This window comes from Phyllobates terribilis, unplaced genomic scaffold (assembly GCF_046119375.1).
Source record: "Phyllobates terribilis strain yellow unplaced genomic scaffold, ASM4611937v1 Scaffold_2__4_contigs__length_985480577, whole genome shotgun sequence".
NCBI lineage: Eukaryota > Metazoa > Chordata > Amphibia > Anura > Dendrobatidae > Phyllobates > Phyllobates terribilis.
Window position 1 is genome coordinate 409,826,149 of NW_027362762.1, and position 71,555 is coordinate 409,897,703.

General features: G+C 47.3%; 2 protein-coding genes across 3 annotated transcripts; both read right to left on the minus strand.

Annotated features, from left to right (window-relative positions):
• Positions 1 to 17,633: 17,633 nt before the first annotated feature.
• Positions 17,634 to 26,528, minus strand: LOC141212651 (uncharacterized). Of its 2 annotated transcripts, none has more exons than XM_073664971.1 (2): positions 26,173 to 26,528; positions 17,634 to 20,876 (listed from the first exon to the last, which is right to left on the minus strand). In XM_073664971.1, the coding sequence occupies exon 2, from the start codon at positions 20,872 to 20,874 to the stop codon at positions 18,226 to 18,228; it is 2,649 nt and encodes an 882-aa protein (XP_073521072.1). In that variant the 5' UTR covers positions 20,875 to 20,876; positions 26,173 to 26,528; the 3' UTR covers positions 17,634 to 18,225. The 2 variants fall into 2 exon arrangements, with proteins under 2 accessions (XP_073521072.1, XP_073521071.1); XM_073664970.1 differs by having other exon boundaries at positions 17,634 to 20,880; positions 26,173 to 26,527.
• LOC141246013 (uncharacterized) lies at positions 24,540 to 25,950 on the minus strand. The gene is made up of 2 exons (XM_073669104.1): positions 25,887 to 25,950; positions 24,540 to 25,850 (listed from the first exon to the last, which is right to left on the minus strand). The coding sequence occupies exon 2, from the start codon at positions 25,512 to 25,514 to the stop codon at positions 24,540 to 24,542; it is 975 nt and encodes a 324-aa protein (XP_073525205.1). The 5' UTR covers positions 25,515 to 25,850; positions 25,887 to 25,950.
• Positions 26,529 to 71,555: the final 45,027 nt, after the last annotated feature.

Genomic DNA, 71,555 nt, shown 5'->3' on the forward strand with positions numbered 1-71,555 from the left:
TAAGGAGGGTAATACAGTAATCCTCTTCAGGTGTCCGCTTCTTCTCCTTTCTCTGGCGGCCGGGGGGACTGCCTTCACCTGCTTCCTGGAGCCCAGTTCCCAGGTGCCTGGGCTGTAAGTTACCCGGCTTCAGGTAGTGGCGGAGCCGCCAACATGTAGAAATGGGAGATAGCTCTCTGTGTCACCTGCACCATCGTCTGCTCCCACATAGGAGGCGGGGAACCCCAAAGACAGTCCGATCTCACGGGGGTGGTAGCCCATCTCAAGCCACTTCGAGTAGCCTCTCCCAAGCCCATTCATCCTGAAGGGTTCATCCTGCTCCCTCCCTTCTCGGATCATACCCACCGCATACCAGCGATGTTGCCCCTCTATTTTGAGGAACATGACCCTGGTTCAAGCCATCAGCTCTTGTAACCTTTAAGGAAAGTGTTCCGTGTCTACTGCCTGCTGGTTGAACAATATGTGATGACGGGTCCCAAACACTTGTATGGGCCTCCATCTCTGCTGCCGGTCGTACATAACGACCTCCCCTCCGGGATGCCGACTGTTGATACCTTGCGGCTAGCAAGCCCGCTAGCATTTCTCCAGCCCTGGTCTGACCAGCCTATGTCCCACAGTCCGCTCATAAATTCCTGGAGACTTGTTCTACCGTCCGCAATCCGCAAGAACTGCGGCCTGGGTTCAGGCCTTGATGGTTCCGGGTAAGTGACCGGTTCTGGACCACAGTCTTCTACCAACTCCGCTGTCGTTCCCGCTTGGTCTGGCTCCAATATTCCTCCAGTCACTCCCTCGGGAGTCTCACAGGATTCTTCCATCTTTATTGTCTCTTGTCACCCACTAAGCAAGTTACACTGTATGGATTACTGATTCAATCCAGAAAAATTTTCAATGCTTTTTTGGAGTGTTATATACCACCGTAATGTACCACAAAGAACATAATACTCTATGGATGACTAATTGAAGCCAGAAAAAATGTTTAACTCTTTTTTGGAGTGTTAAATACCACCAAAATGTACCTCAAAGCACATAATACTCTAAGGAAAAGAGAATATAGTACATTTTTTCACCCCCAAAAAACTAATATGGTCAACTGCCGCAGCTATATTTTTAGCAACTGACTGCAAATATGATGGTTTAGCATCAGCACCAGTATCAACACTAGAGGACTCTGATTTGTTAAACTGTGCACACACAGGCCTGGACAACCACTCTCTCCCTGCAATAAGAACTGTCCCTGAGCTGTGCAATGAAGTCAGGGTGTCAAGCGTAGAGGGGCCTGTTCTTTTATAACCCTTGATGATGTAAAACGGCCAGCCAATCACAGTAATGCCACTACCAAGATGGCTACAGCATTACAGTGACTGGCAGGCAATCCCCGCATGTTTATTGGCTGTGTGACGGGTGCCAAACATGAGGGGCGGGGGATTCGAGCTTTAAATCCGAGCACTAGCTAATTCTTGCCGCGTGACGAGCATATCTGAGCACCCAGATACTAGAGTGATATCCGAGTATCACCGACCAAGTTAGTTCACCCCTAGTTCTGTCTTTTAGGGTATTTTTTAGTCATTGCTATTATGAGTCTTATACTTAGTAGTGCTGGGCATCATCTGGACATGTATCTGAAGCAGAACTGCATTGCCATGGAACTTGAAATTCCTGTTATAAAATTAAATTTTAGCTGGAGAATACAAGTATCAAACTTATCATTTAGAGCGAATTCTACAGGCTCTTGGCTTCATGTCATTTTCCAAGCTTTGACTAGGTTTTTATTGTGACATTGTGGATTGGATGTAGACTGCAGATACACATAGGCTACAGTAAGCTTCCTATTCCAATATTTATCTACTATACAAAGGTAATAATAAAACCATAATAATTGCACTGTTACACTGTTACATTTTCCCGCTCACAATATTTACTGCAGACAAATTATTATAATTCTATTCATGCTACTATTTAGCTGGCAGTTTCAGGCTCTTCATTGGCTTTTATTTACTGCATGTTCTAATTACTGCAAGATAAGGCCTACAGTCATTAAACCAGCATTGGCTTTTCTCCCAGTTAAGTGATTAGCTGAATTTCTACCAGACGGTGATTGGTAACATTTTATAAGTAATATTTACTGAGGATAAACATTAATAAAATAATAGTAATTTACGGAGAGGTCTCCTGAATGCCTAAGTGATATCCCAACAATGTAGTCTTCATGTGTTTTGAAGAACTGAAGATAAGATGCAACTGTATACACATAACTACAGTACCAGGTACATTTACTACTGTTGAATTGTTAGGATTTTCGTTATTTAGGAGTTCATGAGATTCTCTCAACACATAAAAAATAGATTTTTTTATTGCCGATCACCATTATTTTTCTAGAGAACAAAATGCAGTTACTAGGAAGATTGGACATCAATACTTATACACTAAGATTGCTGTGTTATAGGATATAAATAATTAAGCCAGTACAATCATTTTACATGGATCAATACAGTCTTCAAAAATATATTTTTCTGCATTCATTCAGATATGCTTCTAAGGCTTCATTTTTTCACAGGGAAATTTCTGCCCATGATGAGTGATGATCCATGATTTAACAAGTCAGTTAGCGCTCTTTTAAAAACCTTTATTCATTGACCATTGCAAAATATATGGGGATGAATGATTTGTCAGTACATTCATTCAGTCTTCATTCTGTCTCCATGCAGCTTGCATATGATGACATCCTACATCCTACAGGGCAGCACGGTGGCTCAGTGGTCAGCACAACAGCCTTGCAGTGCTGGGGTCCTGGCTTCAAATCTCACCAAGGATAGCATCTACAAGGAGTTTGCGTGGGTTTCCTCTGGGTTCTCCGGTTTCCTCCCACACTTCAAAGACATACTAATAGGGAATGCAGATTGTGAGCCCCAATGGGGACAGTGCCGATAATGTCTGCAAATTGTCTGAATTGTAAAGCGTTGCGGAATATGTTGGCGCTATATAAATAAAAAGATTATTATTTTCCGTCATATTTGCACATTCCTGTGAACACAGAGAGATGTGCTGCTGAAAACAGTTAAAGGAGTATTCTTAAGTTTGTAAGATTCCTCAAATCCATAGGATATGGGATAACTTCCTGATCACGGGAGGTCCAACTGCTGGGATCTCTACTTCTCTGAAAAACTGGGGCTCTTCAGAGTGGTGTTTCATCATGAACATTGTTGCTTCATTCATTCCTAATGGGAACAGCAATAATAGCCAAGCGCAGCACTCAGCTGTGTTCTGGCACTTATGTGGATCTTGCTTTGACACATCCCAATACATTGTTTCAGGTCTAGTACAACTCTTCATGGCAATGTTATTCTCTAACGTCGAAGGCCTCTATTAGTTGTATAACATACATCAACTCTAAAAACCTTGTACACAGATAGTATAAGAAACGTGGCAATGAAATCAAGGTACTGATTTGGCCACCAAATGACCTTTAACTCAATCTTATTATCTAGACATCAATCTGATAAAGCATCTGTGCCAGAAAAACAAATCCGATCCATGAAGTCTCCCCAGCTTTTACAAGCATAAGTATAATAAATATAATGAATCAAAACCAAAAATAATGCATTAGTATTTTGATACGATGTAAAGGAATATTCACATTTTGTAGAATTTTCAAGATCTTTGCCTGCAGAAAGTAATGAAACATTCTTGTAAAGACTGTAGGGGTTCATGCTCTCAGGTAGGCAGTAGGTAGCGTTCACACAGGCACTGGATTCTTGTATCCAAACAATGTGACGTTTGTTTTTCATTGATTGCACAATACCAAACAAAAACCCATAAACATAATTCCCTAGCCTTGTCCAGGCACTAACTAAACAACACAGACCCTGGCTACTCCCAATCTGAGGTAGTCCCTGTCTGGTCAAACAAAACAGCTATCATGCATAGCAACCTCTAAGGCTATGTGCCCACGTAGCAGATTTGATGCAGAGCGTTTTTGCCTCTCTCTGGCAGAAAAAAACGCATGCAGATTTACATGCATTTTTTCTGCCAGAGAGAAGCGTGCTTTCAGCGTTTTTACATGCGTTTTCGCATGCGTTTTTTCATTCACTTTTCCAAGCGATTTTGAGCATCACTTGGAAAAGTGCTTGACAAGTTGATCACACAATATAAATCCATCCAACCGGCATGGATTTATAATGTGTGAACAACTTAGATGCTTTAAATGCAGCAACTATAGTAAAAAAAAAAAGAATTAAAACATTAAAAATGAAAAAAAAACTGTATATTCACCTCTCCGGCGGCCCCCGGTCTGCTCTCCGGTCTCCTCTAGTCTGCTCCCGGCTGCGTCCTCTCTCTCCTTGCCATCCCACAGTGTACTGTCAGGACCTGCGGTGACGTCATTTAGTCAGCTGATGGTCACACGACCATCACCTGGCCGCCGACGTCAGCGGTCGCGTGACGATCAGGTGACTAAATGACGTCACCGCAGGTCCTGACAGTACACTGCAGGACGCTGAAGAGAGAAGATGCGGCCGGGAGCAGACTGGAGGAGACCGGAGAGCAGACCGGGGGCCGCCGGAGAGGTGAATATACAGGTTTTGTTTATTTTTAACTTTTTTATTTCTTTTTTTCAGTTGTAGTCTCCTCTTCATCCCAGGTACCACACGTACCGCGATTACCGCGATTAATCGCGGTAGAAATGGTCATGCTGCGTTTTGCAAAGCAATGCGAATTCGGCGCGCAAATTAGCGCATCATGTGCACAGCACATCCGAATTCACATTGCTTTGCATGGCAGACTGTTTTACAAGCATTTTCGCTGCGTTTTCGCGGCCGTAAAAACGCCGCAAAAACGCTACAAAAACGCTACATGGGCACATAGCCTAATACTTGCAGTTTGGTGCACACAGACTGGGCTGTCTCTTCTCAGAGAGAGATTCTGGCTTGTCTCTCTCTTCAGCACCCATCAAGAACATCTGGGACATCATCGGCAATCATAAAGGGAGCTGGCGGTGTGGCGCCCCTGAGGGTTCAGTCGCCCCAGAGGTACTGCACCTCACCCAGAGGTGTGGTGTCTCCTTCTCTCAGGTAAGGAGGGAGTGCTGCCCGGAACCCCAACACCCGCATCCAACACTACACTACTCCAGGCCTGGCTGGAAGGGCAAGATGCACTGTGTTTCTGCTGAGCCCTGTCCCTGGCTGGAGTGGGGGGAACCAAAGAGAGGGGGAACCAGTAGTGGGTGTGGGTGGGGGATGTAGAGTAGGGGAGCACCATTTTAGGAGGTATAAAAAGGGAAGCCATCTTAGGGTGGCAGGACAGTCGGTCAGTGAGGACGTCACGAGACAAACTGTATACTAAAACCCCTTTTTAAAGAGAGACCCAGAGTACGGGCCCAGGAGCCGACTGCCGTGACATCCTAAACAAGGTAAAAGGCCCGGGTACCGAGTCCCCTATATTCCCCCTGGGTGACACAGCGGCAGCAGATCTTGATGATTTTCCAAAGTGCATTCAGTGTGGCAGAACATTCCATAGACAACCATTAATAAACCTCATTGATAGCAGCCAAGGTGTATACGTGCTTGTGACGCGCACCCTGGGCCGTGGGGTACTAGGCAGCCGGGACTCTGGTTGCCGGTATGGGGGTTATCACGGTGGCTGGCCCGGTCCGTGACCCAAGGCGGTCACTAAAAGGTAGATATGGGGGATTTTGACAGTTTGTGATGCCACCTGTGGAATGCGGCTAAGGGGTGCCGCCGCTGTGGAGTAGTCCTCTGGAGCTGGTGTTACGGCAGCAGGGATGGTGTGGCTCTCCACAGGTAGAGCTAGCTCCAGGGCAGCGTGGAGGGTAATGGATGGTGGTGCAGGGGAGAGACGGCAGGACGGTCCCGGAGGAAAGACAGACACTCACACGGTAAGCTTCAGTACCTTTACTGGTGATGCTGCAGGCACGGTCCAGGGTACTCCAGGTGAAGGGCGCACTTTTGGACTCTCCCCAGTGAGCGGGTATAGGGCCCCCTGATCTGTTGCTTTCTTCTCTAAGCTTCTGACCTGCCTGGAGCTATTCCTAGCTTGGTTACTGTCTCTCTTTGCACCTGCTGACCTGGTGGTAGGGCCTTCTCTTTGGAGATCACTCTCCCTGGACGCTGGGACCTCCTTGACTCCTAGCTCTGGTACTGTAGCCAGCATTTGGTGAACCCGGGACCTGTAGACCTCCAGGGGTTCCGGTGGTTCCTACTGAGTATAAATGTCCCTGTAGGCGCGGACCCGGTGTCCGGTATATATATATCGGGGTGAGCCTGGTATGCTCCTCTGCCCCCTCACTACTTATTCCTTCTCCTCTTGCCTTCGGCCACTCAAGGCCCTCACTAAGCCTTCACACGTGCTGTAGGCCTTGGCTCGCCTAAGCACAGCAGCCAGCTCGCTGCCTCTTCACTGCTCTCTGAGCGTCAGCACGCTCTCTGCTCACGCTGAGCTGTGTTCCTCTCTGTCTCTGAACACTAAACTGAAACTAAGACTGAGCTGCCTGCCTCCACCCTCCCTTTGTATATCCCTAACGGGCTCCCTCTGCTGGTCTGAGGTGGTAGGGTGGAGGTGTGTGAATGTGTGAGGGCCTCTTGTGGAGAAGTCCATCCATGCACCCTTCTGGGTTCTGTGGCACCAATGCACAGCAGGGCGCTACACTTGTTTTTCTGTATGTAATGTTCATACTCAATGATATATAAAGCAAGATGTTTTGATAATTTTATTTTTTTCATCATTTCCATATCATTAACATGTCTAATAGCCCTGTGATTTCCATAATTGCATGATTTTTTCTTCTTGGTGCTGCAATTTCAATGTAAATAAATGTATATATGGTCATTTTACACTGCTAACATCAAGTCAATACATGAAAAGTACATAGCTTTCTGCTTGAGTTCATTCCAAAATTAAAGCCCCTTATATTTCTGAAAAATAACTTCAGAAATAAAATTGGTATTTTTCGTGATACGCCTATAAATATCTAGCCTAGGTCTGTAAAATATTATTCCAGTCATTTTAACTCTAACAAATGTAAAGAAATGTAACCGAGTCAGTATTATGTAACCTTAAACCATCTGTGCTCATCTCTGTTCTGCTCATTAATCTAAGTCAAAATACTAAATATAGCGCGCCACAAAAAGGATGCAAGAAACTGAAATTAACACAAACATTGAACCATACAATAATTTTTTGATAGGGTGATTGATCAGATCTAATGGGGAAAATCTTCAGAATATGTACCATAACCCGGTCCATCTAATGAGACATAACGACATGGTAGAGAACAATTTCATGCTGGAATATTAACAATAATTAACATATCTTTTTTCTGGAAAGAATAATTTTTCAAATATCACAATATGTTTTTGAAGTATTGCCATATTCCCTAGAACTGATGCATGGATGAAATGTCAGTGTAAAGCCAAGCTTTCCTGCAAAAGCTTCAACTAAATGTATTCAATCTTCTTGATAAGCTGCACATTTAGTGCTCATGTTGTTTCAGCCATTAGGTCATAGGGAACAAAAAAAAGAAAGATTTAAAAATAGCAAACACTTATTATTTAAAGGGGCTGTCATTAATCTAAAGTAATTGAGCTAATGGGGCTAGGATGGTACAATAAAATAAGAAAATAAGCTTTACTTACCTGCTTGTAATAGAAGTCAAAAAGCCTTATTGCCATCTGCTGGTTGACTGCAATCAAACGGAACCAAGATGCCTTAGGAATGTTGAAGGGGGAACAGATTTGACCGTGAGACCCGGTCAGGTGACGCCCAGTTAGGAGTTTTTAAATATAACGGTCGAGCGCTCCAAACCTGAGGTGATTTTGGCGCCAAGCTGCAAAGAGGAGACGCGCGCGGGATGCGCTGAGGAAACCAGCCTGACAGGTCGGAGACAGAGACCTACGAGGCAGCACAGGCGGACGCCGGTGAACAAATGCCGGATTCACCGCAGAGGTCCCCCAAGTACCGCGGCCGCTGAGGCGAGCCGGGATCTGCTTGTGGTACTGAGTGACTTCACAGTACCCGACATTGCCTGTCAACCGACAAGGTCCGGACCCCACTATCCAAGGCGCGAGAGGCCACCTCCAATGGCCGAACAAAGAGGAGATAAGAGAGAACTGCGTCAGAGGAGTCACGCCAGCAGAAACAGAGGAGCTGCATCGCTGAACAGGGCCGACACTTCAAATGATCATCCACGATACCGGGGTGCAGTGGGGTTTAGGATGTCAGGTTGGGAGGGGGACGGGCGAAGTGAAAAAAGCCAAACTAGATTTAATTGACTTTGTTAGAAAAAGACTTGCGGCCTAGCGGGAATAACCGGTGACCCCCACTAGGGCCATTCATGGAGTTAAAGAACTGCTGTGGTGACTCCCACGCCAGGCGCATCACATTATTTTGCGAGATTTTTCATTGTTATTGTAAATTACCTGTTCATTCTTGCTACTAACCCCTTATTTAAAGCCTGATTATATATATACTGTATATAAATTGTTTTTACACATCTCTGACTTCCCTCACTTCGTGTCTCTGCGAGTTGCATTTCTGACACCTGCATTACATGCTTACAGCACAAACACTACAGTGCTGCCTTTCCACTATTTATTGAGGTCTTAGGGTGCTGCTTACACATCACGTTTTGCCACCCATTCGTTTGTCCCGTTGGGGCTTATGTCTGAACCACCCCTGCAAAATGGGATTTGGTTGTATGCACCGACGGGGCCATAGACTATAATGATGCCAACAGAGTGAACGTGCGCTCTGACGTGGATCATTTTCAGGCATACACACCTACTGGAAGCGGACACTCAGACTTAGTCTATTACGTCTGGTTGTCCGCCTCCAGTAGGCATATATGTCCGAAAATGATGCACGTCAGAGTGCACATTCACTCTGTTGCCACCATTATGCTCTATAGCCCAGTCGGCGCATACACCCAAATCCAGTTTTGAAGTTGGGGTTTGGACATAAGCCCAGATGGGGCTAATGAACAGGTGGCAAAAGGCAATGTGAAAGCACCCTTACTTATTCACAGTCACTATGTCCCACCGACCCACACATAACTTTTACAGCCAATCATTGAACTCTAAGATGTGACCCTAAAGGTCAGTTTTAATTTGTTTTGAAGGATGTAAGGAAGGAAAGGAAAAAAGCCAAAGGATTAAAGTAATTGTTGACCATGGCCAACCAATATCACTGAATATTGCTATACAATGTACCGTATTTTTTGGACTATAAGCACACCGGACCATAAGTCGCACCTAGGTTTTAGAGGAGGAAAATAAAAAAATAAAAATGTAAGCAAAAAATGTGGTCATGATGCACTTTTAATGGTGAGGGGGTCTTCTGCTGACACTGGTATAGGGGTAATGTCCCCCAATTCTGACAAAATCCCCCATCCTGGTATATATGCCACCCCCCTTCCTTTTATACGTGGTCCCCATCCCCATCCTGGTATGCCTGGCATCCCTCCATCCTGGTATACATGGCACCCCTCATCCTTATCCTGGTATGCATGGCACCCCTCATACCTATCCTGATATGCATGGCACCCCTCATCCCTGTCCTAGTATGCATGGTACCCCTCATCCCTGTCCTGGTATGCATGTCACCCCTAATCCCTATCCTTGTATGCATGGCACCCCACATCCCTGTCCTGAATCCCTATCCTGGTATGCATGGCATCTCTAATCCCTGTCCTGGTATGCATGGCACCCCTCATCCCTGTCCTGTTATGCATGGCACCCTTCATCCCTGTCCTGGTATGCATGGCACCCTTAATCCCTATCCTGGTATGCATGGCACCCATCATCCCTATCCTGGTATGCATGGCACCCCTCATCCCTGTCCTGGTATGCATGGCACCCCTAATCCCTATCCTGGTATGCATGGCACCCCTAATCCCTATCCTGGTATGCATGGCACCCCTAATCCCTGTCCTGGTATGCATGGCACCCCTAATCCCTGTCCTGGTATGCATGGCACCCCTAATCCCTGTCCTGGTATGCATGGCACCCCTAATCCCTGTCCTAGTATGCATGGTCCCCCTAATCCCCATCATGATCCACATAAAAAAAAAAATAAACACTCCTACTCACCTTTCTTCTCTCTCCTCCAGTGGTGCGTCCGGTCTATCTGCACTGATCTCTCCATGTGAGCCGCGCATGATGTCACTGTCATGCACGGCTCACAAGGAGAGATCAGCTGCCTGAAGTCACTGCTCCCCACGCCGGGTCTGTGTGCGCGGGGAGCAGTAACTTCACTCTCCTTCATAGCCGGCACACAGCGGATCCGCGCTGCGGTTGCTGCTGCTGCCGGCTATCTCCTGTGCCCACTCATTAAAGGGCATAAATATTCACCCCCTCCCCACGCCCATCGGCATGGAGAGAGGTTTAATGTTCATGCCCTTTAACAGCGGGCACAGGAGATAGCCGGCAGCAGCAGGAGCCACAGCGTGGCTACACTGTATACCGCTATTAAGGAGCATGAATATTCAGTGCTCCCCACGCCCCATAGGCGTGGGGAGCAGTGAATATTCATTTTCTTTAGCAGCGGGGACAGTGTAGGCTGCAGTAGGCGGCTGCAGCCTCCTGTGCCCCTCTCCTCCACCGATACCGCTGCGTCTTATAGTCTGAAAAATACGGTAATTCTGGATATTTCATAGAATGAAAAATTAAATTTTCCTGCAGCATGGTTCTTAACATACTCAAGTTTTTAATATTATCTACTCCAAAACTATCCAAAAGTATGTAAGGAAGTAACAGTAAAACTACATAAAGCAAAAAGTCACATGTAACACAATAATTTGTGTATAGTCTATAATAAAAATACTTATTTGCAACAACATATAGCATACGAATTCCCTATCAGTGCTTCAATCCGCACAGCCAATATTTATTGTGTGATATCATAGCTTGTTATGATGTACAACAGATGCCATTATAGTCTTTGGGCAACAGATGTCCAGATGTCACCCGTTAAGCATCCGTCACCCACAGGCTATAATGTCATCCGTTTAACATATATTTCATAAAAAGCTATTAAAAAGATCATGATGTATACCGGTATGTTTAACAGACAACTGGAATGAATGCCATAGAGTGGCATCTGTCAACCATTGTTAAACATATTAAAAAAAAACATACACCAAGCAGGATATGTTTTTCAGTATTGCATACCTTTTTACTGCAGTGTACAAATTTATTCTGGCCACTATCTGACTAATGGACCTCTATGGACATGTGGCGCCCCTGCGGGTTCAGTCGCCACAGAGGTACTGCATCTCACCCAGAGGTGTTGTATCTCACTCTTAGGTAAGGATAGAGTGTTGCCCAGGACCCTGACACCTGCATCCAACATTACACTACTCTAGACCAGCTGGAGGGGCAAGATGTGTCGCGCTTCCTGCTGAGCCCTGACCCTGGCTGGAGTGGGAGGAACCAAAGTAGGGGGAACCATGTAGTGGGTGTGGGTGGAGGAAGTAAATCAGGGGAGCACTTGTTAGGGATAGTATATAGAGAGAAGCCATCTTGAAAGGACAGATCAGCCTGAGAGGAGAAGTAGAGGGAGCAGGAGCTCTGCAGGAGCTCTGCTCAGGAGGAGGGCCTAGCCAGAGAGGCCCAGGACAGACTGAGGAGGAGAGGAGCAGGAGGAAGGCTCCAGGAATGAAGAAGGGATCCCAGGGGTACGGGCAGTGCTGGAGGCCACCCGTACGCCCGAATCTGCCAGGAGGTGGAGGGATTAAGCCGCAGAGGGGACCGGCCCCTTATCAGTGAGAATTACAAAGTTCAACTGGAAACCGGAGGCTTCTGTACTTTCAGGGTGCAGTTGCCACATCCGCACTCAAGTCGCCAAAAAGGTAACCACATAGGATCCAGGGAACTCCAGGTTGCCCAGAAAGATCCGAGGATACCGGCTTGGGACATTGTTTGGCGAGGCTCAGGGTAAGAAGGGTGAGGGCCAGCGCAGGAAGACGGCTGAGAAGGGCATATAGAACGGGGTCCTGTCAGACACTCTTGAAACACCTGGGAGTTTGCTGAACCCCTGCCTGGTGAACGCAGCGCGACGTGGGAGGTCGTAATCCAGAAAGTGCAACCTGAGGAACTTAACAACTGTGAGCAAACTTTGAGGACTGCACCCCAATGCCTCTGTGAAATTATTGCTGCGCCATCACCACCTCCACTACACTGCACCACAACTGCAACAACAACATCCATAACGTCTACACTAGAGATGAGCGTTGTTCTACTCGAACTGTTCGCCAATCTCAAATTCGAGCTGTTTTGGGCGGTGTTCGAGCCGGTCGGCGAACACGAACAATTTGAGAAAAATTCGGCTGTTCGAGGTTATGTTCGATAACTGTTCGTGCACCAAAATCATAACTGGATTTTTTCTCAGTAAGGATGAAAATTAATGTTAATACGCAGTTTGAGTGTACAGCGGGGCGGGGGGAGGGGCAGGGGATGGATCTCTGCAGGAACAATGAAGATCTCCATTTTTTTTTCTCTTTCCCGCATTTGCAGTGGGGAGGTGCAATCTGTCAGCCTATCAGCAGCGCACACACGGAGCGAAGTGCTTTTCTTCACACAAGCAAGGGCATGTGTGATTGGCAGTGTATGTCACATGTCCTTGCCCTATAAGACCAAGCCATTTTCCCCGTCGCCACCATTTTCTCACTGCTGCAGCTGCGTGTTAGACGGCACCGCTGTTGCTGTGTGCGCTATACCTTGTTAATTTCAAGCCAATTTTCGCACAAATATACAGATAGCTTGGGAGTAGGGAATAGTTGTGATTGCAGTCCTTTTAAGGACTAGGTTACAGCATTTCCTACGACTTTTATCAGGCAGGTCTGTGCTCTTAAATAGATAGATTGTGGGAGTAAAGACTAATTGTAATTGGAGTCCTTTTCAGGACTAGGTTACATCAGTTCCTATCAGTTTTTGCCAGGCAGGTCTGTGCCAGTGCTGTGCAAGTTTTTTTCACAGCATTTGGCTGAATCTAGCAAAGCTAATCCTTTTTGGCCTATTGCAGAGTGTGTTAGTCAGTGGAGTAGCCTATCTGTGTTGCAAGATATACCACCTGTGTATAGAATACCAATTTTTTTACTGCACCTAGTGAAGTAAAATCTTTTGGGCATAGCATCATTCTATTAGTCCATCTATACTGACCTCCATCAGGTTGCAAACTGAATATAATTTTTTTCTGCATCTAGCTCTGAAAAAATATTTGGGCTTCTAGCGGTGTGTGGGACTTGGTCTATTAGTCCATCTATACTGACCTCCATCAGGTTGCAAATTAAAAATAATTTTTTTCTGCATCTAGCTCTGAAAAAATATTTGGGCTTCTAGCAGTGTGTGGGACTTGGTCTATTAGTCCATCTATACTGACCTCCATCAGGTTGCAAATTAAAAATAATTTTTTTCTGCATCTAGCTCTGAAAAAATATTTGGGCTTCTAGCAGTGTGTGGGACTTGGTCTATTAGTCCATCTATACTGACCTCCATCAGGTTGCAAATTAAAAATAATTTTTTTCTTCATTTATCTCTGAAAAAATATTTGGGCTTCTAGCAGCGTGTGGGACTTGTTCTATTAGTCCATCTATACTGACCTCCATCAGGTTGCAAATTAAAAATATTTTTTTTCTGCATCTAGCCCAGCCAATAGTTTTGGCCTAATACCACAGTTTGGCCACTCAGCTCTGCTCGGTTACCATCCATTGTTTTTTTGTGCAAACAACTCCAGAGTTGTGAATTAGTTAACCACCAAAATGAGTGGAAAAAGGCCTGCTGCTGGTGGAAAGGGGAATAGGCGTGTTGGGAAGGGGAAAAAAGGTTGTGTCCGTGGGGTAGGTGCAGAAGAAAGACCATCTTCCAGCCAAACTAAAATGTCTACTTCTTTTAGCGGACAATGTGATAAGATCCCTTTCTTACGGCCACGCCAATCGCTACAAATTCCAGATGAGGCACAAAAACAGCAGGTGCTTCAACGGATATCAAGTGCTCCTTTAAGTGGGCTCTCCTCCACATCAACTTCAACATCACAAATACTCCAGTCCTCAAAGGTGTCACCCAAATCGCACTTGCTTCCTCACAGCTCCCAAATCTCCAGCTGCCCGTCTGAGTATGAGGTAGAACAGATGGTTGAGTCTGCAGAGCTGTTTACTCATACTATAGCCTGGGAATCAGAGGTCGACTCCAGCGCTTCTGTGAATCCAGACGAGGAAATGATCTGCACTGATGCCCAGAATCTTTATGAGTCGGATCCAGGACCAGACGCAGAAGGTTCTGACCATAATGTAGACCCTCATTCCCAAACTGTAACTCCTGTTGGTGGAGACAATGAGGAAGACGATGATAAGACTCAAATACCTGATTGGAGCGACAACTTTAGTTTTTTGTCAGGGCAGGAACAGGTTGGCTCTGAGGACGACGGGTGTGATAACGCACAGGGTGATGATGATGAGGTCGGAGATCCCACTTACTGTCAACCCACAGTCAGCCAAGAGATGAGGTCAGCAGAGGAGGTGGAGGAAGATGCTAGTGACGACGAGGTCAGGTTGCGCCTTCCTGGACAGAGACGTAGTACTGGAAGCACGTCAACAACTGCATCCTCAAACACAACTCTGCCTCTCACCACAAGTCGTGGTGGCTCTTCAGGTCGCATGGGTGCTAAGCCTTGCATAGCCTGGGCATTTTTTCAGATCGATAAAGATGACCCAACTCGTGTTATCTGTAACATTTGTCAGCAAAAGCTAAGTAGAGGCCAAAAAATACATAGTTTGAGTACTTCATGCATGAACCGGCACATGGACATGAAGCATAAGTTGCAGTGGGAAGCTCAGTGTGCTACAATGCGGCCTAGCCGGCCGGGCCAATCACCGTCTGCCATATCTTGTGCATCCGCGGCCTCTTCATCCTCTGTGACTGGGGGGACAGCAGTCACACCTGTTTTGGGGCGCAGACCTGCCACCTCTTTACCCGCAACAGCCAGCGTGATTGGCAGGTCATCATTTTCTTTGGAGGTGGTAACACCAGCTGGTGTTGAGCGCTGTCCGACATCGATAGCACCACCTTTGGATCAAGGCAACCTAACATGTCCGCCTGCATCTTCCTCACAGACCGGCAGTTTGCCGGGGACACCCTTATCAACCCCGTCTAAGCACAATAGCCAGCCCTCGGTCCCTCAGATGTGGACAAGTAAAAGACCATTTCCTCCTAGCCATGAGAAAGCTAAGAGGTTGAATTTCACCATCTGCAAGCTCTTGGCTACAGAAATGCTGCCTTTCCGCCTGGTGGACACAGAGGATTTTCGAGACCTTATGTCCGTCGCAGTGCCCCAGTACCAGATGCCCAGTCGGCACTACTTCTCAAAGAAAGGTGTGCCTGCGCTCCACCAGCATGTCGCACACAACATCACCGCTTCTTTGAGAAACTCTGTGTGTGACAGGGTGCATTTCACCACAGACACTTGGACGAGTAGGCATGGACAGGGGCGTTACATGTCGCTGACTGGGCACTGGGTAACTATGGTGACAGCAGGACAAGGGGCTCCTGTCCAAGTCTTGCCGTCCCCACGAGTTGTGCGTCAATCCTCTTTATGTCAAAGTTCCTCCACTGCTTCTGCCTCCTCAACCTCCTCTCGGTCTTCCACCTGCACCCAAAGCCTGTCTGGTCATGCCACAAGCTTTCTAACTGCGCAGAAGGGATCCTGCACACCTCCTTACTATGCTGGCAGTAGGGCTCAACATCATCAGGCGGTTTTTACATTGAAATGTCTGGGAAATGTGAGTCACACAGCTGAGGAGTTGTGGTCAGCTCTGGAGAACCAATTTCATGAATGGTTGTCTCCACTGGACCTGAAACCAGGGAAGGCCGTGTGCGACAATGCTGCAAACCTGGGTGCGGCCCTTCGCCGGGGCAATGTCACACACGTGCCTTGTATGGCTCACGTGTTGAACCTGGTTGTCCAGCAATTTTTAGCCCACTATCCCAGACTAGATGGCCTTCTGCAGAGGGCACGGTCGCTGTGTGCTCACTTCCGCCGTTCGCATCCCGCAGCTCAGCGACTTACATCTCTACAGAAGTCGTTGGGCCTGCCACTTCACCGGCTAAAATGCGATGTGCCTACCCGGTGGAATTCAACTCTGCACATGTTGCAGCGACTGTGGCAGCACCGACAAGCCCTGGTGCAATACGTTCTGACGTATAGCCTGGGCCAACGAGATTCAGAGGTGGGGCAAATCACGCTGGAGGAGTGGTCTCAGATCAGGGACCTATGCACCCTTCTGCACAGTTTTGAAATGGCGACGAAGATGTTTAGTGCTGACGATGCCATTATCAGCATGACTATTCCGGTGATTTACATGCTGGAGCACATGTTAAACAGAATTCGGAGTCAGGTGGTGGCACAAGAGGAGGTGGAGGAAGTAGAGGAGGAGGAGTTGTATGCGGAAGGGCTAACATCTGCAAGGTCCAGACGGTCGGCAGCACAAAGGCGGCAGGCATGTGAGGGTGGGGGAGATGGTTTTACCAGGGCGCATGGTAGCAGCCAAACTAGTGAGGAAGGTGCAGGAGCCCAGGAAGAAGTGGAGGACGAACTGATGGAAGACTCATCAGATGAGGGAGACCTTGATCACATTTCTGTTGTGCGAGGTTGGGGGGAGAGGACAGAGGAAGGAAGCATGATTGTTACCTCGCCACCAACACAACAGGGACTTGGTGCTCCTGGATGCGCAACACACATGAGTGCCTTCTTGCTGCACTACCTGCAACATGACCCTCGAATTGTGAGAATTAGAAATAATCCTGACTACTGGGTTGCCACACTGTTAGATCCCCGGTACAAAAGTAAATTTGCAGAAATTATTCCTGCCATAGAAAGGGATGCACGCATGCAGGAGTATCAGCAGAGACTGTTGCAGAATCTTACATGTGCTTTTCCACAAAATACCAGTGGTGCACGTAGTGAATCTCACAGTTCCAACTTGCCAACCGTGGGACCGTCAAGTGTTCAGCACTCAAACCGTAACAGAACCACAGTATCTGCTGGTAACATCAATTTTGCGGAATCATTTCACCACTTTTTTAGCCCATCCTTTGCAAGGCCACAGGAGACAAGAAGTCTGACACATAGTCAACGCCTAGAGACGATGGTACAGGAGTATCTCCAAGTAATCATTGAAGCCACGACTGTGTCACTGGACCCTTGCTCTTTTTGGGCTTCCAATCTGGATAAATGGCCGGAGCTAGCCACTTACGCCTTGGAGATCTTGTCATGCCCCGCAGCCAGCGTTCTGTCTGAACGTGTGTTCAGCGCTGCTGGTGGTGTGCTGACAGATAAGCGCACGCGGCTCTCCACTGATAATGTAGACAGACTCACGTTCATAAAGATGAACAAATCATGGATCCGAAACGACTTTTTGTTAGAAAAATTTAACACTTCCTTATCTTGGATAAGGGCACAGTGAGGATAAAAAGGAAATCAGTCTTTGAATTGTGTGGATAAAACAAAAGCTTATTTAATGTTCATTCAAAAAGGTGATTACAAAAAAATAGAAAGAAAATAATAGTTCATAGCACACAACAAAAGAAGTATCAGGTTAATAGAGACAATTATAAGTTCTTACGTCTCCAGTTTTGGCAGTATGTGATGGTCCGTGGTGGAGACCTCAAGGTATGAGAATCTACCCACCATACTGATGCCTCTCCTTATATACCATCTTGCCTCATAGACATACATTGGAGATTATTTTTACAGTTACATAACCCAATATGGCGGTTTGCTGATATGGCAGTAACTTCCATACCTATAATAGAGTATGTATTTTCGACTGTGTACCATTACTTCATGTTGGCATATTTCAAACATATGGCTAAGGACTTTTCATCATTAGTTATCTCCAAATAACCCATGTTGACAATGAGTCCTATAGATTTGATGTACAGAACAGGTGCGCCTGCCAAGTTTCTCAGAATAACCTCTGTCACACTCTGAAACTACCCAAAGCTTTGGAGAGCTTATATGTAATATTTTTTATCATAAGAGATTAATATTTTACAGTCCCCCCTGATTATGATTTAAGAAATATCATAATCAATCCTAAACTCATTTTCTCACCATTCGTATCACATTCATTCTTTATTCTGAACACCTTGTATTGACACCTGTATTGAACATCATCTGAGTTCCCAAAAACTTCTAAATTAAATTAAAAATTCACTCAAAAAGTTAATTATTTCTTTTTAGCATTTCTCTTAAAATATCATCCTCCTTTTTCATTTCTGTCTTTATCTTTTTATATATCTTCTTAATTTTATAGGTTATTAAAATCTGATAAAATATGCATAAAAATATCAAAATAAATAATATTATTATTGGATTTGTTAATATATTTCCTGCTACCATTTTCGCTGAAGACTGTGACCAACTAGTAACTGATTTTCCTAAATTTTTCCACCAAGATGAGCCTGACATACTTGTCCATTCATGTTCAATATAATTTAAACGACCTTGTTCATGTCTGAATACAATTTCAGCTTCTTTTAGTTGTTTTGTTAATAAATTTAACAAACCTTTGTCTTTCTTTATCTCATTTGTCCACATATCCCATGGGAAATTATTTATTTGAGACAAATTGAACTGTATCGGAAGGATTTTCAGACTTCTTGTCCCTATTGACGTAATGTTAATACTTCCTTCCTTCTTGGAGATAGTTTTTACACCTCCTTCTATACAATATAAGCCTATTGTCAGATTTTCAGCATGTACACAAGAGGAGAAGAATGCAGAAACAACTTCTTTTTCGGACATAACTTGGAAACAAATTTTGTTTGAACTTATTGGAGTCACCAAATCATGTAATGTCCGCACATTCTCAACCCTAGCGTGACATGAGGTATGATTGTGAAAACATGAATGGAAAATGACTTTATCCTGTCCAGGTAGACACATTACCTTAGAAACAAAATGTAAGCATGAAGAAATGTCTAATTGTTCAGTGTTTGTACCATCAAATGCAAAATCTGTGTACTGTAATTGATAATATAATAATTGTGTATTACTAACAGGAATGCCCAGAACAGTTATAGGAACCATGGTTTCTTCTCTTCCCGATATTGGGATTAGTGATGTTCCTATACAAATGTTCTGTTCACATCCTAACCACTTATTTACCCACAAATCTGTATGATTTAATGCAAAATTATATTCTGTAGGCAAATTTCTCATTATTCCTAAAGGTGTAATTCCACTTTGCAATGCTTGTGCAATCATTTTCAGATTGGTGGAATATTCAATCTGAATTTCTAGACATGCTCTGGCCACTTGGGATTCCTGTTCACTTTTTACTAGAGCTAAAGTAGCATCTTGTAGATGTGACACTGAAGATCCCAGCACAGCAGCCGTGTTCAAAACCATCTTTTCAAGGAGTTGATTCAAACTTTTCTGAATTTTTACTCCTTTACCTCCAACATACCCAATATTTTCCAAATCTGATTTAAGTGTATGAATGTCCATAGTATTAATTAAACTTCCCACTGTTCCTAATCCCCCCAAAATACCTTCTAATATCCCCCTCTTACTTCTAACCTGTGTTGAAGTTCTTTTCCCAAACCATTGTTCTATTCCCATCTCCATGTTAATGAGATGTAATTTACACTGGGGATATTTGGAAGAGATTTTCCAGTTAGTCATATTGAAAGTCCATATCATGGTCATAAATACTCCATCTCTTAATAGAGGTTTAGATTGGAATTGATTGATTTGGAAAGGAGTAGATGGTTGAAACCTTGTCTGTGTACATACATTATCTACTGCTGACCAAACATTCACATTTACATCTTTGCACTGTTTGTAATTATTTTTAGTTAAAACACAACACTGGTAAAGTCCAGAATCCTTAGGAGATGGATTCTCTAGAGAAAAAACAAAATTCTTATCCAGCCATCTCACATTCCCGTATTGACTTCTATGTATAACATTTGTTGGACCATTTGAAAAACTTCCCAAAAATAATTTGTTTCTGGTCCATGTTAACAAAGACTCGGGAGGTAACTCTAACCTTGTGTTGCATTTTAATAAAAGAGGAGACATATTTTCTTGACTATGTACTGCTTGTGGTGCAACCCTTACTTCTGGAGTGATAGTATTTGTTACTGTAAAAACTACAGATACTTGTACGCGTACTGGTTCTCTGGTTATCTGGAAATTCCATGTTTTTACCCAATCCTCATCTCCTTCTGTAATAGAAAGTAATGAATGATCCAAAATTTTCCCAAAAAGTTGTGATTTTAACACAATCTCTCTTTCAGATGTTCTAACTGTCCCTTTTACGAGCATATCATTAGTAATATCACCCGACCATACAGCTTTCTCTTCACCTCTTATCTCTATATTCCAGTATAACACATCTGTAGGATTGCATTCCCATGTGCCTGTCTTATTATTATGTATATAATCTCCTTGTAACTGTGTAAATTTAGACTTTGGTCCTGTGGCAGCATGTAATATTATGTTAGTGTCGTGTATGAAGTGTAGTTCAATACAGCATTCTACACCATAACCCATGCAAATGTTTCCAGTAATATCTACTGAATCATCCGGTATGTCTTCATCTATTAGATTTTGTATACTTGATCCTCTTGGTTTCCGTGAATGTAAAGTTCCTTTGATATGTCCATTCACTTCACTAGTATTCGTTCCATGATAAAAAATGTCTTCTGCGTAGATCACAATTGAAATAGTACAAAGTAGCAGAAATGTGGTTCCCATCAGGTAGTAGCTTTTCCTGGGAAACTTTTTCTTTTCTTGAAGGATTGGTGTAGAATCCCTTCCATCAAGGACATGGTATTCCGTATTCCAGCTCTTATTGGAATCCATTTCTTCCTAAAAGAAATGCAGTATCATTATTTTGCAATGTACAATTTGCATTGATCAACATGTACCCACACTTTTTGTTGTCTGCGGGTATTTTTAACCATGTTAGATGCTGGTTGCACTAGGATCATAACTCGTCCCATGGTATCGATTATTTCAAAGGGACCTTCCCAGTTACTTTCCCAAGGTCCACTCTTCCTGAAAGTTTTTATCATGACTAGAGCCCCTTTTTTGAATTTAGATTCATATGGTGGCTCCATCCTCTGCATTCTTGATGCAGCATGTGGAAGAATGGTTTTCAAGTTTTCCTGTAACAATTGCAACCATTTGGACCTTGCAACAGCATCTTTTTGAGGTGTGGACAAAAATGGTTCATGTGGGAAAATCAATGGCATTTTTCTTCCTGTCATTAGTTCAAAGGGTGTAAACTGAGTTGTAGAAGAAATTGTTCCTCTAACACTCAACAGTACAAAAGGTACTGCATCAACCCAAGTATTACCTTTATCCAATAACATTTTTGCAATTCTGGATTTTATTGTTCTATTCATCCTTTCCACAATACCAGCAGACTGTGGATGATAGGGGACATGAAACTGTTGTTGCACCCCTAGAATAGCACAAACTGCTCGCATGATCTTTCCTGTGAAGTGACTTCCTCGATCAGAGGTGATCATTCTTGGGATCCCCCAAGTACAAAAGACATGATTAACTAATGCTCTAGCTGTAGACAAAGCATCATCTTTCCTGACAGGTAAAATTTCAACCCATTTAGAAAAATCATCTACTACAACCAATGCATACCTGAGACCATTTTTACCTGATGGTAATGGACCAATGTAGTCAATTTGTAATGTAGACCATGGACCATCTGCAGGTGCGATTCGCAGTAGTGGCGGTTTCTGTCCTTTTGGTCTTGGATTAATTTGGGCACAAATGAGACATGATTGAACAATACTTTGTACAGTCTCTTCCATCTTTTCCCAGTAAAATTTCTCTCTGAGAATGCCTAACAATTTCTGTTGGCCCAAATGACCCAAGCTTTCATGATTGTATCTTGTAAACTCATCCTGTAGATGTTTTGGTACAACAGGACGCAAGTCCCCGTGTAAGTCATGACACAAAACCCCGTTTTCACAAACAAAGGGAGGTTTTGGATCAACCCGGGAAGCAACAAAAGTTGTATCTTTTTCTTGCTCTTCCGCAAAAGAAGGGATATGCGTGTCTGTTCTTTGAACTGCTGAAACCTTGAGAGGTTCAGGTTCAAACACTTCTTCTCCTGTCAGGGCTGCCTCTTTGGCTAACATATCTGCGGTTGCATTTCCGACAGATAATTCATCATCAGACTTTTTATGGGCAGGAACTTTGACAATAGCAAAACCATTAGGGGTTTTTGAAGCTATTTCAAAAATTGTTTTCAGTGTGTCACTATGTACAAGAGTCTTGTTAGAAGAATCTACATAGCCTCTTTTTTCCCAAACTGGCAGATAATCTGTCAGTGATCTCACAACATAGGAGCTATCACTGTAGATCACAATGGGACACTGATCGTCAGCCTCATTCAGCTGTAGCACCATTTTTACTGCTTCTAGCTCTGCCCTCTGAGCTGAAAAATGACTCGGTAACTTGTGTTTTACCACCTGTCCTCTTGTGGGATAAAAAATGGCATATCCTGTATAATAGTGCCCATCTGAATAGAATCGGGAACCATCTACAAAAACTGCTTCATCTGCTACCTCTGCCTTCCGTCTGAAGAGTGATGGACTCGGATCCTGAAAAGACTGGAGACAATCATGAGTTTGCCCTTCATATTGCATCAACTGAGGAAGAACATATTTGGCCTTATAATCTACCTCAATTTGATTGGAAGACAATGACAGTAACCAATGGGCAAATCTCTGATGTGACACACCTGGGATATTTTTCTCAAAGAGAAGTTTTAGTGTAGAATGAGGAGTTTGCAGAATGATTTTGTTAAAACCAACAATGTGTTCAGTTGCTTTGACTGCAAAGTAGACTCCTACCAAATGTCTCGCACAAATTTCGAAACCTCTTTCAACAGGTGAGAGAAGCTTAGAAAAATAGCCCAAAATTCTCCACTCTTCTGCCTGCAATTGTAACAGAACAGCCGACACCGCTGTCTCTGATGTGTGAACTTGTAGAGCAAATGGAGCTGAAGGATCTACTGTGGACAAAGCAGGTGCATTCTGTAAATTCATTTTCATTTGTTCAAATGAGGTTTGTTGTTCATCACCCCAGGGACCAAAATAATCAGTATTTTCACCTTTCAAAAGATCGTACAAAGGCCTTGCCTTTTCAGCAAAATTCTCAATGAAATCCCTAGAATAGTTTACAAGACCTAAAAAATGTCGCAAAGCCTTGTGTGTGTTTGGGATTGGAAGTGATGCGATTGCCTCTATTCTCTCCTGCAATGGCTGTCTTTTTCCTGGACTCAGTAAAACTCCCAAAAATCTCACCTCGGTCTTCATCAATTTGACTTTTTTAGTGTTCAATTTCAACCCTGCGTCATACAACAGTTCAAACAATTCTGCCAAAAGAGAAACATGTGACTCCTTATCCTCAGTAGACAACAGAATATCATCCACATATTGTAGTATGCAATCAGGCCTAGAAAATCTGGATAATACCTTTGCCAACGCCTGATGAAAAACACTAGGTGACAAATGTGCTCCTTGCGGTAACCTGCAAAACAAATATTGCTCATCCAAGAAAGTAAATGCAAACTTGTACTGACAACTCTTTTCAAGAGGTATACTGAAAAAACCATTACTAATGTCTAGCACAGAGAAATATTTTGCCTTTGCATTTAGCCTTGCCATCATATCATGAGTATCAGCAACAATGGGAGCTACGTTAGGAGTATGTTTATTAAACATCCGCAAATCCAATATCATTCGATATGTACCATCAGATTTCAATACACACCATAAAGGATTGTTACTTACAGAGTTAGCCTTACGTATGACACCTTGAGCTAGCAATTCCTGTATGATCTTAGACATAGAATCAATTGAATCTGGAGGCAATTTATACTGACGCTGCGGAGGAGGGTCTCGTCCGTCTACATTCACAATCACATCCTTCATTGTACCCACCTCATTTCTGAACTGAGCCCAAAGAGAAGGAAAGCATTGTACAATTTCGGTCAGTACCTCATCACCACCAGTTTCAGGCCACAAATGATCTGATGACACAACATCATTCAAGCAAATACTTCCAATATGGCTATATTCACTAGGGTCAATGACAACAGGTTTACGTCCATTAGAATCTTTCCAGATCACCTGGTTCCCTAGATCAATTACCCATCCGAATCTCTGCATAAAATCTGTGCCAAGTATATTCTCAGAATCACGACAATGCCAAATGTCAATTCCTGTTTTGAAAGAACCTGGTATTTCCAACATAACATTAGAAACAAGCTTTGCTTTTGTTTTTCCTTTTCCGCTGAATCCTATGATATTACAACTTGGAGATTCTGGGTTTACCATCAAATTAAGGTTGGTAACACTTAATTGTGCCCCGGTATCAATCAGAAACACAGCACTCTGTTCTGCCAGAATCACCTTGACAAATGGTCGGCCACAATCATCTAAGGTTACTCTCGTCACAAATTCCAATGGATGGGGTGTGGGAGTGTTCTTTGCTAGTCAGAGAGATGGAGATGGGAGCAAACCAGTGTCTCTTTTACAAGCACTGTCCCTGCAATTTGACTCCTTCACTGTCATCTCTCTGATCTGTCTGATTAATGGAGCATATGGTGACTGTGTCTGTGTGGTGTCAGTGCGAGGAGATGTGAGAGAATTGAATGAAGGGGCAGAAGGTCTGTTGGAAGATTTTGGAATAAGTCCGTTTTCTCTTCCAAGCTTACCTGTCCCCGATGTACCTGCCTCTGATTCTGCTCTCAAGAATTTTCTGCACTGCCACTTCAAGTGTCCAGGTATACCACAAAAATAACAATGAACATTGTTCCTTTGTGTGATATTTTTACCTCTATGCTCAGTGTAATCTCTATTCCTGGATGTTAAAGTGGATTTAAGTCTTGGTTGAGTTCTATCTAATGTCAGTTGTCTATCTTTTTCCTCATGAACTACAGCTATTTTTGCCTTGACCTGATTCCGCTTCATGGATCTCCTAATTTTGTCAATAAAAGCCGTTGCCTCCTGCAATGATGCCAGAACACTAGCCAATTGCACTGATACAGGATCTAGGTACTTGAATTTTGATACATATAATTTGATCATGGATGCCAATTCCTCATTAGACCCAACAGGCATCACCATTCTATAGGCCTGTTCAAACTTGACCAAAAAAGCAAATGGGTCTTCATGGATACTCGCACTCAATTGATTCAAAATGTCAACTGAGGGCGTGTCTCCTGTGGTAAATACCAGCAATTGTCTAAGTCTGTCTTCTTTTGTACTATGTGTTAATTCATTACCATCATTAAGTTTGGGCGTGACTTGTAACCTTTTGGCCATATGAGAAGGCAACCAGACTTTGAATGCCTTGTTTTTTTGTTCATCATTAAGATTGAACTTATCTGTATTAGATTCAAAAATGTCTGCATTATCAAAAGCATCCACCTTCTCATTGTACTTTGGGATGTCTTTTACAATTTTCATCAATTGATCGTGTATTTTAAGATTGATTCGTGCTGCTCTGTCATGTAACTTTTTCCTTTGTAGTTCAACTCCCTGTAATTCTTCCCCTGAAATTTCAAAATCTTGTGTCTCTGGTATAAATGATGTGGAGGCACTATCTTCACTTTTACTATTTGATCTTGTATTTACAGAAACCTTTTTTATGTCTTGGTGTAATTTGGACAATAACTCTGTCCTGGTATCAATTTGATCCTCCAATTGTTCAATATGTTCTGCCAAAATCAAACAATTTGGACAATCAAAGTAATCCCCGTCAGTGTCTTGTGTGTCAGTATGACTGATGTCTTGTGTGTCTACCTGTTTGTCAGAATGACTGATGTCTTGTGTGTCTACCTGTTTGTCAGAATGACTGATGTCTTGTGTGATAATGCATGCTTTGTGTGCTTGTGTGTCAGTTTTTTCAAAAACCAAATTATTGTACACGCGGACCATATGCATCACATTTTGAAGCTTTCTCTGTAACTTTTTTACAGAAAAAAACCTTTTATCAATGCTAAGATTTTCTGCTTCACATTGGGTATATAAACTAGACCACAATTGTGCGTCTGTATGGCTATGAACAAACTTAAACTGTATGTTACTTTTCTTAGAATATTCATGAATAAAATCCATTTCTCACCTATGGAATGGCTTTTCCTCTCCTGGATTGATCCAACCGTCAATGGATGGTGACTTTTCCGTGCTCCGCTGACCCCCACGTGGTTGTATGCTTTGGAGACAAACTTCACTCCTCACTGTCCAGTAGATTCCGTCCGATCCTTGTGAATGTGGAATTCCTGAGACTTGTACAAGTATATTTTTAGCTTTCTCCTCCCCCCGGTTTGTACTAGAGGAAGAATTCCACTCAAAAAAATCAGAGCTGGCTATGGCTCGCCATTAATGTTAGAAAAATTTAACACTTCCTTATCTTGGATAAGGGCACAGTGAGGATAAAAAGGAAATCAGTCTTTGAATTGTGTGGATAAAACAAAAGCTTATTTAATGTTCATTCAAAAAGGTGATTACAAAAAAATAGAAAGAAAATAATAGTTCATAGCACACAACAAAAGAAGTATCAGGTTAATAGAGACAATTATAAGTTCTTACGTATCCAGTTTTGGCAGTATGTGATGGTCCGTGGTGGAGACCTCAAGGTATGAGAATCTACCCACCATACTGATGCCTCTCCTTATATACCATCTTGCCTCATAGACATACATTGGAGATTATTTTTACAGTTACATAACCCAATATGGCGGTTTGCTGATATGGCAGTAACTTCCATACCTATAATAGAGTATGTATTTTCGACTGTGTACCATTACTTCATGTTGGCATATTTCAAACATATGGCTAAGGACTTTTCATCATTAGTTATCTCCAAATAACCCATGTTGACAATGAGTCCTATAGATTTGATGTACAGAACAGGTGCGCCTGCCAAGTTTCTCAGAATAACCTCTGTCACACTCTGAAACTACCCAAAGCTTTGGAGAGCTTATATGTAATATTTTTTATCATAAGAGATTAATATTTTACACTTTTCTACCCCTGTGTCATCCTGGGGAGAGTAAAAGCTTGATGATTGGTTAAAATCACCCTACCAACCGTTTTAAGCTTTCAAATTACTAATCATGTTTATCTGTATCTTGACTGGAAAATAATTTGGGCTTTGTAGCAGTGTGCAGCACTGATCCTATTAGGCCATCTATAATAAGCTTCACCAGATTTAAAATTAAAAATAATTTTTAGCTGCATCTAGCCCGGAAAATAATTTTGGGGCTCCGAGATGCGCAAGACACATAAGTGCCTTCTTGCTGCACTACCTGCAGCATGACCCTCATATTGTCAGAATTCGAAGTAATCATGACTACTGGGTTGCCACACTCTTAGATCCCCCAAACTTTTCGATCAACCTTTTCATTTTAATAAAGACCAAAAAAATGGTCATTTTTGAAATTATAAGCATTAGCAGGTTGTTGGAAACTGAAATCAAACAGTTTTCAACTCAAAACTTTATTCTAGGTGATGTTACATTTTCACATAGGACCCCTTGTTCGAAAGGAGCTTCTGAACTCTCTCGTCCATTGAATTTGTCAGGTTTTGGATGGTTTCTGCTTCAATTGTTTTGCATGAGGACAGAATACCCTCCCAGAGCTGTTGCTTAGATGTGAACTGCCTCCCGCCATCATAGACACTCCTTTTAATGATGCTCCAAAGGTTCTGAATGGGGTAGAGGTCAGGGGAGCATGGGGGTCACACCATAAGTTTGTCCCCTTTTATGCCCATATCAGCCAGAGATGCAGATGTTTTATGTGCAGCATGAGATGGTGCATTATCATGCAGAAAAATGATCTTGCTGTGAAATACACGGTTCTTCTTCTTGAACCATGGCAGGAAGTGCTGTTTGAGAAAATCCACATACATTATGGAGTTCATCTTTAGCGCCTTCAGGGATCCTAAAGGGGCCGACAATCTCTCTCCCCATGATTCCAGCCCAAAACATTACTCCACCTCCTCCTTGTTGGCGCTGTAGCCGTGTTTGCGTGGGGTGTCCATCAACCAGCCATCCTCCACTCCATTCATCTGGACCATCGAGCGCTGCACGGCACTCATCCGTGAACAAAACAGTTTTGAAATCAGTCTTCATGTAATGTTTGGCCCACTGGAGCCGTTTCTGCTTGTGTGAAGTGGATAGAGGAGGTCGACAGGATGGCATATGCACAGCTGCAAACCTCTGAAGGACCCTGCATCTTGTTGTTCGGGGGACGTTGGAGGCACAAACAGCTTCAAAAACTTGTCTGCTGCTATGACAAGGCTTTTTTGCCGCTGCTGTTTCAACCTGACGTAATTGCCTGTAGGAAAGAGTCCTCAATTTGCCCTTATCAGCACGCACACGTGTGTACTGTGAATCAGCTACATACTTCTTGATTGCCAAGACACTTCATCCTGATCATCGCACAATGTTGATTGTAGTCATGCCTTGACCTAAACACTCCACAATTTGTTGCTTCTCAGCAGCCGACAAATCCTTTTTCTTTCCCATTTTGGCAGAAAATGTAGGCTGCTTAATAATGTGAGAGAGCCTTCTTAAGTAGTCTTGCCTTTCATTGGACACACCTGCCAAACTAATTAGCACAGGTGTCTGCAATTGCTTACAGTGATATAAAGAGCCCTGACACACATCACCATCAATGAGTTTAACTGACAAACAAACAAATTCTTCCCTTATCACTCCTAAACACTTTTTGCATAATAATTTGGAACGCGGTGTACATGTGCTTTTCCACAAAACACCAGTGGTTCACGTAGTGAATCTTACAGTTCTAACTTGCCAACCGTGGTCTGTATGGAATTGTTCAATAAAGGGCCCAAAATTAAGATAACATAGATGGGAGAGGTCTCTATGAATAGGAATTCCTAAGTATTTGATACCCTGTGAGGGCCAGGCAAAGGGAAAGTTGGACTGCATGGAATCCTATATGGATTTAGGGAGGGAGACATCGAGGGCCTCAGACTTCGCTGCATTGATTTTAAAATTTTACCATGTAACAAAGTGATCTATTTCAGCCATAACAGCAGGGATGGATATATGTGATTGAGTGATATATACTAGGACATCATCAGCAAATAGAGAGCACTTGTATTCGGTGCCTCCCACCTCAATCCACCTAATATTGGGGTTATGGCGAATTGATGAGAGCAGGTGCTCCGTCACTAGGATGTATAAGAGAGGGGACAGAGGACATCCCTGCCTTGTCCCATTGGTGATTGTGAAAGGTGATGAAAATGTTCTGACGCACCCCCTGGGCCTTGGGACACCCGGAGCCGGACACTTTTTGGTGGATGCTGGTGGTTGTAGTCTTCGTGGCGGCGATCTGGTTCCGTGGCTCAGGGCGGTCAAACCAGTGGCGGAACTATTTATGTGGTTTTGATGTTTAAATGTCCGACTACGCCACCCGTGGATTGCGGTCAGAGTGAACCGCCGCTACAGGGCAGACCGCTAAGGCTGGTGTTGTGGGTGCAGCAGAGCGTAGCATAACTCCCCACGGGAGGAGTATAGCCTCAGGGCAGTGTATGCGGAGGATGGGGGTGATGGTGCAGGGCAGCAGCAGTAACGACACGGAGTCAGTGATGCAGTTCAGGGCCTTTACTCACAGTTCTTATTATCCAGACCACGTCTGCAGGTAACGGCTGCCCACGTCGTGCTGTGCTCACCAGGTGAGGGGCTCAGACAACTCCCAGATAACTTTGGAGCGCTTCACAGGACCCCCTTTGTGTGTCCTTTGTCTGGCCTTTCTTACCAACACTTCTGTCCGGCTGCCTCGGGCCTCCTCTTGGTAAACTTGGCGCCAGTTTCCCTGACCCTATGTGGTGCCTTCCTAGCGGGTGGAGCAAGGGGCTGCGCCACATAAAATGTCAGAGCCTCCGGTTTCTAGCTGAGGGTCGTTTCCTGCCTCCACTAGTTCGGGGACCGGTCTCCCCCTTTGGCCTGACCCCTCCACGCAGGTGGATTCGGGCGTGCGGTGGCGACTCGCCCGTCCGCACCCCTGGGATCCCTTCATTCCTCGTTCCTGGAGCCTTCTCCGCTCCTCTTCCTTCCTTCTCCCTCTTGCAGGCCTGGGCCTCTGTTACTAGGCCCGCCTCCGGAGCAGAGCTCATGCAGAGCCCCTGCTCCCTGCCACTTCTGCTCAGACTTCTCTGCACTGAACTAAGATGGTGCCCACCTTTTATACTCCCTTCTCAATGCACCCAGGAACTGCTTCCTCCCTGCTCCTGCACTGCAGGGTTCCCTTTCCTCAGTGTTCCCTCCCCCCACTCCAGCCAGGGACAGGGACTGTCGTGCCCATCTCAGGGGCATATTGGTCGCCCTGCCCCACGGCAATGTGGTGTAATGCATGCAGGTATCGGGTCCTGATCCACACTCCATCCTTATCTGAGAGTGAGATATCACACCTCTGGGTGAGGTGCAATACGTCTGTAGCAACCGAGCCCTCGGTGCTACAGTTCCATTTATCTTCAGCCTAGGTGACGTATTGTGATACAGGGCCGTGATTTTGGCTATAAAAGGGTCCCCTAGACCCCTACCCCAAGCTTTTTAAGAGAATCATATATGGCGTGCCAGGAGACTCTATGGAATGCTTTCTCAGCATCCAACGAGAGTATCTACTTACAAATTTTTAACTGCATCTAGCCCAGGAAATACTTTGTGCCTAGTAGCAGTGTCTGCTAGTCAGCGGATTATCCCGGCTGTTAAGCAAGCTACACCACCTGTAGTTTGGACACTTAATTTTTTCAAAGGAAATGCTTCGGGACCACGGGATACTTAGTGAAGAGCATCAGGAGGCACCCCAAGGCATAGGGGCTGGGACTGGCACTAGGATGCCTTGCGGTGGACAGCCGAGCTCGATCCTTATAAAAGCTTTTTAACTGCAGCAGCTTTAGTGGACGCTACTGGAGCTGGAATTACGCGGCTGCTGGCATGAGACTTGCCCTCCAATAGATCCTTGTAAATGGATTTAAAGTGTATTCATTCAAATTAGAGGGACAATTTAAATTAAAAAGCTTAGAGCTGCCTCCACCACAGGGGGGCTCTCTCGACCCACCAGCGGACAGGCACCAGTATTGGGAGAGGGGGGCTGGCCGTCAGGGTTCACCGCGGCTCTGGCACAAACCCGGCGACACGGAGGTGGCACGGGCAGGAGCGGACTGGCCGTCTCGGCTTCTCACTTTTTGGATTTTAGAAGGGCATGACATGCCTATATCTGTGTCTCCCCCTCCTTTTACTCCTCCACCTCTTTTCTTTTCGCATGACTATATGTACTTGTCACTTTTCCATGTGTTAGTTGTGTCTTCTGAGCAGTTTGTCAGCTTTTGGACACCTTTGAAGGTGTTTTCTATGTGTTTCTATGTGTTTTTGTTTGCCTGCCATTGTTTTTAACGGTGTTCGAAGGTGTTCGACGAACAGTTCGACGAACAGTTCGGCGAACACACGGGTGTTCGACGAACCGAACCGAACTCGAACACTACGGGGGTGGCTCAACACTAGTCTACACTGCCCTGGAGCTAACTCTACCTGTGGAGAGCTAAACCAACTCTGCTGCATTAACAACAGCTCCAGAGGGCCTGCTCCGCAGCGGTGGCTCCCTTTAGCCGCATACCACAGGTGGCGTCACGAACTGTATATAAGAACTATAAATCTCATGTAAATATTCCCCTATTGATTAACCGCCCTGGGTCACGGACCGGGTCACCCCCCACTGTGACATCTCCCCTAGCAACGACCAGCCCGGCACCGAGTACCCCACGGCCCAGGGGGCGCATCAGACACATTTAAAGGGTTGACACCTTAAAGTACTCTGGAGAGATAACAATGCACTTCAATCTACATTCTATCTGAATCTATATAGACATATACCCCTCAGAGATCAGGGGGCATGGCTTGTGTCTTGTTGCTTATTATGCAAGGCAACTCCCTGACCAAGTCTTATCTCAGTCTGTGTGCAGGTTTGATGTTGACCCTCACTCTCATACTGGATTGTCTCCTTGCAGCTTTTATATGACCTGTCAAGAAGCATGGAGTAAAAGTTGGAGAAGCAGAAAGAGGCAAATGACAGGTGACAAGCAAGCTGTGAATGTGCAAGCAGGCAGTGAAGAATGAATGTGAGGGGAAGGAGGGACATCAAACCTGCACATAGGCCTGATGCATCAAAGCTTTCACGCCAAAATTCTGGTGTAAAAGCTCTGAAAAGTTGCAACATTTAGACACAACTCGGAGTTGGGCCAAAAGTTTGCCACTTTTGGTGCTCTCACGGCAGTTTTTCCAAGCTCCAACAAAATGAGTGGAGTTGGGGAAGGATAGCATTATGGCAACTGCCACTGCTCATCGAATTCATGACGAGCAGCGGTGTTCACTATATCACACATCTTACTCTAGCATGGGGCTGGAGTAGGATTTGTGGCGAGATGCACAAAAAGGCGTACATCTCTCGTCTGACACTCCTAATCAGGAGCGTGTGACTCTAGCACACCCCCTCTTCAAGACCATCAGTCTTGATTAATAGGGCCAATAGGCTATAATAAGCCTTGGTTATGGGGCTAGCTTACCTAATAAGTAAGATGCAAACCATCCGATGTGGTGTCTCAGAAGAGAAGGGGACCACTCAGGAGCAGCGGCAGTGCTGAGATGTGAAGTTACAATTAGAAGTAGTAAAGTCACATGAAAATACAGATAAGAACAGGCAGAGGGATACAAGCCTTTATAATTTTAGACAGAATGAAGATTGAAATACATTATTATCTCCCTGAACACTAAGAGTATGTTAGCGTGCGCTTCAAACCTAAATAAAAACTTGATGAGAATGTAGCATGTTATATATAGCTTGTTATCGCTATTCTACTACAACACAATAAACCAAGAAATTAAAAATGGAATATGAAGAGACCTGTCAAAACTTTCTATCTCCCCCACCATTCACCAAAACAAAATAGCAGAAGCGCTGAGCCCAGTGCCACTCTCATCTGAGACTGAAAACTATTAAGCCCGTCTTCAGTGCTTAGCTAAACACTTGTTCGTTTTAGCATTGAGGGTCTTAGAGCTTGCACCACCACAAATCAAAACTTCTCATATGTCTCTATTCTATGTCAATAGGTTTTTTAAATGATAATTACCCTTTATCATATATAATTTACAAGCCCTACTTTACCACAAAGAGTGAAATTCATTTAAAATAGTATTTGATCTGTAGCCAAAAAAGCTTTTTTATCTTTGCAAATGTATATATTTCAAGTGCATCTCAAAATCGGCATCTAAATGCACTTTGAAATATACTCAACCAAGGCTACTTGTGTCTGTCTATGAAGATTGTAATACTGTAGGTTCTAGAACATGTGCAAGAGGAAGACACTAAAAAATATTGTTAACAAAGTAATAATTTAGAAATTCCACAAAGGTTCACATTTTGCTTCATTATCATTTATGCAAGTCACAATTTTTTTGATCCACTACGAAAGACAACAAAATGTGTGAGCATCTATAAGAGGGTTGACCAAGAAGCATCAGCACCACCTCTTACAAAAGGCATATCCCTGAACTGTATTGTTGAGTTGCTTCAGTGAAGTGACTGGTTAACCTGAGTTACGTGATGTCATGTCTGTTTTTATGCATAACCTGTTGTAGGCATTGACCCTATAATTAAAATTTGGGCACTGGCCCTTTAAATTAAATAAAAGGGCACCTTGTGTGAACCACCTAACTACAGTTTTGTAAGCATATTGGGCAAGGAAACTGCCTTGTAATGTTCCAGTATTATAAAAAAAAAGGTTATTTGCAGGGACATGCTATAAATATGTTTAATGTGGGCACTACACATTATTATGTGCTTCAAGTAGGTGAGAAAGCTTGGTTGAGGTTGAAGGTCACCCCTGCAGGACCTGTAAAATGAGATGCTGCCATTTTAGGCAGGTCCAGAGCATAAAATCTTGTTTACATGTTGCATTTTTTTCCTGAGTTTTGCCTCCAAAAAACGCAGTGTTTTACTTTACTAGCAAAGTGATGCTCTTTTTGAAGTCTCATGCACATGCCTCTTATTTTTTTCCTTGCAGATTTCAGACACTTTCTAATCTTCAAAAATATATATTTCGGTGTTTTTGCATCCTTTTTTACCCATTCAAATGTATAGAGAAAAAAACACATTAAAAAACACATAAAAAATGCACGCACTAGGGATATCCAGCACTCTGTTAGTAGGCTTGAAATTGTTGTAAGTTTTATTTTAGGAACATATACAAGAACATAATGTCCATTTACAGAGTGCTGGATATTTTTTGTTCTATACCCACATGCTCATGTGACCATGCACCTAGCAAAGGAGTAGATTGCAAGACCGGCGAGCTGGACTTTCACTTTATTTCTGTAAAAATGCACACAAAAACACGGCAAAAATGCCGCTGAGTAATGTTGTGGCTTTGATCGTAAGAGTTCTATGGCATTGTAAATCACAGAGAGACTTTTGTCCGCTCTTGGAGACCTGCACAAAATGAGGTTTGTCTCTGGAGCTAATTTTGCCTTGCAGTTTAAGTTGTGCCTTGAAGTTTGCCCGTTTGCCCAGAGTAGGTGCATTGAGTTTGTTACTGACACTAATGCCTGTTGTTATGTACTAGTCGTGGAGGTAGTAGTCTGCCCTCTGATACTTGAAAGGGTTAAATGCACGTTCCTGAAGCTAGAATCCTCTGTGGCTGCAGTTTGGCCAGTGGTTATGCAGTACAGCAAAAAGTAACAGGCTCTCATTGAGGGCTGCTAGGGTAGACGTGGGGCTAGAATCCCATGCAGTGGGTCACCAAAGAATCCCTCCACACAAGTCCCCTTTGCCAGCCTGGGAACCTTGAGGTAGACGTCGGGGTCCGGGTGCACATTCAGTCTGTGAGGCTGCAGAAGATTTAGGACTCAAACTCTCAGAGGCGGAGTGAAATGGGATCCGGATATACTGTCATTGGTGAGGAAGAATCTCTAGGGCTAGAGAAGAAAGCAGTAGAGATGCTTCACTTAGAACGGGAACCAGGACTGAAGTTGTATCTGGTACCTGTGGGAAAGATGAAACCCCTTTGGGCCTTATCCTTTATACCTGCCTGTACATATTGTAAATACTGCCAGTTACCCAGTGAAGTTCTGGCTATTTTTATGAACTCTGCGTCCTCTGAATTGATTGCTGCTCTAGTTCAAGAAGAAGGATTCAGAAGAGGCCTGCTGGCCAGAAGTAAGTGGGAGACACCACATACACAGCAGCATACCAAGACGAGGACACATTTTGTCTGTAGAGGCCAAAGCGAACATGGGCCACAGCTCACCCACGACTACCTCGTTTGGGCACCTTACAGTTACAGTGAGAGAGACTGTGCCAGTAAGCTTTGTGCCTCCTACAATTGTAACTGCCAAGCTCTGAGCCTCAGTCTTGAAGTGTAACCACCAAGCTGACACGCTGGTTCTGTCATTCTTGAACCACTAAGTTCAATGCCTGAATTGTGATGTTTAACCACTACATCTTGTGCCTGAATACTGTCATATAACCATTAAGCTTGTGCTCTCATTGAGAAACTGCAAATACAATTCTTGCCTGCCTCATACTGAGTAAAGTTGTTCTAGCTCTGCAATGTCTGTGTCCATCATCTCTGTGCCATTCTTGAGCAGGGTGCCGCACCTTGAGTTCTGATCCACTTACAAACATACCGTAGGTCGATAACAAGAAAGTGAGTGTCAGACTTTAAACAACATGTCACTTTTAAATGCTAAAATTGTGTACCAAATAGCTTTTTATTAAAAGACAATCGTCATTGTTCTGATACCCAGCTCCTCCACCAGAGGGAGCGTAGGAGCAGGAAAGTGTAAGCAGAGCCTTATGAGGCAAAGAGTTTATCTTCTTGTGCAGGTTAAAGTCCTGCCACTTTTATAATATGTAGTTTTACTGACTATTTAATAAAATCCTATTCTAAAATATCTCAGCTTTTCAGTTTAAGATTAAATGCACTTTTCCAAACATATTCAATATTGCTGCAATGTTAATGGTGTTCATTGAAAAATTATTTATGCTGTAACATTAAGAGCAAACAGGATAATAAAATAAAAGGTTAAACAGTTCTCTCACATTGAGGTGTAAAAATAGACCGTTCAGAAGAAAATTGTAAAATCTACATTATAATATATTCCATAGCCCCCTCGGTGCTAAATATGTCCACTAAATAGAGCGGTGGGGGCATAATAAGAAATATGTCAGGCATTTATGTTCGTCTCTCTCATCCAGTCAGCAATTTGCACTTTTGTGAGCACAGCTGATCTTCGCTAATTGCCACAGTGATGGGCTTCAAGCTGAGATGGGTCCTCAGGCGTCAAGGCGAGGCAACCGGACTGGACAGCTCCAGTCCTTGGGGAACTGAATGACAGCGAGGGCCATGCTAATGGCAGACTGAGGGGTATTCTTAATCACGGCAGATTAGTTTTTCACTTAAAGATGTTTTCGAGGATCATCAGCAATGTCTTGTCTATTGAATCACTGCAAGGGCATCCTATTATTTTCAATATATGCTGAACTCAGCCCCAATAATAAACAGTTTTCAGCAGTTAAAAATTAATTCAGCTGATAAATAGAAGAAAACCAGATTTGACTAGATAGATAGATAGATAGATAGATAGATAGATAGATAGTAACCTGGCAGCGATATGATGAGGTGTGTACTTGATTATCCAAGATATATACTTATAGATGTACCAATTATAAATAAATCCTATGCTAAGGTATTTTACAATATCCATCAAGAATTTATCTTTGATCTTTGTTTCTGATGCTTCATTGGTAACATTTGTACAACGTATTATTCTCCACTGGTTTGTAAATAACTGAAGACTAGTCAGTACATTTTTGTAGATACATACTATTTGTTTAGATCAGACATGAGTGTCCCTTAGCTGTTCCTGTCCCACACCCTGACCTGACCAATAGATGTAGGTCACATGTGCAAGTGACATTGAAGAACAAAGGGAAAATAAGATTGATGGGGGAATACAACAGAGTTGTCAAAAGTGTACGAGGAGAGCTGCAGCTGCAGAGATGTTTGTAATCATGCTCAGCTCAGCTCTTCTCCCCCTTCACCCATACTGACTGCTGTGAGAGAAAGCTGGAGGTGTTTGCACATTCAGCTCTGCTGCACTCTACACAGTAGCTGCAGATATCAGGACTGATATCAGGGCTGTCAATCAATACATGTCTCATAGGAGAAGGCATGTTCTGAACTTGTGGGGTCTGTTCTTCTTTCTCCTGCATGACTCCTTATGACTGCTTATGATTGGTAACGTCTTACAGGTGAAGAAGTACAGGCCCCCAGAAACAAATCTCCAGTTGAACTATAACATAAATTATAATCTAAACTTTAAAAGCTAATATCTATACAACAGAGATGACAAATTAAAATTTTATGAAGCACTGCAGCTACTATTCTATTATAGGGCCAGTTTAACGTGCAAAAAACAGTAAAGTATCCAGGTGAGGAACAATCAGAGAAAAGGTATAATAGAAACAAGTCACCAATTCTGCATTTATCACCCACTCCTGGTTTTGGATCCCACTCCTGAGAAAAAATACTGACCAAATACTGATAGTGGGGGTGTGGCCTAACCTGGAAAACATTGCATAGCACACCCCAGTATTATATCTACAATCACAAAGACATAGCAATACCTGGATAGATTTCCTGTGATAAGGGAAAAATTGCTATAAAAGAACACAGCAACACCTCTGACCATCACCACTCAGCTACACATGCAAGGACAATGACGACACATATAGTATATAAATGTATAATTGAGATGAGCATTGTGACGCGCCCCCGGGGCAATGGGGTACTCGGCAGCCGGGCCTATGGATGCTGGTGGGGTATGTCACAGTGGCTGGCCCGGTCCGTGGCCCAGGGCGGTCAACCAAAAAGGGGATTGTAACTTGGATAGGGAAAATAAAATAAATAGTTTGTGACGCCACCTGTGGTACCTGGTAAGGTTTACCAGTGCTGATGCAGACCTCTGGGGGGTGATGGGATGGCAGCTGAGGTGTTTCTGCTCCCCACAGGTGGAGCGGGCCCCCGGGGCAGCGTGGAGTTTGATGGTGGATGGTGATGCTGGGGCTTGTAGTGCAGGCGGGATGGCGCAGCACGAGTAACTGACAGAGACAGGGGATTCACTTCAATACCTTTACTGGTGCTGATGTCAGGTACGGTCCAGGGTACTCAGTAGGATGGGTGCACTTCAGGACTTCTCCCCAGTGAGCGGGTATAAGACTTCCTGGTCCGTGTCTGCCTCTCTGTATGCTCCTGGCCAGCCTGCAACTTGGCCTAGGTTATGTGTCGTGCTGTTCCTTCACCTGTCGCTCGGTAGTAGGACCTTCTGCTGGTAACCACTCTCCCTGGACGCTGGGGCCTTGTGGTTCCTGGTCCTGTAATGGGTCTAACTTCAGGTCGTCCAGGGACTTGTAGTCCTCCTGGAATGCCGGTGATCCCTACTGGGTATAAAGGGACCCTGTAGGCGCGGACCCGGTGTCCGGTTTGTATACTGGAGTGAGCCTATGATGCTCCTCTGCCCCCTCAACTCCTCTCTCCTCTCTCCTCTTGCCTTCGGCCTCACTCGGAGCCCTCAGAGCTCAACTCGTGCTGTAGGCCTTGGCTCGCCTAAGCACAGCAGCCATCGTGCTGCGTCTTCACTGGTCTAAGTGCCAGCACACTCTCCAACAACTAACTGAGCTGCCTGGCTCCACCCTCCATATATATATATCCCTAACGGGCTCCCTCTGGTGGTGTGAGGTGGAAGGGTGAAGGTGTTTGTATGTAATGAGGGCCTCTTGTGGACAAGTCCGTCCATGCACCCTGGGTCCTGTGGTACCTGTGCGCAGCAGGGTGCCACATTCCCCCCTAGTACAATTCAGTACTCCTGGACTGAAACATTTTTTTAAACAGGTTACAACAATAATAACAATAATAATAATAATAATAAAGTTACAGTAAGTCCCGTAACCTGGTGTCCATTTCACTGATGAAAGAACATGAGGGACCAGCCTGAAAACCCTCAACGTAGGCCCTGGGCGTGGCTACAGGGCATAAGTGATCCAGGTGCTGGACCACGTCTTCGGCCACGCCAAACGGGTTTTTGTTCTGTGGTCACTTAAGGGGGCACTTTGATAAGTGCAACCATTTACAAGATAGTTTTTGGCTGCTCACAGTCCTCAGCCTACAAGTCTCTATACCCTGACGGGTAACTAAATGCACACATAAATTTCAGTTTATACAATAAACAATGGACAATACCCAACTGGGTAACAATTTACAATGTAGGCACTTCGTGCTTATTCCCTAAACCTGGCAGGGATTTGTCCTTGTGTGCTGCGTGTGGACCTTCGTAGCACTGGGGTGTTACTAGTGTCTGTGCATGCACTCTCTGTTAATCTAGCAGGTGTACGTGCTGGTAGATTATAAAACTGCCTCAATCTCTCTATGGGACTGGCAAGTGCACTGTCCACTGGGCCTGCAGGCTCTGCTTCAACAGGTCATCCTCCTCTTACTGGGGACTCTTCCTGTTCCTGAGCAGGCTCTTCCGGGGTGCTTACAGGTTCTTCTGGTTGTTGATAGAAGTGTATCACCGGTACTATAACTGCTCCATCAACTTGAGGCCAGTCCGCAGGGAAATCTCCTAGAACTGTGTGAAGCGCTTCTTCCTTGGGTTCTTCTGGTGCTATAGGAGGTACTTCTTCCTCTGTTGTCTTCAGTAGACCTGGGCACACTTTCAGATGGTCTCTTGAGACTGTTGCAGTTGTTTTACCTCCATCTTTGCTAATCAGGCAGGTTTTACTGTTGTCAAACTTGGAGTTCAACACTGTGTAGGGCTCTCTTTCCCACTGGTCATCGAACGTGTAACTTCTTCTCTTGCGCTTTAGCACTACCTCTCCAGGTGCCAAGGGTTCTGCTGGTGCATGTTTATTGTACTGTTCTTCTTGTTTTTCCCTTACTCTGTTCAGACTGCCTTCGACACAGGCCTGTACTCTCCTGTACTGCTCTTGCCGATTTGTATCCCAGTCTTCAGTGGACATATCTGCTTCCGGTTCTACCACTCCAAGTTCCAGGTCCATGGGCCACTTTCCAGGTCTTGCTCTCATGAGGTACGCTGGGGTACAATTAGTAGAACTCACAGATATGTGATTGTACAGATATACCAGGTCAGGTAGTTTGTCTGGCCACTGGTTTCTTTCTTCCAAAGGTAAGGTTTTCAGCATGTCTATGACGATGTTGTTCATTTTCTCACACAACCCATTGGTCTGAGGGTGATACGGCGTAGTGTGGATCTTCTTGCATCCGTACAGGTGGCAGAATTCTTTGTCCGGGTATCCATGGGGCCTGCAGAAGTATGCTTGGAACGTTCTTGCTGCAGTCTCTGCTGTCAGATCCTTGACTGGGGCTACTACCAGGAACCGGGAATAATGTTCCACCTTTGTCAGTGCATAGGAGTAGCCTGACCTGCTGGGTGACAGCTTGACGTGATCCAGAGCGACGATCTCCAGGGGCTGGGTTGTCTTGATGGACTGCAAGGGTGCTTTCTGGCTGCTGTAGTCTTTCCTTCTGAGGCTACAGGGCCCACAATTCTGGCACCACCTCTCTATGGAGCTCTCCATTCCAACCCAGTAGAACCGGTCCTTCAGCAGGGTTTCCAGCTTCTTCCAGTCAAAGTGACCAGCTTGATCGTGGTAGGCCTCCAACACCATCTGGATATCCATTCTGGGTACAACAATCTGCCACACCATTTCATGGGTCTTGGGGTTGACGTATCTTCTGCACAGCTTCTCTCTATAGATGAACAGCCGGCTTCTCTCATTCCACGGTTGCTTGGCTTGTGGAGGAGCATCCTTCTCCAGGTGAGAACCTTCCTGGGTGATCAGTCTTTTGATAAGGCTGACAACCGGGTCACTGTCCTGGGTCTCCTTCCAACTGTGGTGGGGTAGAGGATTCAGCGTCCTTCCCTGACGTCTTCGGGTGACGTGTTGCTCATGGACCACTCCCTTCGGTGGAAAGCAGGTAATTCAACTTCCTCTAAATCATCCTCTTCACCCTCGGTGTCTGACTGGTGAGGCATCCTTGACAGGGCATCAGCATTGGTGCTCTTGTGACCTGCCTGATACTTGATGGTGAACTGATAATTTGACAGTCTGGCCACCCAACGCTGTTCCATGGCTCCCAACCTGGCTGTCTCCAGGTGTGTCAAGGGATTGTTGTCAGTAAAAGCTGTAAACTTAGTTGAGGCTAGGTAATGCTTGAACCTTTCAGTGATAGCCCAGACCAAGGCCAGGAACTCCAGCTTGAAGGAACTGTAGCTCTCCGGGTTCCTCTCGGTAGGGTGTAGCTTCCTGCTGGCATACGCAATTACCTTCTCTCATCCATTCTGCTTCTGGGACAACACAGCTCCCAGTCCCTCATTGCTGGCGTCGGTGTACAGCAGGAAAGGCTGGCTGTAGTCAGGGTAAGCCAGGATTTCTTCACCAGTCAGGATTTCCTTCATTACTGCAAAGGATTCAGCCTGTTCTTTTCCCCACTGGAATGGGGGACTCTTTCCTCTTTTGGACTTTCCTACCAGGAGGTCTTGTAGAGGTGCTACCTTTTTGGTATAGTCCTTTATGAACCTCCTGTAGTACGCGACCAGTCCCAGGAATTGCCGTACTTCTTTGATGCTTCTCGGCTCATGCCACTTCTGGATGGCAGTGACCTTCTCCGGGTCTGGTGCTACTCCTTCCGAGCGGACTACGTGCCCCAGGTACTGAACCTTCTGCTTGAGCTAGTGGCATTTAGAAGGCTTTAGTTTCATCCCATACCGGGACAATGCTTCAAATACCTCCGCCAGGTTCTTCAGATGGTCCTCATACGTCCTCGAGTACAAAATAACGTCATCCAGGTACAGCAGCACTGTCTCGAAGTTCCGATGTCCCAAGCAACACTCCATCAGCCTCTGGAATGTTCCGGGTGCACTGCAGAGTCCAAACGGCATGCTGTTGAACTCGCACAGTCCCATCGGGGTGGTGAAGGCCGTCTTCTCCCGGTCTTCCTCAGCAACAGAGACTTGCCAGTACCCGCCAGTGAGATCGAGTGTAGAGAAGTAATTGGCAGATTTTAGTGCAGCCAGGGATTCCTCTATACGGGGCAAAGGGTATGCATCTTTATGTGTTATGCGATTAATCTGTCTATAATCTACACACATCCTCATGCTACCGTCCTTTTTCCTGACCAGGACCAGGGGAGCTGCCCAAGGGCTACAGCTATCCCTTACTACCCCTGCCTTTTTCATGTCGTGTAACATTTCCTTGGCTTTCTGATAATGTGCTGGTGGCATGGGTTGGTAACGCTCCTTAATGGGTGGATGGTTACAGGTGGGTATGTGGTGTTGTACCCATTTAACCCTTCCAAAGTCAAGTGGGTGTTTACTAAACACTTGTTCATATTCCTGAAACACTCTGTAAACACCGTGTTTCTGATGGACAGGAGTGGCATCAGTCCCAACATGGAGCTGTTGACACCAATCCTCCAGCTGAGCTTCGGAGTCATTGTCCTCCACTGTATCTGGTGGGGTCAAGGATTCCACTGTGTGTATGGCATCATTATTCACAGTATACAATCTAGCAACAGTGGCATACCTTGGCAATTTGACTTCCTCCTCCCCACAATTTAGGAGATGTACGGGTACCCTCCCATTGCGTACGTCAACTTCCCCGCTAGCAGTTAAGAGTGTAGGTCTGTGCTCCGAGCTAATGGGCTCCACTACCGCCTGGTAGTTCTGTCCCTTGAGACCTATTGCTGCCCTACACCAAATCAGCATTTCACTCTTTGGGGGAATCACAATGGGTATTGGGTCTGTCACCTGTACATTACCAATCTCACCACCTGTTAGCTTTACCTGTTGCTGGTACAGGAGGGCTCGAATCTCTCTCTGGAGCACCTTCCTCTGCCCTGGTTTGGCAGTGTCAGCAATCTGTTGGAGTAAAAACAACACTTCTCCCAAACAGTTACCAACAATATTTGTACCAAGTATCATATACAAGTCTGTATCACTAGGGTTAGATTCCACTACAATCAGTCCTTGGTCCTTTAGTTCCACTCTCCCCACCTTCACTGTCACATATATAACCCCTACTAGGTTAAGAGGAAGGCCGTTAGAGGCATACACAGAGAGGTTCGGGACTGGCGGGTGGAGTTCATCTATGGACCAGTACCTCTTGTAGAGGACATCAGGTATGATGGTTACCTGTGAGCTGTTGTCCAGTAATGCAGGTGTTGCTATACCGTCCAGCACGATGAACAGGAAAGGCCTTCCTCCTACAAACCGATGGTACCAGCTTGATGGGCCCGGTTGATTTACTCCTGGGTGTCGGCCCTCGGCCCCAGGGATTGCCCATTTAAAGGAAAGTTCTGCGCTGTGTGGCCTGCATTGTGGCAACGGTAGCAGATGAAGTCTCCTGGAGGGCGACGTTGGTCCTCCCACGGGGTGGCGTTGTCCTCCTCTGGGGTGGCGTTGTCCTCCTACGGTGTGGCATTGTCCTCCTTCTTCTCCTCATCCAGGGGATATCCTCAGGACTGTCGGCGAGTAGGATCCTTCCTTCCGGCTCGGGTTCCGCCTGTAGCTGCAGGGTGCTCATGACAGTGGCCAGGGTTTTACTCAGCTGACGCACTTCAGAGCGCAGGCTGTCCAGCTCGCTAGGGGGCACTGTTTGCGTCTTTGTTTCAGCCGTCAATGAAGGAGCAGTGGGTGCTGCGGCCACTGGGGTGGCCCCACCCTAGTAACGCTGGATAGCAGTCCCTGATGTTTCCAGGGGCTGTAGACCCTTAATAGCCAAGTCCTTCAGGGTGTCAAAGGTGGGGTCTGGATGATCTAAAGCCCACCACCGTACAGTTCTGCTCTCCTCCTGGGACCTCAACCCCCGGATGAACTGTTCCGTCAGCATTTTATTCTAATCTTGTATGCTGGCTGGACTAACCTGTTTCAGGGCCCGCAGGGCTTCTTGTAAGTGCCAGGCATAGTCCCGGATACTGTCCTCAGGTTTCTGGGTACAGTGGTAGAACCTCATCTGGAGATCTGTCTCAGTGCGGTTTTCAAAGACAGTTTGCAGTCTCTTAAATATAATGGATACTGATTCCTTGTCTGCGGCTGGCCAGGTTTCAACTTCCCGCTCTGCGGCACCGGTCAATTGTCCCAGCACAACAGCGGCTCTCTGCTTACAAGTCATAGAATACATGTCCAGTACACCGCATATTTTTCTCTTGAACCCAGACAGGGTGTCTGGTTTGCCATCATATTGTGGAAGCCATTTCGCTCCAGGGATATACGGCAGGGCCATGGGTATCAACAGAGTCACGACCCCTGCTGGTGGGGCGGCCGCTCTGGCCTGTGCAGCGCTGGGCGCAAGTTGGGCATCAGGAGCGTTAACCGGTGCTCCGCTCCGGCGGCTTGCTGGTCGTCGGCCATGGTTGTGCCCCCCTGGTAAACCGTAGCCTACCTTCTTTACTTGGATCGGGTAGGCCGCAGCTCCGCAGGCGACGGTCTCCTTCCAGGACCCTGCGTCTCCCTCGCGGCTGACGTCAGAGCGTGTGCTTGACAACGGTCTCCTTCTAGGACCTGACGCTTCCTGGTTCGGCGTCAAGGCGCGAGGCGGGGCCTGGGCTTCGCCCGCTTCCAGCGGTTACGCCTCTCCGATACCCACGGTTACGCCCCTCTTCTTCATGTGCGGCGACTCGAAAATGGCGGACAATGGCGGGAAACAGCGGCAATTGGCGGGAAAACTTCACCACGGTATGCGACACAGTTCTTTAAGGCGCACAGTACCCGGTGGCAACGGGCACGCAATCCTGTTCGTTGCATCGGGCACGAAATCCTGTTCGTGACGCCAGAAGTTGACGCGCCCCCAGGGCAATGGGGTACTCGGCAGCCGGGCCTATGGATGCTGGTGGGGTATGTCACAGTGGCTTGCCCGGTCCGTGGCCCAGGGCGGTCAACCAAAAAGGGGATTGTAACTTGGATAGGAAAAATAAAATAAATAGTTTGTGACGCCACCTGTGGTATCTGGTAAGGTTTACCAGCGCTGCTGCAGACCTCTGGGGGGGGGGTGATGGGATGGCAGCTTAGGTGTTTCTGCTCCCCACAGGTGGAGCGGGCCCCCGGGGCAGTGTGGAGTTTGGTGGGTGGTGATGCTGGGACTTGCAGTGCAGGTGGATGGCACAGCAGGAGTAACTGACAGAGACAGGGGATTCACTTCAATACTTTTACTGGTGCTGATGTCAGGTATGGTCCAGGGTACTCAGTAGGATGGGTGCACTTCAGGACTTCTCCCCAGTGAGCGGGTATAAGGCCTCCTGGTCCGTGTCTGCCTCTCTGTATGCTCCTGGCCAGCCTGCAACTGGGCCTAGCTTATGTATTGTGCTGATCCTTCACCTGTCACTCGGTAGTAGGACCGTCTCCTGGTAACCACTCTCCCTGGACGCTGGGGCCTTGTGGTTCCATGTCCTGTAATGGGTCTAGCTTCAGGTCATCCAGGGACTTGTAGTCCTCCTGGAATGCCGGTGATCCCTACTGGGTATAAAGGGACCCTGTAGGCGCGGACCCGGTGTCCGGTTTGTATACTGGGGTGAGCCTATGATGCTCCTCTGCCCCCTCAACTCCTCTCTCCTCTCTCCTCTTGCCTTCGGCCTCACTCGGGGCCCTCAGAACTCAACTCGTGCTGTAGGCCTTGGCTCGCCTAAGCACAGCAGCCAGCGTGCTGCGTCTTCACTGGTCTAAGTGCCAGCACACTCTCCAACAACTAACTGAGCTGCCTGGCTCCACCCTCCATATATATATATATCCCTAACGGGCTCCCTCTGGTGGTGTGAGGTGGAAGGGTGGAGGTGTTTGTATGTAATGAGGGCCTCTTGTGGACAAGTCCGTCCATGCACCCTGGGTCCTGTGGTACTTGTGCGCAGCAGGGTGCCACACATTGCAATCTTAAAGAAATCACAGTAGCATTTGTTTCAATGCATTTTCCTTCTTGGGCTGAAAATCTAACTTTCAATTTGCATAACTAACATGGCATTCAGCAAAGAGGTCAAGAAAGTATTTTCCTAAGAAGTGCGCTAACTGAGATTCTAAGGACTTGCTGCTTTTTAATAACAAAAATCATATAAAAGAAAATCAGTAATGACTTCCTTGATCCATCCTTGCCAGTGGTGTTGTACAAGAACGAGTAAAGCAGATATTTTGTGTGATACATCTCAGATCCCTACATGCGTAGAATTGAAGTTTAGAAGCAAATGGCTTGAAAGGAACCTGTCCTGTGCCATTGGGAATAAAGAGTTGGCCACACATGCCTAGCTCTTTCAGTCAACATGCTTAAGGTTGTTGCCAAAAATAGCTAGGCAAGCATGGTCGGGAATATTCAGAATATCAATTTATTTTTATTTACTCACTAAGCACAACCATATTTCACAGCGATTTACAGACATTATCATCACTTTCCCTACTGGGGCTCACAATCTAAATCCCCTATCAGTATGTCTTTGGAGAGGGGGAAAAAAGGGAGTACCTGGAGAAAACCCACACAAACACAAGGAGAACATACAAACCCCTTGCAGATGTTGTTTTTGGTGAGATTTGAACCCTGGACCCCAGCACTGCAAAGCAACAGTGCTAATCAATGAGCCACCATGCTTTCCTAAAAACAAATGGAAAGAACTGTGCATGGGCACCCTCCTCTCCATTCCTGGTGGTACAATATGGAACTCCATGCTTGAAATTGGAGCAGGTCCTATCAGCAACTATCAAACATTTAAGGCACTTATGGCATATCCACATGATGTAATATACAGTAAATGTCAAAGATGGGAATACTCCTTTAAGGCAGTAACCAATAGGATGAAAAAAACTTGACTTTGAAAATGTCTTTGAATTGTTCTACAATCTTAGAGGAACAACACTGTGTTGTATAATGCAGTTCTAATGCAGTCACATATGGTAACGCTGCCAAATGGCATTTCTATATTTGGAAACAAAACACATTCTGATGTAATTGAACTTACATCAGATTTTCAATATTATGCTTGTTACTAGTGCAATGATAATATATATACACACACATATCCATACAACTAAACATACTGTACACATACAGAAATATAGTATATGAAATATATGGTATATGAAATATGAAGTATATGAAACATATTCTTATATTTTCAATTATATTCTGCTATAAAAAGTGTGGAATATATTACAACAGAAACTGAAGAAACTAAACATAATGGAGTGTATCCATCCATATTGATTAAGGGGCTGGTTTAGCAATGTGTAGAATACAGTATTTAAATAATATCTAAGATTGTACCATTCAACAACCATAGTGTGGTATTTCCTGAACTTACAGGGATGTTCATAAAAAACATGGGGTCTCATAGGAAAAGATTTGGTGGCGTAGAAACAGGCTCACACAAGAGTAGTCCCAGAAGAGCATACCTCCCAACTTTTAAAGACTGAGAAAGGGATGTGTTTTGTGGCACATACACATAATTGTGCCCCTACTGAAGCCTTAGTGTTCTCAACCACTATAACTCCCCTTTTCATGGCCCTCATAAAGTATTTCAGTGGGGAAAATAAGTATTTTATACACAGCCGATTTTGCAAGTTTTCCCACCTACAAAGAATGGAGAGGTCTGTAATTTTTATTGTAGGTACACTTCAACTGTGAGAGATAGAATCTAAAAATGAAAACCAGAAAATCACATTGCATGATTTTTACATAATTAATTTGCATTTTAATGCATGAAATAAGTATTTGATACAATAGAAAAACAGAACTTAATATTTGGTCCAGAAACCTTTGTTTGCAATTACAGAGGTCAGACGTTTCCTGTAGTTCTTGACCAAGTTTGCACACACTGCAGCAGGGATTTTGGTCCACGCCTGCATACAGATCTTCTCTAGATCTTTCAATTTTTGGGGCTGTTGCTGAGTAACATTGAGTTTCAGCTCCTTCCAAAGATTTTCTATTGGGTTCAGGTCTGGGGACTGGCTAAGCCACTCCTGGACATTGAAATGCTTCTTACGGAGCCACTCGTTAGTTGCCCTGGCTGTGTGTTTCGTTTCATTGTCATGCTGGAAGACCCAGCTACAACCCATCTTCAATTCTTGGTTGTTGGCCAAAATCTCGCAATACAGGACCTCATCCATCCTTCCTTCCTTCCTCATGCAGTTGCCATGTCCCCTTTGCAGAAAAGCACCCCAAAAGTATGCTGTTTCCCCCACCATACTTCACAGTTGGGACGGTGTTATTGGGGGTTCTACTCATCCTTTTTCTTCCTCCAAACCCAGCGAGTGTAGATGATACCAAAAAGTTCTATTTTGGTCTCATCTGATCACATGACCTTCTCCCATGCCTCCTCTGGATCATCCAGATGGTCATTAGCAAGCTTTAAACAGGCCTGGACATGTGCTAGCGTGAGCAGGGGGACCTTTCGTGCCCTGCAGGATTTTAATCCATGATGGCATAGTTTGTTACTAACCGTAATGTTTGAGACTGTAGTCCAAGCTCTCTTCAGCTCATTGACAAGGTCCTCCAGTGTAGTTCTGGGCTGATATATGACCTTTCTCAGAATCATCCTTACCCCATGAAGCGAGATCTTGCATGGAACCCCAGACCGAGGAAGATTGACAGTCATCTTGTGTTTCTTCCATTTTCTAATAATTGTGCCAACAGTTGTTGCCTTCTCAAGAAGCTGCTTGCCTATTTTCCTGTAGCCCATTCCAGCCTTGTGTAGGTCTACAATTTTGTCCCTGGTGTCCTTAGACAGCTATTTGGTCTTGGCCATTGTGGAGAGGTTGGAGTGTGATTGAGTGTGTGGACAGGTGTCATTTATACAGGTAACGAGTTGAAACAAGTACAGTTAATACAGATAATGAGTGCAGAGTAGGAGGGCTTCTTAAAGAAAAATGAACAGGTCTGTGAGAGCCAGAATTCTTGCTGATTGGTAGGTGATCAAATATTTATTTCATGCAATAAAATGCAATATAATCATTTAAAACCATACAATGTGATTATCTGTTTTTTATTTTTAGATTCTGTCTCTCACAGTTGAAGTATTCCTACGATACAAATTACAGAACTCTCCATTCTTTGTAGGTGGGAAAACTTGCAAAATCGGCAGTGTATCAAATACTTATTTTCCCTGTATGTCCCCACAAATATCCCCCAAACATGCACAGTATAGTTACCCCACAGCTGCCCCCAACAAATATTCACTGACAAAAAAAAAACTACTCACCTCACCTTGCTTCCCAATGCACTGCTTCACTCTGTGCAGCATGTGGAATGAGGCTCCATGCAGCAGGCGCAATCTAGCGATGTCATTGTGCATGAAGCTGAATAGTGGAACAGAGAACTTGTGATTCCCTGTACCTCTGCATCCTTAAGATGCAAAAACTGTTAGAATCGAAATGCTGGGTGGATAGGGGGAGGGAGTGGTCATGTGGTACAGTGCACCACTGTTTCCAGCACTTTGGCTGTCCTAGTCCGCAGGCTGGACAGGAACAGCCAAACTGCCAGATGTGGCATGGAGGCCATGGTTTGCTCAGGACTGGTCTGGAAATTTTTAAAATGTACCAACTTTAGAACATTATCTTGTGCTGGATGATACACTAGGTTCATCTTTAGGCTACCTAGTCTAAATTTACATGACTTATTGCTTTGTTTTCTCTGGGCACAATTTTGGTGGAAAAGGTTGCATGTTACTTCATGTCTTTTTCCAGCTAAACCATGCTCCCTTGTCGAACAAGGTGCAAAAATTGTCTAAAACCCACAGTAAATGATTTCTTGGTGCAAATTGAGCCACAATTCTGACACATTTAGCACAACAATTTTTTTCCTTTTTTCCTTATTTCTAAATAATTTGGTTCTTCTGTGGCTATGTACATATATTGTAAACTAGATGGTGTCCCGATTCTAAAGCATCGGGTATTCTAGAATATGTATGCGGCCGACCGGGCACGACTAATCAGCGAAGCAGCATTTAAATGGGTTGTGCACTACTTTAAATTAACCCCCCAATATATCCCCCCGGGGCCCTTAATGAATTTTGGAGGACTGGGGAGCGAGGCCGCCGGTCGGGGTACTTCTGCTGCGAGCAGCCGGGAGATGACCGGCTAGCACAGGGTGAGCGGGTAAGCGTGTGAGGGAGATGACCGGCTAGCACAGGGTGAGTGGGTGAGCATGTGAGGGTGAGCGTGTGAGGGTGAGTGTGTGAGGGTGAGCGGGTGAGGGTGTGCGTGTGCGGGTGAGCGTGTGGAGGTGTGCGTGTGAGCGTGTGCATCTGAGCGTGTGAGGGTGTGGGGGTCAGCGTGTGAGGGTGTGGGGGTGAGCGTGTGAGGGTGTGCATGTGAGGGTGAGCGTGTGAGGGTGAGCGTGTGAGGGTGAGCGTGTGAGGGTGAGGATGATCGTGTGAGAGTAAGGGTGTGTGGTTGAGGGTTTGCATGTGAGGGTGAGCGTGAGAGGGTGAGCGTGTGAGGGTGAGTGTGAGAGGGTGAGCGTGAGAGGGTGATCGTGTGCCGGTGCGGGTGAGCGTGGGAGGGTGAGTGTGAGAGGGTGAGCGTGAGAGGGTGAGCGTGTGCGGGTGAGCGTGGGAGGGTGAGTGTGTGAGGGTGAGCGCGTGAGGGTGAGCGTGTGAGGGTGTGCATGTGAGGGTGTGTGTGTGAGGGTGTGAGGGTGAGCGTGTGAGGGTGATCATGTGAGAGTGAGGGTGAGGGTGTGCGGTTGAGGGTGTGCATGTGAGGGTGTGTGTGAGGGTGAGCGTGTGAGGGTGAGCGTGTGAGGGTGAGCATGTGAGGGTCAGCGGGTAAGGGTGAGCATGTGAGGGTGAGCGTGTGAGGGTGAGCATGTGAAGGTGAGCATGTGAGGGTGAGCGTGTGAGCGTGGGAGGGTGAGCGGGTGAGGGTGAGCGGGTGAGGATGAGCGTGTAAGGGTGAGCGGGTGAGGGTGAGCATGTGAGGGTGAGGGGGTGTGTGTGAGGGTGTGCGTGTGTGGGTGTGCGTGTGAGGGTGAGCGTGTGAGTGTGATCGTGTGAGAGTGAGGGTGAGGGTGTGCGGTTGAGGATGTGCGGTTGAGGGTGTGCGTGTGAGGGTGAGCGTGTAAGGGTGAGCGTGTGAGGATGAGCGTATGAGGGTGAGCGGGTAAGGGTGAGCGGGTGAGCATGTGAGGGTGAGCATGTGAAGGTGAGTGGGTGAGTGGGTGAGGGTGGGCGGGGGAGGATTAGCATGTGAGGGTGAGCGGGTAAGGGTGAGCGGGTGAGGGTGTGAGCGTGTGAGGGTGTGAGCGTGAGAGGGTGAGCGTGTGAGCATGTGAATGTGAGCGTGTGAGTGTGAGCGTGTGAGGGTGAACGTGTGAGGGTGAGCGTGTGAGGGTGAGGGTGATCGTGTGAGAGTGAGGGTGAGGGTGTGCGGTTGAGGGTGTGCGTGTGAGGGTGAGCGTGAGAGGGTGAGCGTGTGAGGGTGAGTGTGAGAGGGTGAGGGTGAGGGTGAGCGTGTGGAGGTGTGCGTGTGAGCGTGTGCATCTGAGCGTGTGAGGGTGTGGGGGTGAGCGTGTGAGGGTGTGGGGGTGAGCGTGTGAGGGTGTGCATGTGAGGGTGAGCGTGTGAGGGTGAGCGTGTGAGGGTGAGCGTGTGAGGGTGAGGATGATCGTGTGAGAGTGAGAGTAAGGGTGTGTGGTTGAGGGTTTGCGTGTGAGGGTGAGCGTGAGAGGGTGAGCGTGTGAGGGTGAGTGTGAGAGGGTGAGCGTGAGAGGGTGAGCGTGTGCGGGTGCGGGTGAGCGTGGGAGGGTGAGTGTGAGCGTGAGAGGGTGAGCGTGTGCGGGTGAGCGTGGGAGGGTGAGTGTGTGAGGGTGAGCGCGTGAGGGTGAGCGTGTGAGGGTGTGCATGTGAGGGTGTGTGTGAGGGTGTGCGTGTGAGGGTGAGCGTGTGAGGGTGATCATGTGAGAGTGAGGGTGAGGGTGTGCGGTTGAGGGTGTGCGTGTGAGGGTGTGTGTGAGGGTGAGCGTGTGAGGGTGAGCATGTGAGGGTCAGCGGGTAAGGGTGAGCATGTGAGGGTTAGCGTGTGAGGGTGAGCATGTGAAGGTGAGCATGTGAGGGTGAGCGTGTGAGCGTGGGAGGGTGAGCGGGTGAGGGTGAGCAGGTGAGGATGAGCGTGTGAGGGTGAGCGGGTAAGGGTGAGCGGGTGAGGGTGAGCATGTGAGGGTGAGGGTGTGTGTGTGAGGGTGCGCGTGTGAGGGTGTGCGTGTGAGGGTGAGCGTGTGAGTGTGATCGTGTGAGAGTGAGGGTGAGGGTGTGCGGTTTAGGATGTGCGGTTGAGGGTGTGCGTGTGAGGGTGAGCGTGTATGGGTGAGCGTGTGAGGATGAGCGTATGAGGGTGAGCGGGTAAGGGTGAGCGGGTGAGCATGTGAGGGTGAGCATGTGAGGGTGAGCATGTGAAGGTGAGCGGGTGAGTGGGTGAGGGTGGGCGGGGGAGGATTAGCATGTGAGGGTGGGCGGTTAAGGGTGAGCGGGTGAGGGTGAGGGTGTGAGCGTGTGAGGGTGTGAGCGTGAGAGGGTGAGTGTGTGAGCATGTGAAGGTGAGCGTGTGAGGGTGAGCGTGTGAGGGTGAACGTGTGAGGGTGAGGGTGAGGGTGATCGTGTGAGAGTGAGGGTGAGGGTGTGCGGTTGAGGGTGTGCGTGTGAGGGTGAGCGTGAGAGGGTGAGCGTGTGAGGGTGAGTGTGAGAGGGTGAGCGTGAGAGGGTGAGCGTGTGGAGGTGTGCGTGTGAGCGTGTGCATCTGAGCGTGTGAGGGTGTGGGGGTGAGCGTGTGAGGGTGTGGGGGTGAGCGTGTGAGGGTGTGCATGTGAGGGTGAGCGTGTGAGGGTGAGCGTGTGAGGGTGAGCGTGTGAGGGTGAGGATGATCGTGTGAGAGTGAGAGTAAGGGTGTGTGGTTGAGGGTTTGCGTGTGAGGGTGAGCGTGAGAGGGTGAGCGTGTGAGGGTGAGTGTGAGAGGGTGAGCGTGAGAGGGTGAGGGTGAGCGTGAGAGGGTGAGCGTGTGAGGGTGAGTGTGAGAGGGTGAGCATGAGAGGGTGAGCGTGTGCGGGTCAGCGTGGGAGGGTGAGTTTGTGAGGGTGAGCGTGTGAGGGTGTGCATGTGAGGGTGTGTGTGTGAGGGTGTGCGTGTGAGGGTGAGCGTGTGAGGGTGATCATGTGAGAGTGAGGGTGAGGGTGTGCGGTTGAGGGTGTGCGTGTGAGGGTGTGTGTGAGGGTGAGCGTGTGAGGGTGAGCATGTGAGGGTGAGCATGTGAGGGTCAGCGGGTAAGGGTGAGCATGTGAGGGTGAGCATGTGAGGGTGAGCATGTGAAGGTGAGCATGTGATGATGAGCGTGTGAGCGTGGGAGGGTGAGCGGGTGAGGGTGAGCGGGTGAGGATGAGCGTGTGAGGGTGAGCGGGTAAGGGTGAGCGGGTGAGGGTGAGGGTGAGCATGTGAGGGTGAGGGGTTGTGTGTGAGGGTGTGCATTTGAGGGTGTGAGGGTGAGCGTGTGAGTGTGATCGTGTGAGAGTGAGGGTGAGGGTGTGCGGTTGAGGATGTGCGGTTGAGGGTGTGCGTGTGAGGGTGAGCGTGTAAGGGTGAGCGTGTGAGGATGAGCGTATGAGGGTGAGCGGGTAAGGGTGAGTGGGTGAGCATGTGAGGGTGAGAATGTGAGGGTGAGCATGTGAAGGTGAGCGGGTGAGTGGGTGAGGGTGGGCGGGGGAGGATTAGCATGTGAGGGTGAGCGGGTAAGGGTGAGCGGGTGAGGGTGTGAGCGTGTGAGGGTGTGAGCGTGAGAGGGTGAGCGTGTGAGCATGTGAAGGTGAGCGTGTGAGGGTGAGCGTGTGAAGGTGAACGTGTGAGGGTGAGCGTGTGAGGGTGAGGGTGATCGTGTGAGAGTGAGGGTGAGGGAGTGCGGTTGAGGGTGTGCGTATGAGGGTGAGCGTGAGAGGGTGAGCGTGTGAGGGTGAGTGTGAGAGGGTGAGCGTGAGAGGGTGAGCGTGTGCGGGTGCGGGTGAGCGTGGGAGAGTGAGCGTGTGAGGGTGAGCGTGTGAGGGTGAGCGTGTGAGGGTGTGCATGTGAGGGAGTGCGTGTGAGGTTGTGCGTGTGAGGGTGAGCGTGTGAGGGTGATCATGTGAGAGTGAGGGCGAGGGTGTGCGGTTGAGGGTGTGCATGTGAGGGTGTGTGTGTGAGGGTGAGCGTGTGAGGGTGAGCATGTGAGGGTGAGAGGGTAAAGGTTAGCATGTGAGGGTGAGATGTGAGGGTGAGCATGTGAGGGTGAGCATGTGAGCGTGGGAGGGTGAGCGGGTGAGGGTGAACGGGTGAGGATGAGCGTGTGAGGGTGAGCGGGTAAGGGTGAGCGGGTGAGGGTGAGCGTGTGAGGGTGAGGGGGTGTGTGTGAGGGTGAGCGTGTGAGTGTGATCGTGTGAGGGTTAGGGTGAGGGTGTGCGGTTGAGGATGTGCGGTTGAGGGTGTGCGTGTGAGGGTGAGCGTGTAAGGGTGAGCGTGTGAGGATGAGTGTATGAGGGTGAGCGGGTAAGGGTGAGCGGGTGAGTATGTGAGGGTGAGCGTGTGAGGGTGAGCATGTGAAGGTGAGCGGGTGAGTGGGTGAGGGTGAGCGGGGGAGGATTAGCATGTGAGGGTGAGCGGGTAAGGGTGAGCGGGTAAGGGTGAGCGTGTGAGGGTGTGAGGATGAGCGTGTGAGGGTGAGCGTGTGAGGGTTAGCGTGTGAGGGTGTGAGCGTGTGAGGGTGTGAGCGTGAGAGGGTGTGAGCGTGAGAGGGTGAGCGTGTGAGGGTGAGCATGTGAGGGTGAGTGTGTGAGGGTGAGCGTGTGAGGGTGAGGGTGATCGTGTGAGGGTGAAGGTGTGCGGTTGAGGGTGTACATGTGAGGGTGAGCGTGAGAGGGTGAGCGTGAGAGGGTGAGCGTGAGAGGGTGAGCATGAGAGGGTGAGCGTGAGAGGGTGAGCGTGAGAGTGTGAGCGTGAGAGCATGAGAGGGTGCGCGTGTGAGGGTGAGCGTGTGAGGGTGAGCGTGGGAGGGTGAGCGTGTGAGGGTGAGCGTGAGATGGTGAGCATGAGAGGGTGAGCATGTGAGGGTGAGCGTGGGAGCGTGTGAGGGTGAGCGTCTGAGGGTGAGCATCTGAGGGTGAGCGTCTGAGCGTGAGCGTGTGCGGGTGAGCGTGTGAGGGTGAGCGTAGGAGCGTGTGAGGGTGGGAACATCTGAGGGTGAGCATGTGAGGGTGAGCGTGAGAGGGTGAGCGTGAGAGGGTGAGCATGTGGGGGTGAGCGGGTGCGGGTGAGTGGGTGCGGGTGAGCGTGAGAGGGTGAGCGTGTGAGGGTGAGCGTGTGAGGGTGTGCGTTTGAGGGTGTGCGTGTGAGGGTGTGCGTGTGAGGGTGAGGTGAGGTGAGGGTGATCGTGTGAGAGTGAGGGTGAGAGTGTGCGGTTGAGGGTGTGCGGGTGAGGGTGTACGTGTGAGGGTGAGCGGGTAAGGGTGAGCGGGTGAGCGTGTGAGGGTGAGCGTGTGAGGGTGAGCATGTGAAGGTGAGCGTGTGAGGGTGAGCGTGTGAGGGTGGCAGGGTGAGCAGGTGAGTGTGAGCGGGTGAGGATGAGCGGGCGAGGGTGAGCGGGTAAGGGTGAGCATGTGAGGGTGAGCGTGTGAGGGTGATTGTGTGAGAGTGAGGGTGAGGGTGTGCGTGTGAGGGTGAGCGTGTGAGGGTGAGCATGTGAGGATGAGTGTGTGAGGGTGAGCGGGTAAGGGTGAGCAGGTGAGCGTGTGAGGGTGAGAGGGTGGGAGGGTGAGCATGTGAGGGTGAGCGTGTGAGGGTGAGCGTGTGAGGGTGTGAGCGTGAGAGGGTGAGCGTGAGAGGGTGAGCATATGAGGGTGAGCGTGTGAGGGTGAGCGTGTGAGGGTCAGCGTGTGCAGGTGTGCGTGTGAGGATGAGCGTGGGATCGTATGAGGGTGAGCGTGGGAGCGTGTGAGGGTGTGTGTCTTAGGGTGAGCGTGTGCGGGAAAGCGTGTGAGGGTGAGCGTAGGAGCGTGTGAGGGTGAGCGTGGGAGCGTGTGAGGGTGGGAACATCTGAGGGTGGGCGTGTGAGGGTGAGCGTGTGAGGGTGAGCGTCTGATGGTGAGCGTCTGAAGGTGAGCGTGTGAGCGTCTGAGGTTGAGCGTCTGAGGGTGAGCGTGTGAGCATCTGAGGGTGAGCGTCTGAGGATGAGCGTCTGAGGGTGAGGTGTGCGTGTGAGAGTGAGCGTGTGAGGGTGTGAGTGTGAGGGTGAGCATGTAAGCGTGTGAGCATGAGCGGGTGAGCGTAGGAGTGTGAGAGGGTGAGCGTGGGAGCGTTTGAGGGTGGGAACATCTGAGGGTGAGCGTGTGAGGGTGAGCGTGTGAGGGTGAGAGTAGGAACGTGTGAGGGTGAGCGTCTGAAGGTGAGCGCGTGAGCGTCTGAGGGTGAGCGTGTGAGTGTCTGAGGGTGAGCGTCTGAGGGTGAGGGTGTGCGTGTGAGGGTGAGCATGTGAGGGTGTGAGTGTGAGGGTGAGCGTCTGAGGGTGAGCGTGTGAGTGTCTGAGGGTGAGCGTCTGAGGGTGAGGGTGTGCGTGTGAGGGTGAGCGTGTGAGGGTGTGAGTGTGAGCGTGAGCATGTGAGCGTGAGCGGGTGAGCATGTGATGGTGAGCGTGAGAGGGTGAGCGTGTGAGGGTGAGCGTGTGAGGATGAGCGTAGGAGCGTGTGAGGGTGAGCGTGGGAGCATGTGAGGGTGAGCTTCTGAGGGTGAGTGTCTAAGGGTGAGCGTGTGAGCGTCTGAGGGTGAGCGTGTGAGCGTCTGAGGGTCTGAGGGTGAGGGTGTGCGGTTGAGGGTGCGAGCGTGTGAGGGTGAGCGTGTGAGGGTGAGCGGGTGAGGGTGAGCATGTGCAGGTGTGCGTGTGAGGGTGAGCGTGTGAGGGTGTGAGGGTGAGCGTGGGAGCGTGTGAGGGTGAGCGTCTGAGGGTGAGTGTGTGCAGGTGAGCGTGTGAGGGTGAGAGTAGGAGTGTGTGAGGGTGAGCGTGGGAGCGTGTGAGGGTGGGAACATCTGAGGGTAAGCGTGTGAGGGTGAGCGTCTGATGGTGAGCGTCTGAGGGTGAGGGTATGCGTGTGAGGGTGAGCGTGTGAGGGTGAGCGTGTGAGGGTGTGAGCGTGTGAGGGTCAGCATGTGAGGATGAGCGTGTGAGCGTGTGAGGGTGAGCAGGTGAGGGTGTGAGGTTGAGCGTGTGAGGGTGAGCGTGTAAGGGTGAGCGTGTGAGGGTGAGCGTGTGAGGGTGAGTGTCTGAGGGTGAGAGTGTGCGGGTGAGCGTGTGAGGGTGAGCGTAGGAGCATGTGAGGGTGGGAACATCTGAGGGTGAGCGTGTGAGGGTGAGCGTGAGCGGGTGAGCATGTGAGGGTGAGCGTGAGAGGGTGAGCATGAGAGGGTGAGCGTGTGCAGGTGAGAGGGTGCGGGTGAGCGGGTGCGGGTGAGCGTGAGAGGGTGAGCGTGTGAGGGTGAGGGTGTGCGTTTGAGGGTGTGCATGTGAGGGTGTGCGTGTGAGGGTGTGCGTGTGAGGGTGAGGGTGATCACGTGAGAGTGAGAGTGAGAGTGTGCGGTTGAGGGTGTGCGGGTGAGGGTGTACGTGTGAGGGTGAGCGTGTGAGGGTGAGCGTTTGAGTGTGAGCGGGTAAGGGTGAGCGGGTGAGCGTCTGAGGGCGAGCATGTGAAGGTGAGGGTGGCAGGGTGAGCGGGTGAGGGTGAGTGGGTGAGGATGAGCGGGTCAGGGTGAGCGGGTAAGGGTGAGCGGGTGAGGGTGAGCGGGTGAGGGTGAGCGTGTGAGAGTGAGGGTGAGGGTGTGCATGTGAGGGTGAGCGTGTGAGGGTGAGCATGTGAGGATGAGCGTGTGAGGGTGAGCGGGTGAGCGTGTGAGGGTGAGCGTGTGAGGGTGAGCAGGTGAGGGTGTGAGGTTGAGCGTGTGAGGGTGAGCGTGTAAGGGTGAGCGTGTGAGGGTGAGCGTGTGAGGGTGAGTGTCTGAGGGTGAGAGTGTGCGGGTGAGCGTGTGAGGGTGAGCGTAGGAGCATGTGAGGGTGGGAACATCTGAGGGTGAGCGTGTGAGGGTGAGCGTGAGCGGGTGAGCATGTGAGGGTGAGCGTGAGAGGGTGAGCGTGAGAGGGTGAGCGTGTGCAGGTGAGAGGGTGCGGGTGAGCGGGTGCGGGTGCACGTGAGAGTGTGAGCGTGTGAGGGTGTGCGTTTGAGGGTGTGCGTGTGAGGGTGTGCGTGTGAGGGTGTGCGTGTGAGGGTGAGGGTGATCGCGTGAGAGTGAGAGTGTGCGGTTGAGGGTGTGCGGGTGAGGGTGTACGTGTGAGGGTGAGCGTGTGAGGGTGAGCGTTTGAGGGTGAGCGGGTAAGGGTGAGCGGGTGAGCGTCTGAGGGCGAGCATGTGAAGGTGAGGGTGGCAGGGTGAGCGGGTGAGGGTGAGTGGGTGAGGATGAGCGGGTCAGGGTGAGCGGGTAAGGGTGAGCGGGTGAGGGTGAGCGGGTGAGGGTGAGCGTGTGAGAGTGAGTGTGAGGGTGTGCATGTGAGGGTGAGCGTGTGAGGGTGAGCATGTGAGGATGAGCTTGTGAGGGTGAGCGGGTAAGGGAGAGCGGGTGAGCTTGTGAGGGTGAGCGTGTGAAGGTGAGCTTGTGAGCGTGTGAGCAAGTGAGGATGAGCGTGTGAGTGTGAGCGGGTAAGGGTGAGCGGGTAAGCTTGTGAGGGTGAGCATGTAAGGGTGAGCGTGTGAGGGTGTGAGCGTGAGAGGGTGAGCGTGAGAGGGTGAGCGTGTGAGGGTGAGCGTGTGAGGGTCAGCGTGTGCAGGTGTGCGTGTGAGGGTGAGCGTGGGAGCGTGTGAGGGTGAGCGTGGGAGCATGTGAGGGTGAGCGTGTGCGGGTGAGCGTGTGGCGGTGAGCGTGTGAGGGTGAGCGTGTGAGGGTGAGCGGATGAGGGTGTGAGGTTGAGCGTGTGAGGGTGAGCGAGTAAGGGTGAGCGTGTGAGGGTGAGCGTGAGAGGGTGAGCGTGAGAGGGTGAGCGTGTGCGGGTGAGAGGGTGCGGGTGAGCGGGTGCGGGTGAGCGTGAGAGGGTGAGCGTGAGAGGGTGAGCGTATGAGGGTGAGGGTGAGGGTGTGCGTTTGAGGGTGTGCGTGTGAGGGTGTGCGTGTGAGGGTGTGCGTGTGAGGGTGAGGGTGATCGTGTGAGAGTGAGAGTGAGAGTGTGCGGTTGAGGGTGTGCGCGTGAGGGTGTACGTGTGAGGGTGAGCGTGTGAGGGTGAGCGTGTGAGAGTGAGCGGGTAAGGGTGAGCGGGTGAGCGTCTGAGGGCGAGCATGTGACGGTGAGGGTGGCAGGGTGAGCGGGTGAGGGTGAGTGGGTGAGGATGAGCGGGTGAGGGTGAGCGGGTAAGGGTGAGCGGGTGAGGGTGAGCGGGTGAGCGTGTGAGAGTGAGGGTGAGGGTGTGCATGTGAGGGTGAGCGTGTGAGGGTGAGCATGTGAGGATGAGCGTGTGAGGGTGAGCGGGTAAGGGAGAGAGGGTGAGCTTGTGAGGGTGAGCGTGTGAAGGTGAGCTTGTGAGCGTGTGAGCAAGTGAGGATGAGCGTGTGAGGGTGAGCGGGTAAGGGTGAGCGGGTAAGCGTGTGAGGGTGAGCATGTAAGGGTGAGCGTGTGAGGGTGTGAGCGTGAGAGGGTGAGCGTGAGAGGGTGAGCGTGTGAGGGTGAGCGTGTGAGGGTCAGCGTGTGCAGGTGTGCGTGTGAGGGTGAGGGTGGGAGCGTGTGAGGGTGAGTGTGGGAGCGTGTGAGGGTGAGCGTCTGAGGGTGAGCGTGTGCGGGTGAGCGTGTGAGGGTGAGCGTAGGAGCGTGTGAGGGTGAGCGTGGGAGCGTGTGAGGGTGGGAACATCAGAGGGTGAGCGTGTGAGGGTGAGCGTGTCAGGGTGAGCGTCTGAGGGTGAGCGTGTGAGCGTCTGAGGGTGAGCGTGTGAGCGTCTGAGGGTGAGCGTGTGAGCGTCTGAGGGTGAGCATCTGAGGGTGAGGTGTGTGTGTGAATGTGAGGGTGAGCGTGTGAGGGTAAGCGTGTAAGCGTGAGCGTGTCAGCGTGAGCGGGTGAGTGAAGGAGCGTGTAAGGGTGAGCGTGGGAGCGTGTGAGGGTGAGCGTGTGAGGGTGAGCGTGTGAGGGTGAACGTGTGAGCGTGAGAGCATGTGAGGGTGAGCGTAGGATCGTGTGAGGGTGAGCGTGGGAGCGTGTGAGGGTGGGAACATCTGAGGGTGAGCGTGTGAGGGTGAGCGTGTGAGGGAGAGCGGAGGAGCGTGTGAGCGTGAGCGTGTGAGGGTGAGCATCTGAGGGTGAGCGTCTGAGGGTGAGCGTCTGAGGGTGAGCGTGTGAGCGTCTGAGGGTGAGCATGTGAGCGTCTGAGAGTGAGCTTCTGAGGGTGAGCGTGTGAGCGTCTGAGGGTGAGCGTCTGAGGGTGAGGTGTGTGTGTGAGTGTGAGGGTGAGCGTGTGAGGGTAAGCGTGTAAGCGTGAGCGTGTCAGCGTGAGCGGGTGAGCGTAGGAGCGTGTGAGGGTGAGCGTGGGAGCGTGTGAGGGTGAGTCATGTGTGGGTGAGCGTGTGAGGGTGAGCGTGTGAGCGTGAGCATGTGAGCGTGAGCGGGTGTACATGTGAGGGTGAGCGTGAGAGGGTGAGCGTGTGAGGGTGAGCGTGTGAGGGTCTGCGTGTGAGTGTGAGCGTGTGAGGATGAGCGTGTGAGGATGAGCGTAGGAGCGTGTGAGGGTGAGCGTGGGAGCATGTGAGGGTGAGCTTCTGAGGGTCTGAGGGTGAGCGTCTAAGGGTGAGCGTGTGAGCGTCTGAGGGTGAGCGTCTGAGGGTGAGGGTGTGCGTGTGAGGGTGAGCATGTGAGGGTGTGAGGGTGAGCGTGTGTGGGTGAGCATGTGAGGGTGAGCGTGTGAGTGTGAGCATGTGAGCGTGAGCGGGTAAGCATGTGAGAGTGAGCGTGAGAGGGTGAGCGTGTGAGGATGAGCTTGTGAGGGTCTGCGTGTGAGGGTGAGCGTGTGAGGATGAGCGTGTGAGGATGAGCGTAGGAGCGTGTGAGGGTGAGCGTGGGAGCATGTGAGGGTGAGCTTCTGAGGGTGAGTGTCTAAGGGTGAGCATGTGAGCATTTCAGGGTGAGCGTGTGAGCGCCTGAGGGTCTGAGGGTGTGCGGTTGAGGGTGTGAGCGTGTGAGGGTGAGCGTGTGAGGGTGAGCGTGTGAGGGTGAGCATGTGCAGGTGTGCGTGTGAGGGCGAGCGTGTGAGGGTGTGAGGGTGAGCGTGGGAGAGTGTGAGGGTGAGCGTCTGAGGGTGAGTGTGTGCAGGTGAGCGTGTGAGGGTGAGCGTAGGAGTGTGTGAGGGTGAGCGTGGGAGCGTGTGAGGGTGGGAACATCTGAGGGTGAGCGTCTGAGGGTGAATGTCTGATGGTGAGCGTCTGAGGGTGAGGGTATGCGTGTGAGGGTGAGCGTGTGAGGGTGAGCGTGTGAGGGTGTGAGCGTGTGAGGGTCAGCATGTGAGGGTGAGCGTGTGAGGGTGAGCGTGTGAGGTTGAGCGTGTGAGGGTGAGCGTGTAAGGGTGAGCGTGTAAGGGTGAGCGTGTGAGGGTGAACGGGTGAGGGTGAGCGTGTGAGGGTGAGCGTCTGACCTCCGTGCGGCAGATGAGCCGCTAACGGCCGCCATCTTGTTCTGAAATCCCGCGTCGCTGATTGGCCGCGGCCGGACCAATCAGCGACGCGAGATTTCCTGGACAGAAGGACAGACAGACGGGATTAGACAATTATATATATATTAGATAATAATTAATACGTCTCCTGTCAAGACTGTGGCTCTTAGTATAATCTCTCCTGCACAGGATTACTTGACAATTTTGTTGAAAGCCATTTTGAGCAGCAATTTTGTAAATTGGTGTGGAGGGAAGAATTACCACCCAATACCCACAAAACTGCTTATAAACTGTAAAAATTAATTCTCTTTCTTTGGAGTATCGTATATAATGGCTTGTTTAAATTATATACCTACTACAGGTGCTTCTCACTAAATTAGAATATCATCAAAAAGTATATTTATTTCAGTTCTTCAATACAAAAAGTGAAACTCATATATTATACAGAGTCATTACAAACAGAGTGATCTATTTCCAGTGGTTATTTCTATTTATGTTGATGATTATGGCTTACAGCCAATGAAAACACAAAAGTCATTATCTCAGTAAATTAGAATAATTAACAAAAAACACCTGCAAAGGCTTCCTAAGGATTTAAAAAGGTCCCTTAGTCTGTTTCAGCAGGCTCCACAATCATGGGGAAGACTGCTGACTTGACAGATGTCCAGAAGGCAGTCATTGACACACTCCAAGGAGGGTAAGCAACAAAAGGTCATTGCTAAAGAAGCTGGCTGTTCACAGAGTGCTATATCCAAGCATATTAATGGAAAGTTGAGTGGAAGAAAAAGTGTGGTAGGAAAAGGTAAACAAGCAACCAGGATAACCCCAGCCTTGAAAGGATTGTTAAGAAAAGGCCATAATTTGGGGGAGATTCACAGGGAGTGGACTGCTGCTGGAGTCATTGCTTCAAGAGCCACCACACACAAACATGGGCTGCAAGTGTTGCATTCCTTGTGTCAAGCCACTCATGACCAATAGACAACGCCAGAAGCGTCTTACCTGGGCCAAGGAGAAAAAGACCTGGACTGTTGCTCAGTTGTCCAAGGTGTTGTTTTCAGATGAAAGTAAATTTTGCATTTCATTTGGAAATCAAGGTCCCAAAGTCTGGAGGAAGAGTGGAGAGGTACACAATCCAAGCTGCTTGAGGTCTAGTGTGAAGTCTCCCCAATCAGTGATGGTTTGGGGAGCCATGTCATCTACTGGTGTAGGTCCACTGTGTTTTATCAAGACCAAAGTCAGCGCAGCCGTCTACCAGGAAATTTTAGAGCACTTCATGCTTCCCTCTGCCGAAAAGGTTTTTGGAGATGGAAATTTCATTCTCCAGCAGGACTTGGCACCTGTCCACACTGCCAAAAGTACCAAAACCTGGTTTAAAAACAACAGTATCACTCTACTTGATTGATCAGCAAACTCGCCTGACCTTAACCCCATAGAGAATCTATGGGGTATTGTCAAGAGGAAGATGAGAGACACCAGACCCAACAATGCAGAGGAGCTGAAGGCTGCTATCAAAGCAACCTGGACTTCCATGACACCTCAGCAGTGCCACAGGCTGATCGCCTCCATGCCATGCCGCATTGATGCAGTAATTGATACAAAAGGAGCCCCGACCAAGTATTGAGTGCATTTACTGAACATACATTTCAGTAGGCCCCCATTTTGAATTTTAAATACATTTTTCAAGCTGTTGTTATAAAGTATTCTAATTTACTGAGATAACGACTTTTGTGTTTTCATTGGCTGTAAGCCATAATCATCAACATTAACAGAAATAAACACTTGAAATAGATCACTCTGTTTGTAATGACTCTATATAATATATGAGTTTTACTTTTTATATTGAAGAACTGAAATAAATTAACTTTTTGATGATATTCTAATTTAGTGAGAAGCACTTGTACATGGTAACAGTCTTAGTATGACCACAAAAATAAGCAATATTACACATTTGAAATAGGGATGTAACACTGAATATTTAATATACCTTAGCATATAGATACACGCTGCTGCCAGGAGAATGGCGGGAGCTATGTCACAGTGGGTGAAACAACTCTGGAATGGTTCAACATATCCCAGTGATTATGAGATTGCTTTTTCGTGATACATAATACTTTACATTAGAGGTAACTTTAGGTTGATTTTTTTCCATTTCTTTATGAAAATATTGGAATTTTGGAGAAAATTTTGCAATTTTTTCACAATTTTCATACTTTTAATTTTTATGCCCTTAACCAGATAGTTATATCACAAAAAATAGTTAATAAATAACATTTACCACATGTCTACTTTACATCAGCATGATTTATTAACCCTTCAGGTGCTTCACAGGAATTAAAGCAATGTGAAAGAAAAAATGAAAATGTTACTTTTTCTCACAAGAATGTTGCTTTAGCCCCAAAGTTTGCACTTTCTCAAGGGTAACAGGAGAAAATGGACTATACAATTTGATGTTTCTCCTAAGTACACAGATACCCCATATGTAATATGTAATGGAAAACTACTGTTTGTGCGCATGGCGGGACTAGGAATGGAAGAAGCACTTTTGTATTTTTGGCATGTCGTGTTTGCAGAGCCACTGATGTGCCTAAATAATGGAAATTCCCCATAAATGACCCCATTTTGGAAACTACACCCTTCAAGGAACGTAACTAGATGTGTGGTGAACACTTTAGACCCATAGGTGCTTCACAGAATTTTATAATGTCGAGTCATCAAAATAAAAATATACAGTTTTCCCCCAAAAAATGTTACTTCAGCCCCAAATTTTTCATTTTCAAAAGGGTAAGAATAGAAAATGGACCATACAATTTGTTGTTAAATTTCTCCTGAGTACACTGATGTCTCATATGTGTTAGAAAATACTGTTTGGGCATATGGCAGGGCTCGGAAAGGAAGGAGCCCCAATTGAATTTTGGAGCACAATTTTGGCTAAAATAGATTACGTATTCCATGGCATGTTTGAAGAGCATCTGACATGCTAAAATAGCAGAAACCCCCACAAGTGACCCCATTTTGGAAATTACACCTTTGAAGAATTTATCTATGGGTGTAGTGAACATTTTTAACCATCAGGCTATTCACAAAATTGCATAACATTGGACTGAGTCAATGGAAAATTTAAATTTTTTCCAGTAAAATGTTGCTCTGGGCTCAAGTTTTTAATTTTCAAAGTGATAATAGGAGAAAATTTATGGTACAATTTGTTACACAATTTCTCCTTAATATGCTGATACCATGTGAGGGGGTGGTTGAATATTCCCACTCCAATCCCATCTAAAGCTGTTTTAGTAGATATGATTACCTGTGTAAACACAAAAGATGTTATTTGGGTTTTGGCCATTAGATGCCAGCGGTTTGCACATTCATACTACGGTCACATGTGTGTCAGTTGGCACACAGGAAAATAACCGGTTTGAGCCGCCCCAAGCGACAGTTGAAAACTGAAGGATTTCTGAGGGTTGAAGTCGGCCATCTTAGAGGGCAGTTGTAAAGACTGTGAATAGAGACAGACGTGAGAGTGCTCCTGTCAGAGACAAACTGTTCCTGTAATTCCTGTCAGAGAAGAAGAAATACGTTGGGAGGGCGACTATGGTTGGATGCAGAGTTGGATTCCCCCCAAAAGCATTGGCTGTGACGTGAATGGTCTTCTGCTAGCCTGGCAGGCTAAAGCTGCGCTTCAGATGATAAGCCCAGAATCCACTCCACGGTCTCCCAGCTAAACGGCCATTTGGACGAGAAGACAGCCTTTTCAGTGATCAGTTAACGGCCAGTAAGTCCTGAGCTCAGGCCCCATCACAGGGATCCTGGTGGGCATATGCACGCAGTCTATAGAGAGAGTTTGGTGCCAAACATAAATTCTCAGTTAGAGACATTGTTTGCTAATAGGACTGTGTGAATATTAGCTACATACTCCCCCCAGTGGGTGAGCTTGTGTATCGAGAACATAACTTAATTGTAATTTTAGAGAATTGTTAAGTTTGTGAATCTCTGCGCTGCACCACTGCATGGGCTGTCTTTTGCACTCATCTAATTACACCCTTGCTCTGGGAAACTCCCGGTTTAGGCATAACCACAGGTAAGGCAAATTATAGTGTATCTGATAGAATATACTGGGCCTATCGGTTGTGCAGCACAGGGGTCCTAGCTGATCTGGGATAGGTGTGTGTGATATTTATCTGTGTTTATTTCTTACATTTCCGGGGTAACACTGTTTTTGTTGTTAGTAAAAATGAGTTTCTTAACAAATTGCATGGTCGTGTTCTTTGTCCTCGGCCCGATATATTCTGAGAGAGACCAACCCGGTACGCGGTCTACAACTTTGGTGTAGTCGCAGTTTCTGCAGATGATCCTTGAATGATGTCCTGAACACCACCACATCATCTAGGTAAATCAACACGGACTCGAAGTTCAAGTCACCCAGGCAATGATCCATTAGCCGCTGAAATGTCCCAGGTGCATTTGAAAGATGAAACGGCATTCTGTTGAGTCTCATCAGGAGGATGAACCTCATCTTTGCCTTGTCATTCTCTGCTACTGGAACTTGCCAGTATCCACTGGCCAAATCCAGAGTGGAGAAGTACTTAGCCCGCCCCAGAGCGGACAGTGATTCTTCGATCCGGGGGAGAGGATAGGCGTCACGTACTATGTGAGCATTCAGTTTTCTATAATCGACATAGAAGTGGAGGGACCCATCCTTCTTACGTACCAATACCATTGGTCCCTTCCAAGGACTCTGACTCTCTCGTATGACTTGGTTGTCGAACATGCTGGCCACCATGTCCTTTACTTGTTGGAGGAATCTGACGGTAGCGTTCCCGGATTGGAGGAGTATTCCCTGTTGAAATCTCATGCTCTATGGTAGAGGAGCATCCAAAATCTTCCCCATGATGAGATAAGGCCTCCTGAAATTCCCATAGGGTATCTTCCAGAAGCCTCTGCGGGGTCAGTGTCTTCTGATCCACCCCCATCCAATCCATTATGATTTGGCCATTCCACTCAGCAGTCGGGTTTTCTTTCCTGGCCATTTCAACAGCATTAGTCCAGGCTGAATCCCGATTGGGCTGGAGGTTGAATCCTGTTCTTCAGAGTATCCTTCCATTAGGCACATAGACTTCAGCCAGCAGCGTACCCCCGGGTATAGTGACTTTGCTATCCAGCATGTTAAAGCAATGAATGGGCACACAGCCATCTTTCACAGTTGCTAGCGCACGGGCTACTAAAGGTCTTGTCTGGGATTCTTCCTCGTATACCGGCAGCAGGCCATTGTTTGCTGCTGTAAGACGAACAATGCTCCCATCTTCGGGTTCCATCATATGACCAAAAAAACTCTCGAAGATCTCTAGGGGTATAATGGTGCATTCAGACCCGGTGTCCACCAAACACCTCACTTTCTGTCCTTCAAAATCTGCCACTATCACCAGACTGCATGAATACAAATCGTGTTCTCCCCGTTGTGGGCTTTGCAAATCGGAGGCCGCTGCAGGGCGCCCAGCTACTGAAGTGGTTGATAGTTTAAAGTTGGCGCAGTCATCTCGAGGCCAGCCCCAACAGCGTAGTCCCTGGCAAGGTGGCCAAATCTTCGACAATTTCTGCAGAAGGACCTCCTGAGTCTCTGACCACCAGACGTGTTTCCTCCATTTGGCCTCTGCACTGACCACCAGACGTGTTTCCTCCGTTTGGCCTCTGCACCTGAGCTGGGACAGATGGAGGAGATCGGGGAGATGGAGGTGTCTCCAGAAGTTGGGCCGACCTCATTTGCATCTGGGACACTTGTAGCCGAAGATATTTTATTTCTGCCCACAGAGCGTGAACCACATCCTTCAGAGTCTCAGAGTCTTCAGAGCTTGTCCAGCTGCCCATCACTTGAGCGCTTCTCACTACTCTCTCGACCACAGGCGCGGACTCCTCTTCCCTCTCTATTGCGGCAAGGTAAACATTGTAAAACGTCAGATCAGCCGTCATACGGGTCATCTCTTGCAACTTGTCCGGTAGGAATTTATTGGCTAACCCAGCAATGAACTGATCCCGCAACAGGCTAGCCACCTCCTGGAAAGCTCCCATAGCCTTGGATCCCGTTGCTGTACATCATTCAATGTTTCTTGCAAGGCATTGGAGTATTGCATTAGAGTCTTGCCTTCCTGCTGCGGCCGATTGAAAAAGAAACTTCACAATTGAGTCACTTTGGCAAGCCCCCCATGGGTTCTTTCCAGCAGGACAAGTATTTTGCCTTTCGGACTCGGGCTGCACCATTACTGTGCATCTGGCTTCGCCTTCTAAAGCATTCAGTGCTATTTCTGCTTGCAACTCTGGGACCAAGTTGCACATTTTAATAATACTCAGCACCAGTTCTGTCCAGTCTTGCAATGTCAGGTTTTTACTGTTATATTTTGGCAAATGCTGCAATAGCGCCCCGGCTGAAAGGTACCCCACTGGAACCAAGACTCTGGCCGGCAGGTTCAGCACCTGAGTTGGGGCCACTGGCAATAAGGGATCATCTCCCTCCATGTTCCAAATTTTTACTAACAACAAAAACAGTGTTACCCCGGAAACGTAAGAAAGAAACAGAGATAAATATCACATACACCTATCCCAGATCAGCTAGGACCCCTGCGCTGCACAACCGATAGGCCCAGTATGTTCTATCAGATACACTATAATTTGCCTGATCTGTGGTTATGCCTAAACCGGGAGTTTCCCAGAGCAAGGGTGTAATTAGATGAGTGCAAAAGGCAGCCCCTGCAGTGGTGCAGTGCAGAGATTCACAAACTTAACAATTCTCTAAAATTATAATTCAGTTATGCTCTCAATACACAAGCTCACCAAGGCTCCTCTCCCACGATTGCTCAGTTTGGCTGGATGGCCAGGTCTAGGAAAACTTCTGGTGGTCCCAAATTTCTTCCTTTTAAGGATTATGGAGGCCACTGTGCTCGTAGGAACCTTGAGTAATGCAGAAATTCTTTTAAAACCTTGGCCAGATCTGTGCCTTGCCACAATTCTGTCTCTGAGCACCTTGGGCAGTTCCTTTGAGCTCATGATTCTCATTTGGTCTGACATGCACTGTGAGCTGTGAGATCTTATATAGACAGGTGTGTGCCTTTCCAAATCAAGTCCTATCAGTTTAATTAAACACAGCTGGACTCCAATGAAGAAGTAGAACAATCTCAAAGAGGATCACAAGGAAATGGACAGCATGTGACTTAAATATGAGTGTCTGAGCAAAGGGTCTGAATACTGATGACCATGTGATCTTTCAGTTTTCTTTTTTAATAAATTTGCAAAAAAATTCTACATTTCTGGGTTTTTTTCAGTCAAGATGGGGTGCAGAGTGTCCTTTAATGAGAAAAAAATGAACTTTTTAGAATTTACCAAATGACTGCAATGAAACAAAGAGTGAAAAATTTAAAGGGGTCTGAATACCTTTCGTACCCACTGTAGATTCTCGTTCTTGTGTCACATTGCACATATTTTTTATGTGTGTGTTTTTATCTGCATTTGTGTTACAGAAATGAAATCTGAGGCTCCAGAATTTTTTTTCTAAAGTTTTTATTTAATTTTTCTTAAAAATGCATTGCAATGTTTAACATGAACCTGACAACTGATAGATGCAGCCCAATCCACGGGCAGCATGTATCAGGCACTGGCAGTATAAACTAAGTCAGGAACGTTTGACTCTAAAACATTGCGGCATTTTAGAGAAGAACATACTGTACTTTAAAAGGTGCCGAGGCGCACTGTAAACTAGACTAATGATAAATATTTCAAGGAGCCCACTGGCTTGAATAACGTATCTAATAAAGTCAAGTCTGAATCCAGTCTACAGAATATACACAAATGTGCATGCAATTCTAGAAGAAAAACAGAGCCCAAACTGGGAACCCTAGATACAGCAGAAATAAACCAAGAAGCCATCCCAGCAAGTAAACCCACATTATTACCAGGACTCCGGAGACAGGCAGATTCTTGTTTTCAGACTATACTAATCCTGTTAAGATGCAGTTATATGATTATTGTTTGTGTGTTCGTTACAAAAAACTGATTTCGCAGCAGTTCATGTCTCCTGACATCACATGAGCACTCTGGCAGATACTGTATATGGCACCATATGCTTAATGGGGATATACCTTACCAATTAAGTGGAAGTAGGTCACTCACGGAGAGGACAGGAGACTGAACACATCAAGTCTCGAGGGAAAGTACAGGTGTCACTTACGTCATGTCACCAAGGATGCAGAATATAGGGTTATCAGAGGGAAAAATCTGTATTAGACAACTTATTAAGAGAAAAATACCATAACATGTAGAAAAATCAGTACATCTGCATGTAGGGCAGGCTAATGTAGGACTATGATTTTTGCCTGTAAACTCAGCTTAAAATTTGCACACTCTTATAACATTGAGCTGAGCAGTCTGTGTGCTGATGCCCAGTAAATAACAGTGATATAACAAGAACGTTGAAGATTATTATATATGCTTATTTGCTTATCGTACCATTACATCTAAGTCTTTTGGAGAACATAATACAACTCTACAATGTCACTACACTGCTCTATTGTTTTCTAGTGCAATTTATAATCTTTTGCCATACAGATGTGTTCAGACTGAGCTTTTTGCAAATTTTTAAGGACGTCAACTGCAGAGATGAGCGAACCTTTCACGGTTTGGTTCGGATCTGCGAACGTCCTGATATTCGCCGAACAGTTCATCGAACATATCTGAACCCCATTGAATTCAATGGGAGGCAAAATCAAACACATACACAACACGTTCAAGGGGGCTCAAAAGCTGCCAAAACAGCTCAAATTAGACTCAGACAGCAGGACAAGTGGCATCAATTGATCCACAGTACATATTTTATAGCAGTCAAGTATGGGCCATGAATGAGGTATCAGGGTCTGGACCAGCATTTACAGCTTTGAATTTAAGTTTAATTTAAGACAAGGTGGGTGAGGGACCGGTGTAGGTCTGCTGTGCTGGGAACCCTGATACCTCATTCAAAAGCTCAAACTGCTTTTCTGCTCAGCCACACTCAGGTGGCACAAACATCAGTTTTGTAGACTACTATTGGTAGAAAAATTTAAGGATAGCAACACAGGTAGTTGACTGAAAGTAAGTGCAGGCCTGCCGGTCTGGGAGCCCTATTGCTTCAGGTAACACACATGAAGGAGACACAACTTGGAATATCCACATTTCAAAAAATTAGCGGCAGACACCATTAACGTGGCATCAATTTCCCAGAGTATACATATTATAATGGGGCTCTGACACCCCTTCCACTACAGGCAACCCACCAAATGGAGGCCCAACTTGGGGGTCTCCACATTTCAAAAAGTTATTATTAACATCAGCAGCAGTAGCAATAACAGGCACAGAATCTACGACAAAGGTGTCACAGACTGCAATAACGTGAGATCAATGCAGCACACTAAAAACTACATCATTGCCTTGTCTGCCTAGTCTGAGACTGGGGTGCAAAAGTCATTGGAGATCCATGACTTGTTGATGAAAGTTAGGTGGTCTACACTTTCAGGGGACAGCCGAATGCGCTTATCAATCAGGATACCATCAACAGCCCTGAAAACACGTTCTGAGAGAACCCTGGCTGCCGGGCATGACAAAACCTCCAAGGCGTGACAGGCGAGCTCAGGCCACTCTTCTATTTTTGAAGACCAAAATGCAAAAGGGTCCAAATCTACCTTGATGGCAT

Bases quoted from the DNA above. Each gene is read 5' to 3' on its own strand.
- LOC141246013 (XM_073669104.1), bottom strand. From the start codon at position 25,514: ATGAAAATTGTAAAAGACATCCCAAAGTACAATGAGAAGGTGGATGCT.
- LOC141212651 (XM_073664971.1), bottom strand. From the start codon at position 20,874: ATGGATTCCAATAAGAGCTGGAATACGGAATACCATGTCCTTGATGGA.